The 60,948-nt window shown below is 38.4% G+C and overlaps 2 protein-coding genes across 10 annotated transcripts; both read left to right on the plus strand.

Moving 5' to 3' along the window:
- Window positions 1-36,215: 36,215 nt before the first annotated feature.
- On the plus strand, window positions 36,216-45,441 carry b3galt2 (UDP-Gal:betaGlcNAc beta 1,3-galactosyltransferase, polypeptide 2). 3 transcript variants are annotated; one of them, XM_082139881.1, is made up of 2 exons: window positions 36,216-36,931; window positions 43,213-45,441. In XM_082139881.1, exon 2 carries the CDS (start codon window positions 43,473-43,475, stop codon window positions 44,784-44,786), a length of 1,314 nt encoding a protein of 437 aa, XP_081996007.1. In that variant the 5' UTR covers window positions 36,216-36,931; window positions 43,213-43,472; the 3' UTR covers window positions 44,787-45,441. The 3 variants fall into 3 exon arrangements, with proteins under 3 accessions (XP_081996007.1, XP_081996008.1, XP_081996009.1); XM_082139882.1 differs by having other exon boundaries at window positions 36,216-36,803; XM_082139883.1 differs by lacking the exon at window positions 36,216-36,931 and adding an exon at window positions 40,849-42,396.
- A 6,374-nt stretch (window positions 45,442-51,815) lies between these two features.
- LOC309476732 (uncharacterized protein) lies at window positions 51,816-59,118 on the plus strand. Of its 7 annotated transcripts, none has more exons than XM_082139911.1 (11): window positions 51,816-53,384; window positions 53,663-53,728; window positions 54,025-54,203; window positions 54,457-54,562; window positions 54,831-54,959; window positions 55,044-55,257; window positions 55,479-55,596; window positions 56,762-56,866; window positions 56,949-57,136; window positions 57,226-57,411; window positions 58,280-59,118. In XM_082139911.1, exons 6-10 carry the CDS (start codon window positions 55,141-55,143, stop codon window positions 57,286-57,288), a joined length of 591 nt encoding a protein of 196 aa, XP_081996037.1. In that variant the 5' UTR covers window positions 51,816-53,384; window positions 53,663-53,728; window positions 54,025-54,203; window positions 54,457-54,562; window positions 54,831-54,959; window positions 55,044-55,140; the 3' UTR covers window positions 57,289-57,411; window positions 58,280-59,118. The 7 variants fall into 7 exon arrangements, 5 of the variants coding, with proteins under 5 accessions (XP_081996037.1, XP_081996038.1, XP_081996040.1 ...); XM_082139912.1 differs by having other exon boundaries at window positions 54,838-54,959; XR_014198321.1 differs by adding an exon at window positions 55,685-55,776 and having other exon boundaries at window positions 54,831-54,957; window positions 55,095-55,596; window positions 56,949-57,411.
- The last annotated feature ends 1,830 nt before the right edge of the window (window positions 59,119-60,948 follow it).

Genomic DNA, 60,948 nt, shown 5'->3' on the forward strand with positions numbered 1-60,948 from the left:
TTTCAAAACGCATTCATCCACACTCATCCATAGTTGAGTATACTTTGAAAGCTGTGCGGACACGACCGTGCTCGCGAGATGGAGCGGAACGTGGAAAATGAAGTATACCTGGACCTTTAGTGGTGTTTGCTATGGCAAGCATCACAAATACTCAGGGTTAAGTGTTGCATAAAATGTATTTTCCTTTTATGTCAGTTCTGCATATTATATCACTTCTCTGTGTTAGCATCTGGCTAATTTGGCCAGTTTAGACAAATCAAGCCAATCTCTTGAGAAAACTGTTTCATCAAATTTCATATGAAAAGCATGATGCTCCAGCCCTAAACCTGCGTAAGCAGATCGTAAGAGAAAATTAGTTTATACAAATCCACCACTAATTCGCTAAAACATAAAATAGTTGCGAATTGCCATGACTGTTGGACAGATACAGTTACATCAAATACCAGAGTTCAATTCGACACACCACCTTTGACAGAAACAAAATATATAGTTGATATTTTTTCCTTGTTGCACTCGACCAGATCAAAACAGAGCTGCGACTCACAAATTGAGAACAATCTACTTCAAACAACCCCACCCCGAAAAGCACATAAAAACTGTAGTCGACCACTTTACTTGTCAGTCAGTAGGACTCTTCCTTTCTAAGTGTGTGGTGCTTGATGAGAATAAGCTGAAACAAGCAAGGCTGGCTATGCAAGCTTGTTATTTTGGCCCATAGACAACCACAAAGCAACCATTGAGAATGAGCACTTACATTTTCATCAGCAAATCTAAAAGTCTGGTTATTATTTTTATTTTTATTGAGTACAAACATCTCTCTATGGTGAGGCAGTAAAATGTTCCGACTGCTCCAAAGCTCAGTTTCTCAATCGAACTATGAGATAAATATAAAGGAGTTCATTTCAGTCACTGAAGGCAAGGGTGATGAAATCTTAACGATGAATGGCCGCTTTAACAGAATTATCCAGAGCTGATGTCAGCAATCAACAAAACAGAACCATTACATCACTTTTATGAGTCAGCAGTCACAGAAATCCCTTTCCTAAAGTCAAAGGCTTTGATTAATAAAGCTTTGGCTAAATTTCCTCAGGGAGCAATTGAATGGAAATTGAAGGAAATTTAGAGGAAAATTAACAACACAAGTCCGTTGCACTCCGAAAGATGAGAAGCATTGCACAATTCATTAGAGGAAAAAGTGATACAATTATTTAGGGTTGAAATAACATTATGGCATTTCAATTTGTATGATAATAGTTTCATAATATTAACTAATTCATATCTATATATATTATAAAAGCACCCAAATAAGGAAATACAAAGAAATTACATTGTTGTAGGAGCAGAAAATTACTGAATAAAACGATACATGGAAATTCTGGAACACTTGGTTCTTTATCCGACATTGCATTAACAGCACTGCATGGCTTTAATCATCTTCTTGCTCCATCTGTTAACTCCAGAAATATAATATGAATGTCTGAACCTTTAGAGTTACAGCAGTTAAGGAAGTCTTGTATACCTGAAGAAAGCCATCTGTTAGCTGGCATCAAATACTTGTAAAAACCTAATGTTAGCTTTAACAATGTATATAAGACTCAGAGAAAGCTAACGTTAGCATCAAGGAGGTCTATGGAGAAAGTTATCCGTTATCCGTTATCAAGTTATAGTATTCCTCAAGAAAGCTACAGTTATCATCAAATACTAACAGAGGAAGATAATGTTTGCATCAAGGATGTCTATTCTTGTAGAAAGGTAACATTAGCATCAAGAAGGTCTATAATACCTGAAAAAATCTATCAGTTAGCATCATGGTGGTGTTGAACCTCATGAAAGTTAATTTGTTAAAATAAAATACCAGAGAAAGCTAATGTTAGCAAAAAGTTATCTATTAGTAACAAATGCCTGTAGAAAGACATTGTTAGCATCAAATATGTATATAATACTCTTAGAAAGCTAAAGACAGCATCAAGCGGATCTATAATACCTAGATAAATTTGTCAATTATCATCGGCAAGGACTAAAATATCTATAAGAAGCTAACATTAGCATAAAGGAGGTCTAGGTGCTGTTAACATCAAGAATGTAAATATTATCTGGAGAAAGATATCCGTTAACATCGAGGAGGTCTGCAATGCCTTTAATTAGCATTCCCATTCATCTCATTAGCAGCTGCTCACATATTTGTTTTGTTTTGACCTCTACCAGTAAGGGCTAACTGGACTATGCTAACCAGCCAAACCTTTCTGCTCTTTTAAATCAATTTGAGTAATTTTCCAGTGATTCTAGAATGAATAGGCTATGTTAATGCATACAATTCAAATTCTCAAACTATAACAGCTCCCATGCGACGGGCAGCAGTCTGGCAGTTCATCCCTGTTCAATTATATATTTATTTGATTATGTGCAATGAAGCACATCTGCAGAGGATTACGTGTCGGAAGCCGCTAAATGAAGGGAGATATTTGCCTCTTAAATTACTCTCACGTTATCTGAGGTCTTATTTTCACAATTTAGTGAATCAGAGAACTGAGGATGCATGGCCTTGAGGTTAAGCTTCAGTTTCTTTCTTTCTATCTCTGTCTTTTTTCTTCTTCTTTTTTTACATTGAGGTGGTCTCAGTGGTTGAGGATGCGGGATTGCTGTTTGACTAAAGAAACGTTAACAGCATGATGGTGTAACTGTACATTTCCTGTCTACTAACACACACTGATACTTGCAATAGCAATGACAGAAATATATTGGCACAGTTAAAATAGCAAAATATGTGGGAGAGAATATTGTTTTGCAATAGGTAGCATTTTGATGTTAATACTAGTGCTTTCAGAATTAATTGCAATTAATATATATATATATATATATATATATATATATATATATTTATTATTATAAAATTATTTGTATTTAAAAAAAAAAAAATTTGTTTAACGCGTTCAAAATATTTAACGCAATTAACGAGGCATCTGTTTTTTCCCGTCATCCTTTGGCTAGCGTTACATTATATGATCACTCTCTTATTTATGCAAATGCTTTTAAACCATTCCAGCACGTTAAGAAACAAGAGAACGCAGTGTAGTACTGGAGAGCTTCTGTGAATCTCCTGTCTGTGTTGCTCACACACACACACAAACTCGTGCGCACAGTTGGCTGCTTCAGACAGTGTTCGAACAAACAAAAACACAAAATTACTCCAAAATGCCCGTTTTGTCGAGTATCCTCGCAAGTACAGTCTCAAATTAGTTTAACTAAGTCTTAAATGAACATAAAGAGTTGTGAGAAAAGGTGTATCAGATCCGTGTGATGTGTGTCGGGTCTTAAAGTGACAGCAGCCTAATAAACCTACTGTTGTCGTCGGTCCTTAAAGGTATAGTGGAGGATTTTCTTTTTCCGGGTGGATCATCAAGACTATTGGTCCTCCTAATTGTCAATCATTCTGGTGATATGTTTACGTAAGGCCGTCGTACGTGCTCGTCCCTAGGTAGTTTTCGCTTTCTGCGCATGCGCACTTTCAGGTGTATATGTGTGGTGAGCTACGGTTTCAGCCATTCATTGAAGCTCGCCGTTCTCACCGGGTTTTTTCAAAATGTCTGAGGGTCGCAAGAGAAAAAGTGTCTACGAATTGTATGACAAGAAGAGAAAGGCCTCTGAAGAAAGAAACAAGACCAGAGTGTTTTGGGGAGAATATTTCACACGCTGGCGTGCGCTAAAAGCACAGGTTGGGCTTCCCACTGATGCCTCAGTCACGAAGTTTCTACTCGACAGGTAAAGTTTGGCATGCTATTTGGAGAAATCCATTTAAAATCACTGCTAGTAAAAGTTAATGTAAGCTATGATTAGCGATGCTAGCGTTTAATAGGCGTTCCCTCTCGAGAGCAGGTAGAGTGTTGCGCATGTGCATTTTTTCAAAAGTGGATAGGGCGGTTCTTTTCTAAAATTCTGGAAAATCCTCCACAATACCTTTAAGGATAATCAAAGAAATTAAAGCTTTAGCATAAGTTCTGCTGGGAAGACTCAATTATTACGTCACTTATTGCTTCACTTCTATCCAATCATATTATTATGCTTATTGTATAAAAGCACGGTACTTACACATGTTTGAGTTCGCAGATACTGAAGCGACGATTACCCCCATCCTCCCCACCACCACCAGGATGGTCCCGTCCATACCTCCCAGGAGGGGGGTCGGCTGCGCCCCTGCCTTCATCTTTAGGCAGGAATTGCAGATCCGATACTCTCGGACTATGCACTACGGACGGGGCCTACGCCAAATGACTTTGTAGATTATCAGCTTGCTGAGCTGTCAATAAATGTATGGTTTATTGAAATAACTCTCCCGAGTCTTTCTGGTAGAACTAAAGAAAAAGAGAAAAACACTCACTACTCTTGACTAAATAACTTATGTAGCTTTAATGAGGATTAATCTATATTTAATTTATAATTTATGCAGTGAAGACTGTGAAGTGTTTGGTAACTTTATTCGATTTCTGTATATATCCTGTTAGACCTACCTAAAAATCTTAAAGCACTGTTTAATGTTAAATGGGTCAAAAACAATGAAAACAATAATTTTGATGCATTTTGATACTGTAAAGCTGCTTGATCTTAAGCAAAATCTTCTGCTTTTAACACTGTGAATATAAACACACTTCTGATGCGTCTGGAGCGGTCACTGTCTCACGGCAGTTCGTGATATGTTCACGTAATTTAATCTATTGATTTTTTGACACGGACACGTTTATTTCGATATTTTTGTGATATCAGCACGTTTTTTTTAATGTTATTATTTCTGTCTTATTGCCAGGGAAGCTGGATTGCTTTGCTGTTTATTCATATTTTTAAAATTATATTTTATCAGTAGGAAATCGCGCTGAAGAAGTCTCGTTCCGAACACATCGCGATATTTGGCATCAGTTCACGTGTGCCGGATGTTGGTAAGTAGTCACGCTGTCCTAATAATGTTTGATATAATGTATTTTCTGTTTGTCGATATTAATCAGATTAGCTCACGTTCAGTCACATGTAGAATGGACAACATGTAGAATGCAACAGGATGTTTCTGAATGGTTAGTTGATGAATTTATGTAGCTGATGTGGAGTTAACTATCTTCTAGTCATTGATTAGCATATTCTGTCATGGTAATCTACGTTCCTGGGGGCGGGGTGTATGTCAATTTTGAAGAAGCTTGTAGTCCCTACCAGCCGTGTGTTGTAGTCCTTAAAAGCGATTTCTGTTAAAGAAAATATCTCCCTTTGCCTTGAACTTTGAGCGTCGTAACTTTGCAGATGTTGTTTATACTTAAACAGCAACATTACACACTAACTGAAGTTAAAAAAGTGAAATCATAATCAACCACCCCTTTAAATTGGTGTGTGGTGATTGTTTCTTGTATTGTTTGTTGAGCCTTTGTCTGAAGACAATTTTCTACCCCTGTGGGGATAGACAATAAAGCTTTCTGAAACTTGAATATATTGTATAAAATAACATAATGTGACTGGAGTGCTGAATTGCAGAGCTGGTGGTCTTCAACCACTGTGACAATTAGCGGACCCCTGAGGTACACAAATCTCGGCATACAGGCTTTAATCATTTTCAGCACCTGTGCCTTTAAGGCCGTGACACGCCAAGCCATCGTAAAAGAACCAGCGGCGACGAAAGCTGACTGCGTTATCAGCTGCTCTTGAACACACCAAAAGGACTACAGACTTCTAAAATTAGAACAGCCTTCTGTCTGTGGCATCTTGGCTTCTTTGCTCCCTTTCATCACTTTTCCTTTTATTCTCGTGCACTGCCACGTTTGCTTAGCTGAACAGCCAATCAGAGTGATCTCTCTCACTGACGGACGCCGATTCAATATGCTCAATCGAACGGAATACCCCCAACGGGGTCCAACTAGTGGCGACGTGGAACACGACGCAAAAACTGGGCCGGCCGACACTCAACAACCTTTGGCTTAGTGTGTCAGGGCCTTTAGGAATCACAAATGGCTTTTCTAGTAAGGAAAAGGGAGTTGGAACAGGAAAGCAAAACTCTTTGTTGATGTCAACCGTACACAATGCAAGTGATGTCGCTTGTTATATACAGTAGGCACAAATTTAGAAGTCTACCACTTGTAATTCAATCACTGAGAATTTGAGAAGGATGTAACTATCAGTTGAGTCATGGAGCGCATTCAGGTGACTCAAGTTCAAGTCTGGGTCGTGTTCCTTCCTGATGCTGTTGCCGGCCAAAAATACGATATATTTTTTTCTTTTCCAAGTAAGAGATTGAGAAAGTGAGAAGGAGGATGTTCACACCTCCTGCTGACAGCCTTGTTGTGTGCCAATACTATGAAGGAAGCACACTGAGATCTCTCAGCGGGGACTTCGCACACACTTTCTGTTTGCCTTGTAACTCTGCACATTAGAGAAATAGGCCCATACTTTTACTGAGACAGTATCCAGCTTAAGGTACTTATTACTCAGATGAATCACCGCAAAGAAGACTTTCCAGGAAGCTAATATCTAGTCATTAACATACGTCTGGAAATGAAAAAGATTTTAAAGCCGACTGCAGTGTCTCCATCCTTGACGGTGGATGTGGCTCCATATTGCAGAGGGGCCAGTGAAGCATGAATTAGCTGAAATGAGGGGCCTTGCTAAGGCACATTAGCTACTACCCCATTGCAACGAGGAGCATTTTGTTATCTTTGGTAGGCCCATTTTCCAGCAAGCACTCAAGCAGACACATTTCCTATTTGTTCATGATTACTTGCCAATCCATTCATCAGACTTTTTTCATTGGGGTCATGGTGGCGTTAATGTCACATTCATTGAAATGTTATAAATAATATGTTTTACTTTAGAGATGCACAGTATATTGGTACCATATTGGTTATCTGCTGAGATTGTTTATTTATCAGTATATCAGTTGATATTGAATATTTATTTTTGCATGCACTTTTTCTTGTTTTTACATTTACATAATTACGTTTTTACATATTATATTTTTTCCGTACTGTACATTATAAAGTACGTTTACTTTTAGAATTTAAAACACATTTTTAAATGCTTTTAGTTTTTAGATGTTTTATGTTTCATTTTAGACAAATACTTTAGAAAATATACTATATCATATAATTTTGTTTTATTTTATAGTATATTAATATAGATGATAGATGATAGATAGATAGATAGATAGATAGATAGATAGATAGATAGATAGATAGATAGATAGATAGATAGATAGATAGATAGATAGATAGATAGATAGATAGATACTGTAGATAGATAGATAGATAGATAGATAGATAGATAGATAGATAGATAGATAGATAGATAGATAGATAGATAGATAGATAGATAGATAGATAGATAGATAGATAGATAGATAGATAGATGGATACTGTAGATAGATAGATACTGTAGATAGATAGATGGATACTGTAGATGGATACTGTAGATAGATAGATAGATAGATAGATAGATAGATAGATAGATAGATAGATAGATAGATAGATAGATAGATAGATAGATAGATAGATAGATAGATAGATAGATAGATAGATAGATAGATAGATAGATGGATACTGTAGATGGATACTGTAGATGGATAGATAGATAGATAGATAGATAGATAGATAGATAGATAGATAGATAGATAGATAGATAGATAGATAGATAGATAGATAGATGGATACTGTAGATAGATAGATAGATAGATGGATACTGTAGATAGATAGATAGATAGATGGATACTGTAGATAGATAGATAGATAGATGGATACTGTAGATAGATAGATAGATAGATAGATAGATAGATAGATAGATAGATAGATAGATAGATAGATAGATAGATAGATAGATAGATAGATAGATAGATAGATAGATAGATAGATAGATAGATAGATACTGTAGATAGATAGATGGATGGATGGATGGATGGATGGATGGATGGATAGATGGATGGATACTGTAGATAGATAGATAGATAGATAGATAGATAGATAGATAGATAGATAGATAGATAGATAGATAGATAGATAGATAGATAGATAGATAGATAGATAGATAGATAGATAGATAGATAGATAGATAAATAGATAGATGGATACTGTAGATAGATAGATAGATAGATAGATAGATAGATAGTTAATGAATTTTGCTGTAAAATACTGTAAAAATAACGTTTTTGCAAGTCTGAATTTATTATAATGAACAAAACAATATATGTAAATTCACCGTTAAATATTGTTAAAAGTTGTAAATGATGATTATCAACCAACCGTTGACTGTTTACGACTTCCAGGCGATAAAGCATATTTAGTACATTAATATAGGATTTATATAAGGCAGTCATAGGTGTGCATTTACAATGACTTCAAATGTGACTCAAACAATCTGCTTTTAGACCTGCTATAATATGTTTTATAAACGTTTTTGCGTTGTACAAAATAGTGATTTAAATGGGTTCTTTAAAGCGAATGCTGCCGCATGAGACCAAGTGAGATTATAGTGCAATAAACAAAATGAAGATGGAAAAAAATTCACAACAGACTGCCAGACTCACACTGTGACATGGCAGCAGTCGCCTGCAGCTAAATGGAAGAACTTCATTTGCCCTTAACACTGTGGGGAGGAATTAAGACAGAAAGAAAATCAATCTCGACTCTTGTCCTCTGGTAAGTACCTGAATACTCTTAACTGATATCTTGATTGTGTGACTGAATTGTGCGAGTATTACCAAGGAAGGGCGATGGTTTGTTTCAAAGCAGATTTGATTATGACAGTATGTGGTTCATTAAATCTTAGCAGTGAACACAAGTTTTGAATTTCGCTCATCTGTGGCTCTGTTCCAATACATCTACAGCCTACGTAGGCAGCTGACTTCTAAGAGAGCATCCTAACTGAAATATAACCGCATAAGTGACAGATTTAAGTTAAGTTTACTTAGTCCATTTGATTTGGTACTTCATGAATCATTTTTGTCACATTGATTGAACTGAGTAATAGATTTCAGGAGAGTACATTTTGAAATGAATTGCTGTTTAATGTGATTTTAGTAAAGGAAACTGCAGTGTTTAATATTCAGTTATGTTTGACATTTTAATAGAGGTTCTGTTATTTATTTTTGTGGTTACCATTTTTCTGAAGGGTAGGCTGCATGTTTTTAAGCTAGATGTTCTCAATATCTAGACATCACATATAAAACGGAGGGAAACGCCAACATGTGCATTCATTCTAAAAAATGTGCATAAAAATGTATTAAGATCAATTGAGGCAGATACATTGTTTTATCCAATAAGAAGATAAAGATCCATGTATAAATTATGATGGATACACATTTACCGAATAAATCCTTCATTGTGCAACAAAAAACTCACATGACTTTGCCTCAACAGTGGATAAGATTGGACAATGGTTATTGTTATTGGATTTATATTGTATTTTATTGCATCACTGGTAGATGGAGGATCTTTGGTTTAAGTAGCAAAGCATCATACACTATATGTGTTCTAAAATCGGCTCAAAATATCAAACATGTTTTGATATCCTCCTACTGGATGGAAGTAATGGAAGTATTTGGAAGTGAAAATGGAGTCCATGCCCATCATACACTACACGATTTTCTGTGAAATTTGTCAACTCTGGCTTACCAAATTCTGCAGACTGACTTTCGGCAAATATTGTCGACTGATCTAGACTGCAAATTGGGGGGGAAATCTTCACAAAAGTCAATAAAGTTAGACCAACAAGCTTTTTTTTTTTTATGTAAGTGTCACATGACTTAAGCTACAATTGATTTCAGTACTTTGGAATTAGCATGTTGCTAAGCTAACGCGACACTGCAATACTTGCATACATAAAAATACCAATATTGGGTAAAAAAAAAACATTTAACTGTTATTGTAGATAAGTATTGGTTTTAAATTAATTTTAGACCTTTTACCTGCATTCACCAACGAAGGACACAAGTATGCATCATAAAAGAAGGTAACTTCAAAGGCAGCATAAGTATGCCTACTTTTTGGCACAGACCCCTGTGATACATTGCAATGCTACCCATGTAGGCTCAGAAAATGGGATCAGGAAATATCATGAGCTTGTATCACCCCCAAAAAAGCATCAAGGCTCAGTGTTTCAGAGCATATGTGCTAATTAGACCATGACTCAGTCTAGGACATGATGCTATCTGACTTCCCAAAGCCACATTTCTCTCAAATACTTACATGTAAATAAACCTATGATGGGCTGAATACTTCAGCCATCACCGCACACTCAAGCAATTAGAGTCAAAGTATAACTTTTGATGCTTTAAATATGGATTAAATGCCAGAGTCCTGCACACAAGACAACTTCACAGGAAGCCTTTTAAGATTACAGCCTTTCAGTGATAAGAGAGTCATCACTGGAAAAGGAAAGGAGTTATTCTATCTTTCAAAAGTGAGATTGTGCATGCTGTTATTTAAGTCCCGTTTATGATAAAATATTTCCCCCCATTAATTGAAATGTATGTTTTTACTTCGCTAGCAAAAAAGGAGCTACTGTATGTAATAGGTGATATAGTTCTGCATCCGGATTGTCTTTAGATCCGAATTCTTAAATATCTTTACAGGAAAGTTTTCACTGTTTCTTTGTCCTTTTCTTCCCTTCTTGTTTTCTCAGTCTGACTCAATTTTGTTACAGCTACCATCCTCCTACAAGAAGCTTGTACAGTCTCTCTGAGCTGTGAAACAGAGTAACAGCACAGAGGATTATCAAATTATGTAGAACGTTGCTTCCAGCTAGGACATTTGTCAGCCATCTGCTCTGCTTCTGAGCTGCTGTCTACATTTTACTGTCCATCCAAAAACATACTGTATATCAGTGTGAACATTTGAAATCTTTGTTTTTATTAAAAACATGCCGTACATGCCGTACATGTGCCTGTATTTGCCCAACCTGACGAGTGAGCGTGTATCACCATTTTGTTGCGCTACACTTTTTGTCTTTTTCATTCCATTGCACTACTTTTCCATTGTTTTTCGATGTAAACATGCGCTTGATGGACGTGTTTGACTGTTGAGCTTGTGTCCCCAGCGTTCCGGGGGATAAAATTCGCTTTCCGGGGCGGTGGGTGTCATCCTAAGGTAAAAAAACATGTTCTGGGGGTGGGGCGTTGTAAAGTAAAAATCGTGTTCTGGGGGTTGAGGGTCATCCTAAGGAAAAAAACATGTTCTGGGGGATTGGGGTGTTGTAAGGATAAAATCGTGATCTGGGGGGGTGGGGCGTCTAAAGGTAAAGGTCTTTTTTTTTAAAATTGTCCTAAGATAAAAATTGCGTTCCGGGATGTAAAACTCCCTTCCTGAGTGGTAAAAAAAACGCGTTCTGCTTCCTGGGGGTTAAAAAAAAAAGCGCTCCGGGGTGGTGGGGCGTCCTACGGTAATAAATTGTATTCCGGGGTGGTGTGGCGCCCTAAGGTAAAAATCGCATTTCGGGGTGTAAAAATCGCGTCCTGTGGGGTAAAAATCGCGTTCCGGGGTGTAAAACTTGCTTCCTGTGGGGTAAAAAACGCATTCCAGGGTGGTTGGGTCTGGTACTCCATTTAACCCGTGGACTAAAGAAACAACCAACAGTGTTGCTAGTGTTGTTAGTGCAACAGTGTAAAACTAGTCCAATTCCGAGGGAAAACCATGGACTTGGCAACACTGGCAGTATAATATTTTGAGTGTAGACAGTAATGATAGTGCCACTTCCTTAAAGATTTTGATTTGTCATCTGATTCATTTTATTTTTTTATTTTTTTATCCCTTTAGTGTCGTGCTTACCTTTAAACTTTCTTCACTTGTCACTTCACTTCATGTAATTCTGTTAATTCACAGCATTTCTCATTAGCATATGCATTTTCTCTGTTCTATATTGTAAGGCACCCATTTTGTTACATTTTGTACTGTCATTATTACATCTGTAGCATTTCTTCCGGAAGGTAGTCGTTTTCATCTCGTCTTAATGGATTGGTTACCATGGCACTTATTAGGAAGTGGAATTAAGGTTCCATTAAGGTTAAGGTTGGTGAAACCTTAAGGTTGGTGAAATGGATTAAGGTTGGCGAAATGGAATTAAATCCCTGTTAATGCACATACGAGAACTTAAAGAGCCCCTCTTTGCTCCTTTTCCATGCGTCACATAGTAGAACCCACTCAAAGGCAAAACTGTGTCACGTTTATGATCTGTTCATCTTCAGATCCCCAAGAGGGTCATGTGGTGAACAGCCAGTGCACTTAAACAAATGTGGTTTGTTATTTCACAGCTGTCAGTTAGTATGTAGGGCTCTGGCACGTTTTCTTCATTTCATAATTTCAGAGATTTGCCCAAAGATAAATGAGCATTACATGATGTTCTTTGGCAAGCTTGATGTATAGGGGATTGTAATGGCATGTTACTGTAAGCTTTGCATGACAGCAGTTTTTGACTTTGTGTTTATTTAAAGGGTGTAGGAGGACGTAAAAACCATATGGCCAACACAGACTTTAGAAATTTCTGATCCACCCTGAAAAAATAAACTGTACAGGTAAATGAAATTATGCTCTTTTTTCTGCATCTATTAATTTATACAAAAATAAATGAATAAAAAAACATCAAATGTTTCATGATAAGCATGTTTTTTATTTCTAAAATAAATTCATCTTGATATTTGTGGGAGGCATAATTATAAAAGCAAAATTACATTTTGAAATATATTGATATAAATTTAAAAATAAACACATTTTTCAGGTTTAGTTCAATTAATGAAAATAATGCTTAGTTTTAGTTAAAGATAACAACCCAAGGTCAAGTATCTTAAAATATCAGATTTGATATGAAAATATGTCCTTTTTATGACAAGGTTACTTCAGGTTGTAAAATGGCATGTGGTTTGACTCCTCAAACAATTCATAATATTCGTTATATATTTGAGTCCAGAATAAATGTTGTGATGTTATTTCCATCAAAAGGTGCATCAAGTTTTGGTCAAGATCTTGTATTTTCAATGCACTGTCTGGAAATGAATTGCTCTTATATTTGCACCGGTTGCCATAGTGGCAGGGATGGCATGCTTCTGTTTGAGGAGTCAAATGAGTGACTGTTAGAGGCTGATTAAACAAGCAAACACACCGGTTCATTATCAGGCAGGATGGAAGGGCAGTGGTGCGGGTAAACTGGGTGAAAGGGTGGTGGTACAGGATGGAAGAGTGCTGACTTTTCACCCACGATACACACCAAATAGCATGAATTGGTATTTGCTGGGCTGTGGAAATTCGCCCCAGTGGTTTGTAGTTGTTTGAGATGGCTGCCCCATTTGCGAAATTATGCTTTGCATAATGTCTGGTCTGAGAAGAAAAATGAAAACATTTCCAGAGTTATCCAGCAATTTCATAATCGAGGTTACAGACAATGCGTCATTCTAGGTTTGTAATAATAAACAGCATATATATATGCTAATAAGCAACTACACTGTAAAAAATTATGTGATCAATAAGTTATGACAACAACATATGTTTTTACATTGCTTTAACTCATCAAAATAAGTTAAAGGGGTGGTTTGGAGTAATTTCAACCTAGGGTCCTTTGAACCATGACCTCAAGTCAAACACCCCCCCAGAAGCTTTTTTTCCCTTGGTCGAACGTTATTAAAGTTAAAGCTTATTTAGAGATATCAGCCGAATGGCTTAGTGCAGGCGCTAATGGATTCAAGGCTGTATCTCGTAAATTATCCCACTAATAATGCCCGGAATGGTACCAAACTTCTACAGGAGTACAAATAGGTTCTGTATTCATAAAACGAGGCATTGGACAGTTTGTAAGTACATCTGGAGTTTATTTAAATAACACCTGCCTGATGGCTTATGCTACCACTAACCCGGGGGTCAAGGTCACTTCCGTGATTTGGGAAAAGCCAGTAAAAGTCCCCCACGAGACCGGAGGGAATGCAGTCATTTCCCAGTCGTGGGCCAGCGCGTCCCTGTCTTTGGAAAAGAAGATTGGGCATTGAGAGTTCCCTTCTGAGGCGAGGAGGTTGACCTCTGCCTCACCGAAAAAAAAACTCCAGATCAGCTGAACCGTCAGGGGGTGAAGAGACCATTCCCTCGGGGGAACGTTGTCTCTGGATAGCATATCCGCAACCTGATTCAGAATGCCTGGCACATGCGCCGCTCTCAGCGAGCGCAGGTTGGCGTGTACCTATAAGAGGAGGAGTTTGGCCATGGTGTGCAGGTTGTTCGACCTGAGACCGCCCTGGCGATTTATATAGGATACCACTTGTCAACATCCTGAATGGCCGTCTCATGAGGGCCTTGTTCAGGTGTCTGAGGTCTAGGATGGGCCTGAGGCCGCCATCCTTCTTTGGAACGAAGATGGATCGGGGATGGCTGCCCAGGCCCTCGGCCCGATTGGCTAGGGGTTGAATGAAGTCTGGGGGTGGGCCGCCATGCAAAGGTGACCTGGCCACCCAGATGTTGTGAGTTGGAAAAATGCTCTTTTTGTGCTCCATTTGGGTCACTGATAAAACAACGTTTGTTTGCAGGGGTGCGTGCTTTAGAATGGGCCTATTGACAGCAGTATGAACATCTCCAGTCGCCTGAACTGAAGAGGGGATCGGGAGAAGTGTGCAAGCTCTTTTTGAGGGTGGTCCGGCCGCAGCGGGATTCAAACCCTCCCTTTCCTTCCTTTTGTGCGACTAGGAAGGCTTTCAAGGCTCAGGGTCCAACACAATCTTGGGGAACGAGTAGCGCTTTGTTGGCTGCGGACGCCGGTGAGTTTCAGCCGCTGGCGGGGCTGAGAAACCGGTGGCGCTGGCTTTGCTGGCTGAGAGGGCGGTGCTTTCTTGTGGCGGCCCGAGGCCGAGTGTTTCGGCAAGAAGTGACGCATGGCCTACGACACCTTCTGTGCTTCGGTGAAGCGCTCGGAGAAGCTCTTCACAGCAGGACTGAAGTGGCTAGTGTTAGAGACTGGGGAGTCCAGAAAGGCAGTCTTGTCTGCATCCTTAATCTCCATCAGGTTTAGCCAGAGGTGGCGCTCTAGCACAATCAAACTGGCCATACTCCTTCCAATAGCCTGGGCGTCGGTTTTAGTGGCACGCAGGGCTTGATCAGTGGCGCTGCGCAGGTCCCTAAAAACCTCGGGGTTAGGTCCAGACTCATCCATGGAGCGGAAGAGTTTAGCTTGGAACACCTGGAGGACCGCCATGGTGTGCAGGGCCGATGCAGCTTGGCCAGTGAGAGCTGAAGCCGCAGGTGAACGGCGAATCAGAAGATGCGTCGTTGAGTTCTAACGTGTAGATCGGGAGGCCGCCGTCCGCTGAGCTGCTTGCTGCAGATCGCTCGTTCCGCTGCAGGGGCTCGTCAACGGCCATTCTGGCGGGCTTCGGTGCGCACTAGACGCGAAGCACCATGATTGGTTCGCGCGCGTCAGCCGCTTTGCCATAGGTTCGTGCAGTTCCCGCAGGACAGCCAATGAGCGCGCTAGTCAGCTCTGTGAGTTTTAAAATAAAGGCTTCAATATTCATGAGAAAAGGAGTTTTTCCATAGCGTACAGCTACACAATACGAGAGACCGTTCTCGAAAGGGAACCTATTTGTACTACTGTAGAAGTTTGGTACCATTCCGGGCATTATTAGGGGGGTAATTTACGAGATACAACCTTGGATCCATTAGCGCCTGCACTAAGCCATTCGGCTGATATCTCTAAATAAGCTTTGATAATGTTCGACCAAAGGAAAAAAAAGCTTCTGGGGGGGTGTTTGACTCGAGGTCATGGTTCAAAGGACCCTAGGTTGAAATTACTCCGAACCATCCCTTTAACTTATTTTGATGAGTTAAAGCAATGTAAAAACATATGTTGTCATAACTTATTTATCATATAATTTTTTACAGTGTAGTTGCTTATTAGCATATATACATGCTGTTTATTAGTACTAAACCAAACAACTACCTTACCAATAATAATCAGTAATTAGGAGTTTATTGAGGCAAATGGAATAGTTAATAGTTGGTTAATAGTGAGAATGAGACCTTAATCTAAAGTGTGACCAATTTGGGTATATCTTTAAGTTTAGTTTTCTTAAATATTTATTTTTCTCATTTCCGAAAAAGTTTCTCACAACATCTCCTTTTGTGTTCCACGGAAAAAATTAAGTCATAGGGGTTCGCAACAACATGAGGTTGAACAAATTATGTCAGAATTAAAATTTTGAGTGTACTATCCACAAACTGTAGTTCACGCTTTACCATTGGAACAGAACGTCTGCAGTCCTCACTATAATCGAATCCTTCACACAGGCCGGCTTTAAGCAAACAGAGTGAAAGATGTCTTTCCAGGGAAGGCTAGAATTGCAGTACTGAGTGATACCTTTTAAGCTACTTAATTCTTGATGAAAATCGATGCTCGTTGGTGTCAGAGCGGAAAATGGATGAAAAGTGAAACCACTGAAACAGAAAAGGCAGGGATGCTAAAATGATACAAGTATCCATCTAGTACTATCTTCAGATTAATAGCTTCAGACTGACCAAGAACTTTTGACTTAGGAAATTCTAACCTTTTACGAAATGTTCTGTCTCTTGCCAAAACCATTTCATTTGAATATTGAGCTTTTAGCAGGTAATTCTAGTTTTTCTTGCCATTTGTAACAGCCTTTGCAATTACACAGTAATGAGCGGCTCAAAAAAGGCATCTAATTTCCCTCCATTAAAATTTCTTTCATTGTGCCCTGACACTAACCCTCTTATAAGAGCGATGTTTCGGAAAAGCGTGCCTTGTTAGTTGTCATTTCCACATATAGATCAGGACGGTTATTGAATTCTGTTATATTGCCATCTCCATGGATGTGTAGTAAGAAAAAGTATAGCACTTACTTATTGCAAACCCAACACAATAGATTTAGAGTTTACCATCATTTGCGATGAATTTAAATAGTCAAAGGATGCCACAAAAACTCTATAATCTTTTTTGTGCACACTTTTGTGCATCACGGCCTCATGTGGTTTTAGCTGTTGCAAGTTCACATCCTGTTTTTGTCGATGAACATGTATCTAAAATGAATGCAATATAACTGCTAGGCTACAGCACAACATGATAACAGCATGCAGGTTTTCATTGCTCTCTCATTGTTTATGAATTCCCCTGAGCTTATATTGGATGATATGCAACACATCGTACCATAACCTCACAGGGCCATGTATATAGGGCCATTCTGTGTCAACTCATCCAGTGGTCCCTGGTTCATTTTTATTTTATTTTGTTAAAGATAAATTAGCATTACATGTTGTTATTTGGCAAGCTTGGTGTATAGGGGATTGTAAAGGCATGTTACTGTAAGCTTTGAGTGACAGCAGTTTTGACATTGTGTTTATTTAAAGGGTGTAGGAGGACGTCAAACCATATGGCCAAAATAGACTTTCAGACATTTCAGATCCACCCTGAAAAAATAAACTGTGCAAGTCAATGAAATTATGCTCTTTTTTTCTGCATCTTTTCATTTATAAAAAAAAAATTAAAAAAAAAGACTAAAAATAAAACCAACAAATTACTATATTTAATGCAACTGTTTCGTGATGGGCATGATTTTTATTTCTAAAATAAATGTATATATATTTTGGGGGGGCATAAAGTCAAAATGTAAAAGCAAAATTATATTTTGAAATATATTTATAAAAAATAAAAAATAATACATATTTTGGAATATGTGCTATTTAAAATATTTTATTTAATATTTGTTTCATTTTATTTCAGATTTAGTTCAGTTAATGGAAATAATGTTTAGTTTTAGTTAAAGATAACAACAATGTCAAGTATCTTAAAATATCAGATTTGATATTAAAATGTGTCCTTTCTATGACAAGGTTATATATCTGAGTCCAGAATAAATATTGTGATGTAGAAATGAAAAGCTACACACTCCATCAATTAGGGTTAAAATAACCCAAACATATAACATGCTAGAAACATAATAATCACTGCAATAATGATCCAATCATAGACTATTTTTTTTTTTTTTTTTTTTGTGATCGGGCAGTGTACTGTATCAGATAACTAAGATAGGCCATCAGATAACAGAAGCCAACCATGTTACGTTTGTGACCTAATGAAGAAATGAGAAACATGGCAATAGAAGAAAACAGAAAGCAGAAACAAATGCGAAATACAAACTAAGTCCTTGAAAACAAAACAAAAAACACCACAGATTGTGAGACTGGCACATGTTTTAAACTTCCTTTTTGAAAAATTTTGACTTGATGATGTCATTGACCCATAAGCTCCCCCACAGTCAGTAACGGTGAACTTCCGTTGCACTGTCTGGAAATGAATTTCTCTTATATTTGCACCGGTTGCCATAGTGGCAGGGATGGCATGCTTCTGTTTGAGGAGTCAAATGAGTGACTGTTAGAGGCTGATGAAACAAGCAAACACACCGGTTCATTATCAGGCAGGATTGAAAGACAGTAGTGCGGGTTAAACTGGGTGAAAGGGCGGCGGTACAGGAAGGAAGGAAGGATGCAACACACACACATGCTTCAAACGTTCAGAGTGCTAACTTTCCACCCACGATACACGTCTGCTGCCATGAATTGCCATAATGTGAATTTTTGTCATTCAGTGAATTTTGTTAATATCTTTTCTGAAGAAATGCTATATATATACTATAAGTATGAAAAGCAAAAATTTGAATCCCATTTACTGAGTAATCCACTATTTTGTAAGCAAACTTACAGGGGCGAGAAAATAACTTTAGAAAGATGGAAGCATCATTATTTAATTTTTCAGCATAGATAGGTAGGTCTGTAAGTAAATTATGTTGTCATAAGCAATACTTGTTGCATTATGTGCCAATGGTGACATTTCAAAAATGGGAAAAGCACTTTTCATGTTTTGTCCAAAGTTTGCATGCCTGCAACTCAAGAAGTGTTAAAGATACATACATACATGCATACATGACATTTCATATTTTGGCTTTTATCACTTTTGATGTTTGAAGGGAAGTTTCCAAAATGTGGTTGATTTGACACAGAAGGACCCTTTACTCTTCCTCTCAAAGTGGTTATTTATAAGAAATATAAATGTATTGTATTTCATTTGTATTTAGGCCTATTCGAAATAAAATATATAGATTGTACTGAATGTCACCTTGCTTATTTTGCTCAAGATAAGGATTTAATAAGTCCACATGTCAAACAAGAAACTATGCTTCTAACCACAGGTTTAAAGCTGTCGTTTCCAACCACACAACTTTGAGATGCTGTTTGCAAATTTCCTTTGGAACTATGGTTTTGGTGAACACCGACTTGTTGAACTATGCTGATAGCGACAGAACTTGAGACCATAGTTGGTTTACTATGCTTTTGGGAAACGTACCTCTGAGCCGTGTGAAACATGGTTGGGTGAAATATATTTCGCAACTATTTCAAGTAGGGAAAAAAAGGTTAAGAAAGGGCTGGTCCAACTCTTCATCTCATTTCCAAAGAGTAATTTATTCTTCTTTTGAGAAGTTCTCTAAGGGCATGTGCCTCTATCCTTTGATAGCATTACAGTGATCACAGTGTTACTGTACTTCCCCATGAATGCTTGAATGAGATTGGTCTTCACCGCTGGCGCAGTCAATCCGAACAGACCTCTAATAAAATGAAAGGCGAAGAGAGGAGCCCTTGCTGGCTGTAAAAGGACCAATTAAGAGAATATGCCTTTAGAAAAACGAAAGGGTGAGCGAGCGGGAGAGAGATGGGCTCTTTTTTCATCTTTAATTCATTAATTTGAGGCATGTGGCAGCTTCAGAGCATGTACCCTTTCAAGCTCTCACCAATTATATATCCCTTCACTTTCTGTCTTTCTAGAGGTAAATGTGAGGTGGGAAAGAGGGACTGTTTTTTTCCCTCTTTGACTCTCCTTGCTATGCTAACGTAGTATGCTACAAAAAACATGTCTATAAAGCCACCATTACCCTTTGACATTGTAGTCCATGGTGCATATCACAGGGTCCGCAGAGTGCCTAGTAACATTTGTAGATCTGACATTGACCTTAACTGATGCAAAACAAGGAGCCTTGAGCGTTTCTTAAAGTATTAGCACATCGGAGCTTGAGCAGTGAAGTGGGTGGATAGAGGCATTCAACCAGTCCAACTGTGAAAAAAGAGTGAGCTGAGAGATGCAGCACAAGTCGGCATAACAGATATACTTTAGACTCCAGTGGCTGAAACATGATTGATTTTTGTGTGTAAGTGTTCCATGATCGTTTAGATGCCACATGCTAATGCTACAATGCAGCGATTCACAAATGGGTTCTTGGAAAGTATTCAAGACCAAGGACAATAAATATCTTTCAGTCATGAAACTCTAGAGGGCACAGGCTGATACGTTCTTTACATGCAATCTGCAAGCAATCACATTATTACGGTATGACACAAGCTGATTGGCTTCGGCTGATCCTGCAGCCAATGAGATTGCTTGCTCAACATTTAAATTGTCTGGTTCAGTGTTTGCTGTAATCTAGTCCTGCAGTGCGCTATCCGAGGTCCTCTTAACCCCTCTTAACATGGCTGCCGCCATTCCAGCGACTCGCTCGTATGTATTCTGAATGGCAGATTCTACGCTTACGAGAATACTTGATTAGTTGGTGGAAGTAATTACACATGAATGAGCACATATAATTTTGATAGAACAAATTGTTTTTGCTAAGAATCAACTTAAAAAATTACACCGTGTAGCTTTAATGTTGACATTAATATAGTTACCATTCTTGGTGCGAACAGGCCTTTAGTCAAAATGTAATTTAATTTCACCCTATTTTCTTTATTAATGCAAGTTCCTGGTCTCGTATACGTATACATCGTATACATGGAGTTCATGATGAGGTAGCCAAGGAGACGGAAAGAGTGCCCTCTAGTGGGGATCATTGGCACTTCAGCTGGCGGACATGACAGCTAACAAATATTAATTTATTTAACATCGATATTATAAATAATATTGTAAAGTTGACGTTTAATGATTTACCAGTTAAAAGGAACACATTTATGGGTTGTTATCAATAACTGGATTCTTGAAGCTGTGGAGATAGGCATCAGAGAAAAACGGTCGGGAAACAGACTGATACATATAGTTCACATACATACCATTTAGCCTGGGACTAGGCTTAAGCCGCCTGTGAAACCAGGTAACAGAGTATCATTTATCTTTCTTAGAGACACTGCCGCTGTTGTATCAGGAAACATCTAATAATGTATTCTTAGACATTCCCTGATAACAGAGGTAGTGTCACTAATAGAGAGGTGTTAAATGATGTTTTATTAACAAAGTTAGGGAGGAGCACGTTCAGAAAATTAACCTAATTAACACGGGAGGAGCTCATTCGGTTAACCACCTCATTAGCATCAGGAGGTATTTGTACAGCAGACTTACCTCTGTTCTATGATCGTTTTCCAGCATCCCTCCACCACCACTTCTAACTAAGCTATTCCTATTCCAATGGGATGTGGGGGCGTACTCTGGGTTCAGGCCAAATTCCGAGTTCGGAGTCCTCCACTCGGACAGCAAGCCAAAAACGCATAACCTTTACTCTATTTAATTATATGTAAAGTGTGAACTCGTGAAATGAGCTGTCACTCAAGACAATGTCTCCAACAAAACTTACCACCAAGCAGAGTAGGCCTACGTACGTGCAGTTGCGTGATTTTGCCTAAAGGAAACCTGGATTATCTGTGTCTTCTCTCGCTCCAATATCACGCTTCCGCACTATCACGAACATAACGCATTTTAAAGACAAATAATCAAAAATTCACTGCGTGTTAAACACAGTGTTAATATACTAGTTAACAGTCTGGAAGAAAACAAAAAAACCACGAAGTGTTCTTTTCACACGTAAAATACTAAATTTAGAACAACTGCGTGGAAATATATTAAATGAGACATCAAATATTTATACATAGGCCTAAATGTAAATACAATAAAAAAAAATATAAAAAAATACAAAAACAGACAGATTATGTTTATCATTACTGAATATTCTTCTCAGTTGATTAATTCACCATGTTTATAAAGTGATGATAACGTGATGATGGGAAGTAATGAAGCATGTGAAGCCGTATAGTTTCCCTCTTTTTGTTTTGCTAATCCTTGTGGATTTGAGAAGATGTAAAGAATGTAATTGCAAAATCAATAAACCCAAATTTAGGCCATGGAGTTTTTATTTTATTTTAGCCCATTTAAAATAGCAAGCTAAATTTAATTTACTCTGTTTGCCAGGAAAACACTTAGCGAGATGAAAAAGAGCAGCTAATAGCCGTGTTGCCTGCATGCTTGGTCTCTTATTTCTTTGTAGATTGCACGTGGCAAGGGTGCAGCAGGGGTCAGTGCTGGAAGCAGGTACAACATGCTTTTAACTGGACCTCAGCATGCCCAACAGCTGGGTTTGTAGTGCACCACTGGCCTTAGCAATTTAATAAAGCACCCTTTGACTACCTCAGACTGGAACAGGGCTTAAAGCCAATGTTTATGTGGCATATATGCACAATTTACACAGTAATGACCAAAATGATATGGGCCGGAAAAAAAGAGCATAGGTGTAACCTGAGGACGTGCGTCGGAACGTGTGGAGAGAGAGAGAGAATCCAACCTGCTGTATGCTTCCACCAAAGGCTGAATGTGGCTATTTAAATGTCTTCTGATCGTGCCAAACGGGAATAACTAATTGTATATTTCAAATGCAAAGCAATTCCACTGAGGGAATTCGGAAGAACTGCGTGAAATAGGATTTTGTGTGTCGGTTCCCAGAGGATTCCAATACATCAGCATGCCAAACACTCTTTACTCCGACTCAGATGACACAAAGAAATAAAAACAAAAATGAATCCTAAAATAAATAAATAAAAATGTCTTTGCAGTCATATCTATAGATGGATGGATGGATGGATGGATGGATGGATGGATGGATGGATGGATGGATGGATGGATGGATGGATGGATGGATGGATGGATGGATGGATAGATAGATAGATAGATAGATAGATAGATAGATAGATAGATAGATAGATAGATAGATAGATAGATAGATAGATAGATAGATAGATAGATAGATAGATAGATAGATAGATAGAACACTGCATATTTTGTTTACTGTACACTGTTATCGCAACTTTTTTCCTTTGGCAAATCAACTTACATAATTAATATGGTTCAGATAACATAATATTTTGATTTTCTGTTGATTAAACCAATCTCCTTCTTTGTAGTAACTCAATTTGTTTTATTTCATTGAACTCAAAATTAAGGCAACCAGGTTACTTAATTTTTTAAGTTAAACCAACAATTATTTTTTACATGGTTTGCTTATATTTCAATTACTCAATTCATATTTTTTTTACACAACTATTTACAAATAATGACACAATACAATTTTACATTCTCTAACCATTTTTATTTTACTGTGTAGTTTTCTAAAATAAGTGTGGCCATTCAAACTTGCACACAGTATAAGATCTACACAACATTTCTTTTCCTCTGTCTGAGCCAAGTCACTTATTTCAACTTTGGAAAGCATTAACGAACCTATAAAGAGACTCAAAGCAAAGAACAAGTACAGTATGTACTTCAGGCTAATACTTCTGGATCTGCTTCTAATAGCTCTCGCATTGCTTTGGGTGTTTGTGACTTTCGATGAGCGACTGTGTAGTCCTAATAACATGCAGGCCCCAAATGAACCTGCCTCGTGAGATGCTTTATGAGCTCCTTATACAGCGGCGCTTTGCAATGCTCCATTAGTGCTTAGTATAAACTGTACACACTGTCACACAATACAACAATCCCTGGAAGCTGGTATTCTATGAGGAAGCTCATTAAGATAGAAGATGAAAACCTAATGGAAATAACAGCTAATCTCTCTCATGGATGTGAATGCTTGGTTTGGGGTCCATTCCACAAAATGCAGCTTGCTCCTCTTTCTCACTTTGCTCCCTGACGATATAGCGTATCTATCTTGAGAAATACATGAGAACACGATGTGTAGGAGGTATTTCCCTATTAAGTTATTGAACTGCTCTGGGTTCAGTCAAAATAGGAGTGTGAAAACCCTCCTCCCAGCAAACAGGATGGAAAATCGCATGGATTTTTATTCTTCAGGCTCCTAATTTCAGTTCTACAGAATTCCACAGTGATCCTGAACTTCAAAGCCACTGGAGTTTGACTAATTTTTCACTTTGAGGGCCGCTATATCTGCATCAGGATCTACTTTTAGACTCGAGCTGCAGCAGGCCTGCCAGAATTTTGTGCTTATTGAATAAAATGGTGAGTACAAGTACCCGGTATGTTATCAAACCAAAGGTTGTATTATCAATATTATGCATACTGTACATTGATATATATAACAATAATATTGATAATATTATTATATTATATATTACTTTAATTTTATGGTTTTTGTTTGGCAGCCAGTCATTTGACCATTTTTTTTTTTACGATTTATTTTTTAAATAAAGGTATGATTGTGATAATTCAGGAAATACCTGTAAAATAACAGTGTTGTTCAGTTTGTTTAATTTAATGTTACAGGGTTTTTTGGGGGGCTGCCAGTCATTCAACCGTTTTATCAATTACCTGTTTTGTTGCTGTTTAATTACAGATTATATTTATAATTTTACATTTTTATGTAATTTAAGAAAACAGAAAAAAATACTGTATGAAAAATAAAGTAAATTTCCTGTATAAAAAATGTGAATTACTGCAATTTGTCATTAATGTCACAATACCTAAAATAACAGCTGAATTTTTATTTTACAGATATTATTTGTAATTTTACAGAGTTTTGAGTACAATTTAAAATTAAAGAAAATGAACGTCAAAAAAAATCTGTTATTTTCTGTGAAATTCTGTGAATTTTTTTTTTTGCAGTATATATATAATAGATTTAATGCACAAACCATACATAACTCTATTTTTGCACAAATTTGGTCCAGCCAAATAACATTGTATTGAGGCCTTATATTTGGTTTGCTGTTTACCTTGTATTTGGTTTGGTCTTGCGATATCAGCTCTTTCTTGTGCTTGTTACCACATCAAACCAACGGCTAATGTGATGCGACACTTCCCGTGCTGCCCGTGCTCCAATTTGCATGCTAAAGTCTGCGCGTCTTCTTTAATCTCTGCTCTTGATGTTGAAAGCACAAATGCTGGAAAAGAGTAAACAAAGGACGAGTGAGGTCCGGTCAGTCACAACAGCTCAGTCCGAGTGGAATATGAAATGCTCAACATGTTGGAGGTCTCTGCTGATGACAAGTGTGTGTCAGATGTCATGATATTTTGGGCACTGAAAATGCTCGTGTACACACGTCCGCCCACAAGATGAGTATACAGGCAATGAGTAGATACGCATTTGTAATATGTACTGGAAAAAAGTGTACATTAGCTCAACATTTCCCATGATTATTCTCCAAGGACATTTGTAAAACAGCATCACAATTGTTAATTGCAAGGTTAATTCTCTTCATCTTCATCAGGAAAATAAAACAACTGATGCAGGCAGGAGATCAAAGTCAAATTTTACTTATTTAACAGCAGACAATCAAATAATAAATGAAAGGTAAAATGAATTCATCCATAATCAGGATTAAAAATGAAACATAAAATGAACAGTTAAAATCACTTCTAATATATCTAAGTAAAATATAATTAAGACGAGTATAATATTCTTAGCCTAAAGATAATTAAAGTTGGTTGAGAGATCTCTCTTTGAAAAGACAGGTTGCGAAGGAGCAATGTCTGATTCCAAAGGATAGACTGTCCTACAGAAATTGATCTCTCTATTATACAGTTGCTTTTCGGAACAGAGCTAAGTTCCTCTTTTCATAGTATAGTGCATCGAACCTAAGTCAGTCAGCTACATTTAAGGCATAAAATCGTATAAAAGAAAAAAATTAAACATCCATTTCAAATGATATACATGCAAATGATTAATGATAAAACATAAGCGAATGATAAAAGCAAGAAACATATTTTTTTTTTTTTTTCGATTCATCAACAACAAATATCAACAACTTTTATATCAACATGATGAATAATCAGACCTGACATGGGCAATCAGTGAATTGACCAATCAACCAATAAACCAGTGAAATCCCATAAAATAAAATAAAACGTTCAAACTTCCTGAACAAGCTCAAGGTGTTTCAGTTGCGATGCCTGCGAAAGATACTACGAGTATCACTTTGATCAAATCCGGAATGAAGTAATTTGCCAGTGATGCAAGCTGACAACCGATGATAGAGGAACAGACACAGCAATGGCGGTTGTAATAGTTTGACTACGTCTGCAGAATGACTGATATCAGATTACAATACCGATTCCTCTGGAGAACACAACCTTTCCAATGGAAAGTCCAGCCAGTGGCACCAAAGAAAACATAGGTGAGGCAAGTATAGGATACAAGGAACCACCGTATCGACCTCAATCAAGCAAGGTATATCGGCATGGACCGTAAAGCTTGGAAAAGCATTGTGCAGCAAGTCCGAAATCCTACGGCACCCACAGCACTACTGGTTACGCCGCTAGCTAGCTAGGATCAAGAGAAAGATACCTGCTCAATGCCCGGTACACATTGTAGGATTTTTGGCTGTCTCAGATGAAAGATGACCGATCGTGTCGATTTCTGTGGTCGTGGCTCCTAAACGGTGGTCCTACGTCGTACAATAAGATAGGTTCAAATACCTCAGTGTCACTTTGCATTATCATTTCACAGTGTGTTTGCTGCTACGACCTATACGTCTACTGACTAGCCAATAAAAATGCAGCATGAAATGGCGTATTAATCGACGATACATGCCGCTAAAACTTAAAACTGCTTAGGCTACCTCAAGCTCCATTAGCAAAATTTGCATGCCAAGTTGCTCTCTTTTCCCAAGCCCTAACCGCGTCCATATTCTCCTCTTTCGCTTCCTCCTCTTTTTTTCAGTTCACATTAAAAACCACAATTGCCACAATGTGTTTACAAGTAGCGCATGCTGATGACGTTTTATTCTTCTATATACTAACTTGCGTCGTAGCCTACGATTCAATAGGTGCCATCATCGTAGTCTACATACATGAATATGTGCCGCTGTTACGTTTAACTTTTCCTATGACCCTTAAAAATACACTGATGAGCCAAAACATTATGGCCAGTCACAGGTGAAGTAAATATCATTGATCATCTCCTACCAAGGCCACTTATCAAGGTCTGGGAAGATCATAATCAATGTGTTGGATGCAGGAGAAATGAGCAGGAATAAAGATCTGAGCGACTTTAACAAAGGCCAAATTGACATGGCAAGGCAAGTGGGTCAGAGTATCTCTGAAATGACAAGGCTTGTAGGTTGTTCCGGGTCAAACCACAAACCACCACAGGGTGTTTTTAACTTGAGCGCCTCATTTTCAGAGCGCTATATGCGCAAGACCGCTAAAGGTTACATCTACACTAATCCAGATTCATTCTTTTTGTCTACATTTTGGCTTTCCATCCACACTGAGACAGCGTTTTTAGTCCTGTGAAAACTGAGCTTAATTAAAACTGAGCCATAATTAAGTATGCGGACGACACAACCGTGGTTGATGTGGATGTCGAGACGAGTCGGCCTATCGGGAGGAGGTCCGCGGAATGGTTGAGTGGTGCAAGGACAATAACCTCATCTTGAACACATCCAAGACAAAGGAATTAATCATTGACATACGTAGGAAAAGGGCAGACACGGAACCACTCCACATTAATGGGGAATGTGTGAAAAGGGTTCCTGTCTTCAAGTTCCTAGGTACACACATCACAGAGGACTTCTCTTGGACCACCAATACCCACCACATGGTCAAGAAGGCCCAGCAGTGACTCCACTTCCTAAGAATCCTCAGAAAAAAAAACATCTGGAGGAGAAGCTGCTGGTGTCCTTCTACTGCTTCTCCATTTGAAGCGTACTGGCCAACTGCATATCCACCTGGTATGCCAGCTGCTCCAGAGGGCCCTCCAGAGCAGAGGTGTCAAAAGTATTCACATTCATTACTCTAGTAGAAGTATAGATACTAGGGTTTAAAAAGACTTCTGTAGAAATTGAAGTATCAACTCAAGCTTTTTACTCAAGTAAAAGTGTAAAAGTACTGATTTCAAAACTACTTAAAGTATAAAAGTAAAAGTAATGTAAGTAAAAAAAAATGCCATTAAGGTCAAAATCTTAGGCCGCGCCACAGGGGCCTATAGTGCACTACCCCATCTCCTCAAAAAAACATTTTTCTAAAGGCCATAATGACTATAATGTTATATTAAAATGTTAATGTTGAAAATTTTGGGATGCACTAGGCTACCTATTTCAGCCGCATATATGCCCATTGAAAATTAAAGCATTTTAGTACAATGCAAATGTATTAAAGAACCATATATGTGTACTACTGAGATATGATCAAGATATGATGACTAGTTGCCTGTAAGTGCAACAATGTTGCCAGATTGGGACGTTGATTTCCAGCCCAAAAGCTCACCAAAACCCGTCCCAAAAAAATGTGATATCATTTTATTACCATGTCATTCAAGGTTGATAAGCACCATTTTTATCTCCTTAAAACAGGGCATTAATTAATGAGAATTAGCAAATATGACTAAAATGTCCAGGTGGACACTGTCAAAACGGCAATCAACAAATGAACCGATGACTTTAACCCTCAGAAGTAGGTCACACATTGCAGAACATAACGATGAATAGCAGTCAAAACTGATTCATGGTTGATTCAAACCTTTTTCAGCAGCTGTCAGAGACAAGTAGAGTGCAGTCTGGACGGTGTAAAAGATGCAGATGTCTGGTTAGGCTAGTGTGCACATGACCATGGACAGGAGTCTTCTTATATTCGATTTCAAGTCATTCAACTGTGCTCTCTCCTCTCAGAGTTATATTCACCATCGAGTCATCTCCCACCACATGTGTACGTTTTTTAGAGTTGCTCACTATCTCACTCTTTACTGTAGAAACAACGTACTGTATAGTAGGCCTATGTCACTTTGGCATTAGCGATCATATGATGAATACCAACTTATCGAGCGAAATCGCGTCTGCCTGCTGATCGCTGATTGGCTCAAAGTGCGCGCTCGTCGGTGACGTCAGCACCAACGATGAATCCGGAATGAAAACAAGCCTAAATGGAGTAACGATGCTATGTAAGGAGTAGAAAGTACAGATAATTGCGTGAAAATGTAAGGAGTAGAAGTAAAAAGTCAGCTGAAAAAGAATTACTCCAGTAAAGTATAGATACCCAAAATTTCTTCTTAAGTAGCCTAAGGTAATGAAGTGTTTGTACTTCGTTACTTGACATCTTTGCTCCAGAGGGTCATTAACACCGCCCAAAGGATCATCGGCTGCACTCTGTGCTCCCTGCAGGACATCTTCAGTTCTCGCTGCCTCACCAGATCTGACATCATTCTAAGAGACCCCTCACACCCCGGGGGATGAGAAACACCATATTGATATAACATTCTTGTTTTTAGATTCTATGTATTTGTTTGTTAAAGGGATACTCCACTTTTTTTGGAAATAGGCTCATTTTACAACTCCCCCAGAGTTAAACAGTTGAGTTTTACCGTTTTCGAATCCATTCAGCCGATCACCGGGTCTGGCGGTACCACTTTTAGCATAGCTTAGCATAGATCATTGAATCGGACAAGACCATTAGCATCTCTCTCAAAAAAATGACCAAAGAGTTTCGATATTTTTCCTATTTAAAACTTGACTCTTCTGTAGTTACATCGTGTAGTCTACTAAGACCGACGGAAAATGTAAAGTTGCGATTTTCTAGGCTGATATGGCTAGGAACTATACTCTCATTCCTGTGTAATAATCAAGAAACCTTGCTGCCATACCATGGGTGCAGCAGGCGTAATGATATGACGCAGTGCCTGGAAATAGGTCTAATAGGTTAGACAAACTTAGTCCCGGTCACGTTGGAAGTTACAGAGCTGGGGACTATTTTCAGGCGCTGCGTTATATCATTACGCCTGCTGGACTCATGGTACGGCAGCAAAGTTTCTTGATTATTACGCAGGAATGAGAGTATAGCTCCTAGCCATATCAGCCTAGAAAATTTTCATTTTCTATCGGTCTTAGTACACGATGTAACTACAGAAGAGTCAAGTTTTTAAATAGGAAAAATATCTAGGGCCCTATTTTAACGATCTGAAACGCAAGTGTCAAGCGCAAAGCGCAAGTAACTTTGTGGGCGGGTCTCGGCGCTGTTGCTATTTTCCCGGCGGGATAAATGCCTCTTGCGCCCGGCGCAAATCTAAAAGGGGTTGGTCTGAAGTAGCTTCATTATTCATAGGTGTGGTTTGGGCGTAATGTGAAATAAACCAATCAGAGCGACATCTCACATTCCCTTTAAGAGCAGGCATGCTTGTTCTAAAGCGGATTCCTATTATAACGGCGGATTTGCCAGGCGCGCGCCAGGAGCGGTTCACAGCCGAGGAGACAGACGTTCTCGTCAGGGACATTGGGGATGGAGAAACCCACCCAAATTAACTTCGGTTAAACAGGCGTATGATAATTTGGGTAAATGTGTAAGCTAGATGTATGCTTTTATAATAAATTGTCTATCTATCTATCTATCTATCTATCTATCTATCTATCTAATAATGTATGATTTGCAAAAATGAAAACTGCTGCTTCTGTGTAGATGAGAGAATCAAAGTGCGCGTTGTGCACACGCTACATTGATTATGGCCAAGCATGCGCCCTTAAAATAGCATATGAATAACATGCGCAACGTGCCACTGACTTTAAACATTTTTTTCCTGGTTAGTGGCGCAATTGTTTTCTAAACCTGCAAAATAGCATGAAGGAACGTTTGCGCCGGAACACGCCTCCTCTTTGGGCTGAACCGCCCTGGGGAGCGCAAGTGTATTTCCTAACTTACCGACGTGCGTCTGAGGAGGGAAAAGTCAAAATAGGAATGATACATGCATCGGTGTACAAAGTCAATTGCGCTGGGTGCAAGATAGGGCCCCTAAACTCTTTGGTAATTTTTTTGAGAGAGATGCTAATGGTCTTGTCCGATTCAATGATCTATGCTAAGCTATGCTAAAAGTGGTACCGCCAGACCCGGAGATCAGCTTAATGGATTCGGGAGTTGAAAAATGAGCCTATTTCCAAAAAAAGTGGAGTATCCCTTTAGCATCGGGATAAATGTCGTCTTATTTCGTTGTACCCTGTACAATGATATTAAAGAATTTTATTCTATTCTATTCTATTCTATTCTATTCTCACTAGTGGATACATTTGAAAAAAAGACATGTAATGCTGATTGAGTGCAACCTGTAAGAGGTGACATATTTGCCAATAAAATGATCGTGCCAGAAGAATAGAAATCAGAACTTTAGTCTCTCAGTATCCTCTCAGTGAGCTCAGTGAGCCGTGTGTTTTCTACATGTTTAACCTATTTGGCCGTGACTTTATTAACCACAGACATTTTGTTTCCTGCAAAGGTTAAACATTATCAGAAATATCAGTTCACTGGTACCTACGGAAACATTTTCTGACCTTCAGCAGTCCATTGGGAGTCTGTTATGTGTTTTTAATGGTTCTGTCTCTCAGAAATGTTGATAATCTGATTTATTTGCTCTATTCCAAAACTTAATGGGCTGACAATAAGGAGGAAGTATTTTAAGCTACCACAAGGATGTTTCAAAAGGAATCACATGTATCTGTGATAAAGGCAATCCCAGAATGCATTGCAATCAGGTGAGAGAAATGTCATGCCAATTATAAATAGAATGTCAGTGTTAATTATAAATTTACTTCTATTTTATTCAATGTGGCCCCCGGTAAATCTCAGTACACTGCAACGCCACTGATTTTATTCAATAAAGTTCTGCAGTTATGACTTTTTTTTTAGGCCAACCCGGAATCACCAAGGTTGCTTTGACAAAAACGCAACCGGATTTTCCCACTGCATTACACTGCAATTTGACCAACAAAATGTTATGATTCTTACAACTTTTATGCATTTTGAAGCCTAAATACAATAGCCAGAAGTAAAATGCTAAACGAACTACACCACGGTCGTATGACTTCAACGTCACCAACAATAAGCTTCCAACAACTCTTTCCAACTTTTTTTTATTTTTTATTAATTTTCCCTGAAAGTTAGAGTTATAATAGTTTGCAAGAGCGTGATTATAAGAACAACGAGGCTGTGAAAGCGGACTAATGAGTTTGAATTAACCTGTTCACAATGATGATGTTTAATGTCCCTGACTATTTCTGTAGTTCTATTTAGCTTGTTAGCAACCGCATTTTACAAGACAAGTAAAAGCTTTAGAAAATCATAATGGAGCATTACTTATAATATCTTGTGATATTATTTACAATGAAACTTATGTTCACCACAGACCTTATTTCAGGCATTTAATCAAAAACTCATTCAAAAAACCCATTGGCTTTGGGACGATGGAACCACAAGTGCTAAAATGCTAACTGTTTTTTTTTTTTTTTTTTTTTGGCTTGAGGTTTTGGCCTCCCTGCAGCACTCTATTCTTAAGTAGATAAAAATGTTAACAACATGTTAACCTCAAACTGGAATCAACAGTGGGTTCAGAACTATGCCCTATTCCCACTGAAATCTTTATCTATCACAGTGAGAGCTGTTAAAACTTTTTAGCATGCTTGGGAGTGATGTGTCCATCCGTTGAACCCTATAAAAGCTTTCATTTCTAAAGGTCTTTTTTGAAGTAGGTTTATTTTAGAACAGTAGCTTAACTTAGCATGGCGCCAGCTATGCCAAGGGCATGAGTTCAATTCCAGGGAACACACATGGAAACAGAAATGTACCTTGAATGCCAATTATCTGCCATGGATCAAATAAGATACAATTTAGTGGCAACACACCAGTGGTAGACTTTTAAGCACTTCTGTTTGGAAAGATGCTATATAGCTAACACAATTATTATTCCTTCCAAGTGCCCTGCATAGAAATTGATGCCATTTGAAACTCACAATGTGAGTCGCGTCTCCCATGCAGAGTGCTATTTGTGTGCTGTATCAGAGGAAGAGCAAGTTATTATATTTTGATTACGCATTACAAACGCATGGAACAGTTAATTGTTCACAATAACACCAAGAACACGCGTTAAGAAAGCCAATTTTCATTTCCGTTAGGATGCTGCCTTAAAAAGTAGCCAGGCAGTGAGGCAGCTCATTAGGTTTGGAACAGAGCTGGAGAACACAACCCATGCGAATGGAAAGAAATCCGAACTGGAACAATACACTGTGTGCCAAGGAATGCTGTATTGCTCAAGATAAAAGTTCAATACCTCAGTTTGTGTTTATTGTTTAGAGTGCAGCATTTTAGGTATATAAGCAAACTGACTTTTAGTGATTCAAAGTCAGTTATGCTCTTTTTTTGCCTTTTGGTACTTAATATTAGGAAATCTCACCCTAAATATATCACGTTATTAACACGCAGGGTTCTGATCAATCAGTTTGTGGGAAAATCAATCTGTCCAGAATCACCTCTTTCTGACTAATATGCTCACGCTGGTCAGGTACCTGAGCTAATGGCTCCCAAAGCACTTCTGTCAACGAGAAAGCTTCTATTAATTATTCAGTCTCACTAAGGCTCTGAAACCACAGTGATACCTTGCGTGGTATTCACAACAGTCTGCTGCCAGTGCTGACACAGGGCAAGTCAGCTTTTAGTGTATTTCCCCCTGGATTGGATCATTAGAAAAGGGTGAAATTAGACACCTTAGAAAATGTGAAATGTGTTACAGGCTTATAGACAATGGGATGGGATAGGATTGGGGCTAGTTGTCACACAGAGAAGTTGGCCCACGTTGTTCCAATTTTAAACCATTTGTTAATTATTATTTATTTTAGTCAAAAACTATTTTAGCAACCGCCTTTTTCAAGACACGTAACAGCTTCAAAAATATCAAGAGTGGGGTAATACTGATGTATTTTATGTCGTAGAATAAAATGTGGAAGTGTCTTGTGTTAGGGGTTAACCGTTTAGGACCCAAGGACCAGATGTTTGAAAGAAGACCCGGAGTCAGAATTATACAAAATTAAAGAAAGGTTTTATTGAAGATAGTTTGCAGTTTCATCAGCAGAAGTCAGCTTCAAGACTCACACAGGAGTTCGTAGGCCGCCCCGCTTACAGTTACAAAGATCACAGCAGTTATACCATTTCCAAGGTCTAAGCTACGTCATTGCTTACAGGTTGAATGATTCTCATTGGCTAAGAAATATATAAACATAGTAATTTCCCACACATATACAGATAAACTGAAGCATATCTCCATAGATGATGCAGCTGACACTCGGACCCAGAAGTTAGGCACGTCGTGACCTTCCAGGGTTGCTGGGTGCCAGCGTGTCCCGAACTACCCTGGTAAACCAGAGTTCTCGCGAGAGCACAAGTAGAATTTGCTCAGCGAGTTACTCTGGTGTCGAGTAACAATGCTCATTAAATATGCCCCTCGATCTGAGCTGCACCAATCACATCGGGTTATCTGATATAGGCGGGCTAGAGGCGAGCTAAACAGATGACGACAGCGTGTGACGTCGAAGTCATTAGTAAACATTGCAAGATGCCTATGGATGAATACCAGTTGTTTGAAACGGCTTTGGCCGCTACAATGAACGAGTTAGACTTGGCTTTTTATCTAAAACAGGAACAGAAGACGCCGCTCGAATCCTTCCTTTGCAAGAAGGACGTTTTTGGTGTTTTGCCGACCAGATATGGTAAGTCTAATCTACCAGTTAGCTCCGCTGGTAGCTAAGCGTATGGGGTTTATTGTTATGATTGGTCGTAGTGTTATCCAGTTGCGTGCAGTGAGTTTTTAAAATGCATGCTTGGTGCCGCCCCTCGAGCTGGCCGATTTTCATTAGTCGACGCTAGTCCTGAACAACAATGCCAGTGGTTCCTTAACCTGTAACCAAGAAGACTAACACACACAACGACACAGCTTTTCCAAGGTTGGATTTGGCCAGGCTCTAACTATAAACAGGAGTCTCGTCTCAAAACATCAAGATAACAAGTTATTTTTCTCAAGGATAGGAAACTTTAGTCTAAATGGAAAATATAGGCTTTAACTGAGAAATGGTCCCTTAAACTATAGACTTCAATGACCCCTATATGTTTTAACACGTTGAAGACCTTTCTCAAACACAAAACAAGTCCCTATTTCATTTCTGGAAGCCGGGCTAAATGAGCAAGCACTGTTACTGCATTCAGATATCAAATACTGACATTATAAAGAATACATGAAAATAACATTTCAGTAATCACACTGTTAACTTCTATAACAAAGTAAAATCTCCAGAGAAGTAATTCAACTCATTTGATATTTAGAAGGAAAAATATTGATTAATACCTTGATTATAATCACTCATTAGTACATATACATTGAAGCAGCAGTGGATTCCAATCCACCCCCTTCACTTGACTTTGAGTTCATTTCAGACCTTATTTCGACCATTTAACCACAAGCGGAACCGAAAGTGCTGAAATGCTAACTGCACATACCTGCACCACACTATGAGCCGTACGTGAAATTGGTGCCTGTGCAATGCCTGAAACAAAATGGGAATATAAATCATCATAGTATTGATAAGCTCCAAAATATAGCCTGTTGTTGGTAAGAAATTGCATCAAAACATGTGTTCATGTTGTATTGCAAAACACTTTAGCTGTTTAGGTTAGGGACGGATTTCCTTGTGTGGTTAAGTTTAGTAATAACAAATAAACTACAGCTGTAATTACATGCAGATATTTTTTTATAATATAAGTACAATATATGTAGCTACAGAATAAGCGCATTGTATCAAATTATGAAAATAATACATAATATAGCCTAGTTAAAGACACTTCCTATAAGTATAAAGTGGGACCAAGGATTTTATAGTAATCACGGACGGTTTGAAAAGTAACGTTAATTGTAAACAAAACAAAAATCGTTGGTCAAAATATGTTGGAATCCCGTGAGAGGAATGACAAATGAAAGTCCACATTTTAAAGCCCAAAAAACCCCGTTGTCACTGGTAGACACTTAACGTTACTATAATATTAGAAATTTTATGAATAGCAATATAAAATGATTCCGGCTAGTTTTGAATGGTCGTCAATGGAGACGGATCATTATTGCCCCATGATAGTGTAGTTACGACATCTACCAGCAGGGGCTAACTGTTGAAGCTAACCAGCCAAACCGTGGCCCCTTGGCGAGTTAAATCCATTCTTCCACCGAGGAGGAAGAATGTGTGGGGGAGTGGGAGTGATTCTAAATGGATCACGTGGGATTCTCCTCTAAGTAGGCAGTGACGTCGCAGGGGCTCAGTCAGTCAGTCCTGCTTTCCCTCCCTCTATCCCTTCCCACCCCACACATCATTTGGAGAAGAAGAGGACAGGCTTTGCTGTTTTCTCCTGCACTTCGGGGTCGTGTTCCGTTACACCAGGCACGGGGTCGGAGAGGCCTCTTGCAGCCGTTATTCTGACAGGAAGAACCACCCCGCTCACGTGCATCAGCTGCCTCCCCCGTTACTCCACCACCGGACATACCTCTTCATAATGACTGCAAACGCGCGACGTAGAGTATGACCGTTGAAGTTCTTTTTTTATATAAATTCTCCGTTCCCGCCTCCCGCTGCTGTTTATATTTGTGAAGAAATTCGCATTTAACGGACGAAGAACTAGCGGTCTCAGGGACAGTACCACAGAAATGCATGGGAGATGAAGTCTAATGTGTACAGTGCCAGACAACAATAGCCCCTGACAGATGGAAGGAGGGGTTGTTCTCCACGAATTCAAGATGGAAAACGAAGGAATGAGCTTAAGTTCCTGTGAGTAACAGGGAAGAGGTGGTTTATCGTCGGGGTTTTTTTTGTGTTTTTTTGGCTGAAGGGAATGATGGCGCGTGGTGCGGGTCGACAGACGGCGCGCGCATCTTTCCACTTTGTCACAGAGTGAGGTAGGTCTCCAAATATATAGATATCGCAATATAATGTTGTTTTTTCTAAGTCTAATTACCCTTTAAGAGTAACTATCTTAATTATAAACACCATAATGCATACCGAGGAAGAAAAGGGACCAGTAAATAGTTCACTAAGTTGTGTAAACAGAATGGATGTTATTAAAGGACATTGCAGAAAACTTGATTCAAATGCTTGAGCACTGTCTACAGAAGTCACACACACTAAAATACAAACACACTTGGCTATTAATTTGATCGTAGTTTAACCAATAATATATTAAAAAAATTGCATTCAATGTGACTGCTATGGTACCAGCTGGTAAAGTATGGAAACGCCACAGCTGCTTGGTGAGATGTCATTAAAACCTTGAGAACAAAAAAAAAAACTAAAGTAAGGTCTTTTAATTATATGAATGCATTAAAAAATGTTACAGTTCATTAAAAGCACTGCAACATTGTTCATTGCAGGGACTATGGCAGATTGTGACAGTAATGTGCGTGAATCAACAAACCTATTTGCTCTCATGGGAGATGAGACGTCACATTAGTCATATAAGCCATATGACATAAAAACAATTGAAACAACCTGCTGAAGTATGCAAGGGCCAATATGTATGCTGGCATGCTCCAAGTATCTTGTACAGATTATTCTGCAATAATGTGTGTGTGTGTGTGTTTAATTTGGCCACAGTTCTCTTTTAGCAGAATTTGGGGGGGGATGGTATTCATTCCAGTCCAAGTTAGATGACAGATGCTCTGAGAATAAAATGCTTTCAGCTTCATCCTCACAATGTGCGATTCATTAAATTCACATTTCAAAGGAACATTCGCAAACTTCTGAACGAGGTTTATAAAGACCCTGGCATTTGAGCAATGGATGGAATTATATTTAAAATGACTATGTCCCAGAATAGTTTAAGAAAACATTCAAATGTGGTGTCAGATGTTGTATAAATAAACACAGCCGTTAAAGATATGAACAGTGACCGTGCAAATGCAGAACTCATGATAAGTGTTTTCACATGGGACACTCTCAATGTCAAATTAATATTTTCTCCAGGGAGAATCACTAGTGCATATGGAGATTTATTGAATCTGGTGCGCATTTGTTGTGATTGTACATTGCATTTATTCCCCTCAATTTATTATTTGTTTAATGCCATTCAGAATTTCGGGAGGGTTTTTATCAGTTTTTCCATTAGCTTTGACATAGTAGTTTTACGACAAGGCAATATGTTTGTTTAACAACACTAAACATATTACTGTAGAAAAACATTAATATGCAATGCAAATTATTCACAATATCGGGCTCACAAATGGATGTCATTGCAAATGTGAATCCTATTTAGAAAGGCATGCTATATGCTACCTGTCACTTATCACACTGAAACCAACATTTACATGGATAGCCAATAGAAAAATGTCAACAATGCATTGGTTATGAGAAATGGTTTTGAAAAATCCTAAGCAAAACCCTGTGGGAGCTGAGCGTTAAAAAGCTCCTGCATTTATTATTATAGGGTACACTGATTGCCAAGTTATGCTGATCTCCATCATAATTTCTTTGTTTGCAGGTGTTTCCTATTAGAAGTCTAATAGTCTCATGTTGCTCTTCTAATTGCTGACCGCTGTGGCCACATCATGCTCTTAATTTACGTAACTGTTTGAAATGAAAACTGAAATTAAAGCAGCTGATTTTAAGACTTCATCTCTGTCGTTAGCAAATACACAACTATTTATTTATTCTCTTGTTCCTCAAAACAAGCATCTGTTAGCTTGACAAGAAAAAAAACAAAACACCTAGCACCAAGTGGGTGCAGTACGTAGCGTTCTCTAGTGAGGCTCTCATTACAGGATATCAAATGGATGACAAAAGAAACCTTTGGAGCATTTCATTCGCTCTGTTCTGAAGTGTGTTAACCTTTAAAGTAAAGCCAGGCTTAGCCTCTTTCCATCTAACTGTAATTGCCCACGCTGGGCGAGCACATTTGGTTGAAAAGGTTATCATCCTCTGATCCAGTTGTTGCAACAAAACAGGGAGACAAACATTTAGGTGGTAGGTAGGTAGGTAGGTAGGTGCAATGGTAGCCTATGGAACTCTCCACAAATAGGGTACAAAACGGCCTGGAATTTATTTATATTTTTCAATAATAAATCAGTGAGAAGAGACAATAAAAAAATGTTGGTCGTCAACCTCAGGCCATCTGAGATTTGGTTTATCGTATATGATGTTTGCGCATTTCTACAACCCTGTTACTATGTGTAAACCAGTTCAAAACCCTAATTTGCAAGGTTTTTTATTTTCATTTTTTTTTTTTTTTTACAAATAAACGTTACATAAACACTACTAATTAGGGGTGTAACGGTACACAAACATGATGGTTCGGTACGTATACCTCGGTTTTTACATCACAGTTCAGTACGGGTTCGGTACTGCAGGGGGGAGAAAACGAAACACAATTACTTTTATCTTATTTTTTTTATTAAACTGTTTTTTTTTTAACAAATGCGCCTCTGTGTTTAAATAAATTAAATTATAATTAATTATATAATAAACAATGCAAAAAAAAAAAAAAAAAAGCAAATTGCACATATGGCAGGTTTTGCATTACCTACAAAATCTAATTATAAAGTTAATTTTCCTTCTCCAATTCAATTTTGAAATATAATTAGAGATGCACCGATACTAAATTTCTCAGCTGATACTGATAGTTGATTAATATCGATAATATCGTCCGATAGTGATAATTTGGTTTACTAAAAGGAAAGATTGTTTCATTCCCCTGGTGATACTTCGAGCAAAGTTTCATGTTGTGTCGAGCCTTCTTAGTGTTTTAAAAATAGCGATTTTTGATGCTATCATAGTAGTGCCCCATGCACTCCCATTCAAAAGGCAATTTGACCGAAAACTAAAATACGGTCAAACTTAAAAGTGGCGTTTCCATTCTAATTATGCTTTTAAACAAAAGTTTGCCTCGGGTAGATTAACAAAAAGACCCTAGGTTGCATTTTGGCGAGAGCTACCCTTTAAATTAATCTGAAATTAGCCTTATATATATAATTTATATATATATATATCCTACCCTTTGAAATAATTTTCGTTTTAAAATATTTATTTTTAAACAAAAAATACATTTAATTCAGCAACAGACAAGTAGGCTTGTAACTGTATTTTGTTTAATTTTTATTGTTTCATTCATATTATTTCATTCTTATTTATTGCCTATAAAGGCCTAATAACATGATCAGTAAGTTGTCAGAAAGCTTATAGAGCTGGTAAGTCCCGCCCATCCGTAAAATCCCAAGTGGACCTCTCGGTTGAAAAATCGTCAATGCAAGTGAATGTGAGAAAATAATTATTTTCTGGTCCCGTTTGAATTGTGCCATGAATGTGAACATAAGTTGTCTGTGAATTTTTTATATAATTTTTCATGTTACGAGTTTGACAGTATATTGTATGATTCTTTGGCTAGCAGTTGTGGAAAAGACATAACGAAAGAAAGACTACATGTCGCCTATGTGACGTCACCCCATAACACATTTTCCCTCCACTTGTCAAATCACGGTGCTAATGCTGCAATAATCTATGGAGACAGATCGAGATGTCTGTGTGTTTTGTACCCAAATGTCACCATTCAAACCAAATGGGCTGTTCTTTCTTCAGATTCCCGTCTGATGTAAAAACTAGAGTTGTAGTCCACAAAGTAACCGTATCAAACTTCTACCCGCTAAATTGTAGCATTCTTAACACGAAAAATTATATAAAAAATTCACAGACAACATATGTTCACATTCATGGCAAAATTCAAACGGGACCAGAAAATAATTATTTTCTCACATTCACTTGCATTGATTATTTTTCAACCTAGAGGTCCAGTTGGGTTAGCGGAAGGGGCGGGACTTACCAGCTCTATATTTCATAACTTATCAGTATGAGGTCATGCTGAGGGATTTGAAGTTCCTCTTGTGCTTTCGCCAGATCTCTTCTCTTCAACCAGCTCTGTAAGAATGTACTGACCAATGTGTGACACAGGCCCATTGCTCAGGCTGTGCGGTTCTTGATGCTTGTCATTGCGTTTGTCACTGCCAAATTTAAATTGTGACCAAAGCAGTTCAGCCACGGCCAGTTCAACTTTTTCACTTCTGCCACGATGTTGGCCCCGTTGTCTGTAGTGATACAGGCCAGCTTCTTTTCATCCAGGGACCTCTCTTCAAATGCATGATTCCGAAATATTGTCGGACGTGTGGTTCTCGGGCGCAAACACTGTTTCGAGGCAACGTGAGTCCAGTCCATGCTCAGATAAAGAACCGTTAGACTCATATAAGGAGTCATATTGACACTTGACCACATATCAGTTGTGGCAGAGAAGTAGTCGACATTCATAAGCTCGCTTTTGATCGATGTCTTTACCGTGTTGTACATTTTCGGCACCGCAGTCTCTGAAAAGTAGGTTTCATGCGCTTCGATGGCTGGATGACAGTTAGCGAGATGAGACCTCAAATTCGATGCATTGCCGTGTGTCACAGGGACCTTTTTGCCCCAAATTTTGCATATTGGCTCATCTTAATTTGCTGGCTCGCCCTTTTCATTCGGTTGAAAGCCGAAATTTTCCCAAACTGGCGACGTTACATTAGGTTTTGGGACAAGAGCGCCTGAAAATATCAACAAAACACCGGATACAAACAGTTGGTGGGAAAACGACACTCGTAACACTCTTGTATTCATTATTAATTTATTTAACATTCAATGCACAATTAGAAAAAAAAGTTAACACTGCGGTTTCCGCGGTTGCTTTCCTTCCTCTGCGGTTGGCTTGTCAATAACGCGGTATTACAATATAGCGGTTATCGCGACAACCCTAGAGCTATTTGCGATTATTTGATGAGAGGCGCTACAAATAAGGTTTAGTACAGGGAAAAACCATAACTTAAACTACGGCTGATTCAGAGGGTCAAATAGATCCTGCTTTTATGTATTTGTTTTTAGCTGTTAATGCGTTATTGTCGCATTAACTTGCCCTAAATTCAACACGAGAAATTTTCTTCACACGCAGTGTCAGTTGCAGTCGGACATGTTTTGCAGCACCCTTTTGATTGACAGGATATAATCGCCACTGATCATCGGCTGTTTTTAAACAATCTAATAAAATAATAGTCATGTTGTCATTGGTACGTTGTTTCATTGTGCACAGGTGTCCCTTGTCTTCTCATTAGTCTTGTGTGTATTTAAGCCCTCATGTTTGCCACTTGTCCTTGTCAAGTATTGTTTCACTGTAACCTCTGTTTTGAGTTTCATGCCATGCCTTTGTTTTTTTGTTTGATCATGTTTGGGAAATAAACTGCACTTGGGTTCTACAACTTGCCTCCAGTGGACTAACTGTTATAAGTGCATATACAAAATGCTTCGCTCTAGAGTTAATTTCTCTAGTGAACTAACCGGCTGTCGCCACTAAATGCCTGAGGTAAATGTAATGCTACGTAACTATACATGTAATTATAATATAACTCGAAAATAGAAAGAACATTTAAACATAGCTCTGAAAATGATTCCGAACAAAACATGACTTTCTAAATCACGACCTCTGCTTTGCCTTTGTAATAATTTTCTTCTATTTTTGTTCACCATTACTGGGCAGAGGTTCTAGAATCTAATAACCCCCGGTGTGAGAAAGCAATGGTTAAGAGAGGAAATTGCTAGCAGGGAGGCCTATCCCTCTGGTGCAGTGTTGATAAGTTTAAGGTGGAGGGTGAATAAGGGGTGAGGGCTGTTATCACTCGCAGCTTCTGGCTGCGTCTCCTGCAACATTGCTTGCTGGAGCCTGAAAATTCATTTTGACGGATACTTCCCTCTCTGGCTGTTAGAGTGCAGCTGGGTGGGGTGGTGGCTTCGAGGGCCTCTGAGACAGCAGTGTTCACACTGAATGCCATGTTGTGCAAACCTGCAATTTAAACTCTCATGCAGGGCAGTAAAAGTTAGCTCATGATATGCAGAGACCCCTGTTAGCAATCTCCCCCACAGTGTTGCCATGCACAGCAAATGTAGGAGTCTGAAAAATCATTACGATGCTGCTGTAGAGAGAAGGTTGTGTGCTGTCAAAAACCTTGTTTGTTATGAAAATCACAAATGAATTATGAAATAATGAAATGAATGCCAAAATTACTACTACTGTAGCAGTGTACGGCTCATAAATGTAATTTAAGATCTTCTGCCATCCATTGTACATTATCCATGCGACACCACCCAGTATTATTCATTGTTTTTCTCTTCTCGTTCTTAGATCACAGAGACATCAGTCGGAGGAAGCAGTCGTCCTTCAGAAGGAAACTGCCCCAAAGCATGACCGTCTGCCACTGGAGAGGGTCAGAGAATCGCATCCCTGCAACTCTCATGAACAGTTTGTCATCCCCCTCGTAGGTCCACCTGCGGCCCTGAACACACCCATCTGCCAGCTCAGATAACCCTCAGGCTGTTTGCAACACATGTTTGATGTGATTGGTTGTGACCGCTGCGCTTTGCTAAGCAGCCCCACTCTACATCATGCAGTGGCGTCGGCGACACTGCTGCCCCATCAAGATGACCTGGAATGTCAAGCGGTCACTCTTCCGCACACATGTAGCAGGCCTTCTCTCGCTGGCCTCAATCTTCGCCCTGTTTCTCATCTACTGCCACCAGGATTTGCTGCAGGGCCGGAGTTGGTTGCGAGACAACCCTTTGGTCTACACCATGCGGGGTTTGCGCCCCCACAAGGAGCGTGCGAAGGGAAACCAAAGCTCACTACGTAGCCTCTGGAAGGACAATACTTATGTGCTCCCCAAACCGTCTGTTAACTTCAATTTGAGTTCTCACCAGGCTGAGATTACTGCCCGGGGGATTGTGGGACTGGAGATATCGCCGAGCAGCAACAACTCAAACACCAACAGCAACACCAAGAGCTTGCACAGGGAAATGGGAGTGGGAGGCCGTCTGGCAGCCCAGCCTTATCACTGGCTGCTTAATGAGCCCTACAAGTGCAACGAAAGCAGTCCCTTCCTGGTTTTGCTAATTGCTGCAGAGCCAAGGCAGTTGGAGGCAAGGAACGCCATCAGACAGACCTGGGGCAACGAGAGCGTGGCCATGGGTTACGGGTTCGTGCGGCTCTTTCTGCTGGGAAGGATACCTAAAGCGTATTCTCAGAGCTCCATTGACGAGGAGAGCTTGCAGTACCGTGACATCATCCAGCAGGACTTCTTGGACACCTATTACAACCTTACCATCAAGACGCTGATGGGCATGAGCTGGGTTGCTCGCTATTGCCCGCACGCCCGTTATGTCATGAAGACGGACAGTGACATGTTTGTCAACACAGAATATCTCATCCAAAAGCTGCTAAAGCCAAACACGGCACCTCGACTGAATTACTTCACAGGCTACCTAATGAGAGGCTATGCTCCCAACCGCAACAAGGACAGTAAGTGGTACATGCCACCAGAGCTGTATTCCAGCGAGAGGTACCCTATCTTTTGCTCCGGGACAGGCTATGTATTCTCGGGGGACATGGCTGCGAAAATCTACAATGCCTCATTGAGTATCCGTCGCCTTCATCTCGAGGATGTGTATGTGGGAATCTGCCTGGCCAAACTGCGGATCGACCCAGTGCCACCACCAAACGAGTTTCTCTTCAACCACTGGAGAGTGTCGTACTCCAGCTGCAAATACAGTCACCTGATCACCTCTCACCAGTTCCAGCCCAACGAACTCATGAAATACTGGAATCACTTGCAAAGCAACAAGCACAATCCTTGCCTTAACATGGCGAAGGATAGGAGCGGGCGACCGCGCCATAGGAAGTTGCAGTGGGAAGGTCTTCGGTGATTAGCCAGGGCTCAGGGTTGCAGTAGTGTTACCACAGCATGTGCAAATTTCAGCAGTATATGAGGTAGGGAACAGCACAGTGTTTTTTGGTATTGTCAATTACAACTATTTTTTTAATTTCAGAGAGCTGTTATGTATTGTAAACCTGTCTTTTTAAAGGGAAGCCAGAGACATTGATGTGTGCAGTATCTAGCATGCACTATAAAAAAACAAGACGATGATGGTAATACCATTTTCAGGTGCCAATTAACCAAGACATATTAAGAGGTTTCTCTTCAAGCTAACACCTGACTGATATTACTAAGGGCCAATTTTATTGGGATCCTCACTGTTTCTGTATTCAAAGGAAGAAAAATTGGGAATATCATATGGTGGTGTATCTGTACTGTGACACATTTCTTTGATTCTCAGAGATGTCCATCCTTGACATTATGAGATGATGTTGATTTTTCTATCTACCTAAAACCTGCAAATGGTTTACAGTAACCAAACCAAATTAAAAACGGTATGTATAAAAGATATTATATGAGATTTAATTGCATCATAGTCAGATATGATCAAAGTAATATTTTTCAAAGCTTTTCATTGACTAAATATACAGGTCTGCCCTTGATGAGGGTAAGTTAAAATATTTATTAAATGTATTTCTTAAACATATTGTCTCGGAGGTGTGGTCATTTAAATAATGTGACATTATTCAAATAATGTATTACTCGGCATGAGCTGAAACCCAATTTTACTATGTGATTATTTAGATCAGACACATTTCTCTTAATACAACTAAATTGTCATAAATAATGCACTAGAAGGCAATGCAAAACATGAAGAGTTGAAAACTTCTTTGGTTACTACCTCAGTGACCCCCATGAAATTTCCATCAGTATAGAACTAAAAAGGAAATCTGACATGAGACTTTAAGTCTGATAAAATAAACATTACTGCTAATAATTCACTTCTAATTGACTTTTACAGACAGTTGCACCCTTCATTTGCAAAATTAAAAATGTCTTCGTTGTCAAAATTTGCATAATTCATGCAAATTTCAAAGCATTATGGAGAAATATCAACATTCAAATCACCATTATGTACTCATTAAATTAAAATGAGGCTTGAAAAATCCTAGACTCAGTCCCCAGATGGAACCGAAGACTAATGCGTTAATGATAAAGTGGATAGTGTTGCTCTGGGTCAAAATATATAATTAGTGGGGGGGCTTCACAACACATTAGCAAAGAGTAATCCAATTAAATTGACGCTGGCAACATTTGAAGGGTTTATTTATCATTTTCATTACTCATTTGTCATTCTAATTTTAATTAACCACATATTCGAGTGACTACGGTAAGTGCTAGATGCAGAGTTTGTGCATCAATAACAGGTGACTCGAAAGACATTTCCATATACCCTGTTGTAAAAATAAGTTTCACAATATAACAATGATTGTGGCACAAATGAGTAACTTTCCAGTTCTTCTAGTCTACTTGGGTTCACCTCCAGTAAATACGACTTTGACCGAGAAAACAGTAACTGTTTTGAAGATAAAAGGTGGAACTTTAGAGTAAGAATGGAATAATTTACTTGCATGCTCTTGAGGTTTCATGTCACTTAATCTTAATCTAACAAAAATAAGAAGTGCTAAAGACTAAATATCACTTAAAACATAATTTGTGAAGTCATATGGACTATGCACAAATTTCTACACTCAAATATGACAAGGTAACATTTAAAAAGTGCAAATTGTCCTGAGTATCAGGAGATTTCCAGGACCTCATTGCTTTAGACCCTAAAAACATCTAAGAATTACTTTCTTGCTAGACAGAAGTTAATTTGCACAACAACGTGCAATTCCATTGCAAAGCATCCATTAAATCCTCATCTCTTGTTAAGCATTTATCTCCCTCAATTAATAGGAATCAAAGTCGTGGCCAAGGGCGAGAGAATATAACCAACAGAAGCAGCTTTCATTCCGCCGCGCCCTGTGCAATCACAGAGAAAGATTAGCGCACTTCATCCACAACACTTTGTCCCACTGATTTACCAGAGAGAGAGAGAGAAACCAAGAGAAAGAAAAAAAAATAACTGGGGGCGAGTGATGAATGAACAGCAAAGAGGCTGTGACTGATCAGTATTGAAAACCTGTGCTGCTCTAAACGTGTGAAAAGTGAACCTGGGAAAAGAACTCTGATGTCCACCATGATGGAGTGGCTCGCCAAAAGCCCGGACCCAGAGACGCGTTTCCAGAAATATAGCGAGTACCAGAGTATGATGAATGTCCCAACTTCGCTGAAAGCCAATATCACGGCAGCGAGATTGAAGAAGTGAAACTCTCACTGATTTTGCCTGGTCATTTTTAGACATACAGACAAAGCAAATTCAATTCTTTATTCATGAAAATGTTGACATTGCGAATTATTCAGAAATAACAATCTTGCTCCATTACTAAGTGCAGTCAATATCATAGGGTCTAAAAATATTTTTGGCAGATATTTTGAGGTAAGTTAATACCTTAGGCCACATTATGCCTTGCTGACATCCATGCTTTTGAGGTGTTGGTTCTTTTCATGTGGAAACGTGCGAGGAATTCGTGATCGCTGCTGGGGCATGTACAAAACAGCGCTAAAAACTCTCCTTTGTACTCGCTGAAAAGCAACCACTGTTGAATCACGCAGAGTGGCGTTTCAATAAATAAAGTAACAAGACATGCTGTGTGAGTAAATATACCTTTTTAATGGAAATATCCTCTAGTTCGGATCAGGTAGAGCGCTTTTCTCTCACAAGGATACCTGACCATGCAAGGTATGGACGCCCAAGAACGTCCTGAAGAATTTCAGTCAATCTAGCTAAACCCACGTTCCTCATTAACTCAGTCATTTTCACTCTCACAGCAAATGGGAGCAACATATGAATATAAACCATTGAATACTAAATTGGAGTCAGTGGCTTTCTTTTTCTCTGGATCTAATCATTTATTCAAAAATTCATTCAAATGCAATTGATAGATAGATACATTAATTAAAAAATTTTTGTGGTGGCCCTAAAAGTGAAAAGAGGTGATAATGTGCGACTGTCCTGACATCAAAATGAAGAATAACAGCTTCGTTAAAGGAACAAACTGATTAGGTAGTGGAAGCTTGTTTTCCGCCACAGAATAAAACATTTTAAAAGTTGATTGCGACTTTTTATCTCACAATTGACAGTTTATATCTCGCAATTCTGACTTTATATCTCACAATTCTGACTTTATAACGCGCAATTGCGACTTTATATCTCGCAATTCTGACTTTATATCTCGCAATTCTGACTTTATAACGCGCAATTGCGACTTTATATCTCGCAATTCTGACTTTATATCTCGCAATTCTGACTTTATAACGCGCAATTGCGACTTTATATCTCGCAATTCTGACTTTATATCTCACAATTCTGACTTAATTACAGGAAATTGCGACTTTATATCACGTAAATGACATGTTTTGTAAACTCGCAATTGCGAGAAAAAAGTCACAATTACCTTTTTTATTTTTTATTCTGTGGCGGAAACAAGCTTCCATAAGTTTGGGATAATCTTTTATCATTATTTCTTTAAAGAAATGTACATTTAAAAAAAATACCATTAAAACATCAATCTATCTATTACATTTCAGCTAGATTTCTTTATCATGGACACTTGACACTTGAATTTGCTATTGACCTTAGAAGATGGAGTCATTAGGAGGTGAATAACCTGCAGTAGAACCGAGCAATGCAGGATTACTTTTCTGCTCAACAAATCCAATTCTATTTCATTCTGGAGCCGATATTCTTGTGGATGTTTGCCAAAGTATAACTGTAGTGAGGGAAGATACTCCAAGCCCAGCACTTAAGACCATCTCCTTTAAGGAGCAACACTGCACAATTTCTCTGACCAGTAATGGCTATGATTTCCAGGAGATGTCCGAATGGAAAAATCAATGTGTTGATCTGTTTTGACGTGTAGAAGCTGAGAAGGACTTGCTTTCATGATAGGAACACTGCTATAAATGGCTCTTGAAAAAGCTGACAAGGACCGGACCCCAATGCTATTTTTGACCACAGCAACAACTGCATACCCCTCGTACCCCTGTATCTGTTCAAACACACAGTAAACAAGCTTTAGATCCAACATAATGGCCTCATGTGGCCATTTGTTACGTCTGGCTAAATGACTTGCTGCCTCAGAGGATCATTCACACAATATGAACCCTTTGTAACCCAATGACAAGCTCACATTGATTACATTTTTTCATCAAATGTCAGCGACGACTGATGGTCTGGCATTTGTTGTAAATATTCCAAACAATGGCCTCCTTCCACAATGTCCTTCCAGATTCCAGGGAGATGAAACACAACTGATTATCATGGACCATGTGTACGGCGTTATCAAAACCAAACGCGCGAGAGATCTTCATCAACAGAAAATGATTTGCAATTAGCCCAATTAATGGGTGCATATGTTTGTGTAATTTCTCATATCCACCTACTCAGGAGCAATTTTACACAAGATATTAGATGGTAAATAGCTATAAGAGGAGATTTTACATATTTGGTTCCTGATAATTCAGCATGTTTTAATTGAAAATCTCTTCAAAAATGGACATTTACCTTTTATACATTTTTGTGTGCATAAAAAAAAAACCCGTCCATACTGCAACATGAAAAGGCATGCAAGTATATTTCCCAAACGGTTGTTAATTATTCATAAATACTGAGTATTCATAAATATTGAATAAACATTCATTTGAATCTGACTCGAACCTTGTATTTGACATGCGTTTTCATTGAAGACATCTTGAAACTGAATCTTGGTTATTTTTTTATCATGGTTTAATTCAAACCTGACAGATATCCTCACATTTATGACATTAAAATCACATCTTGACAAGAAACAAGCTATAAAATGGTTGATATTCCAAAGATTTTGTGGGCACAGTGGCTCAAACACTTCAAGTTCTCATTAATTTTTTATAGTGCTTTCGATTGATTTAGTGGTCCATGGAGTCTGTGCCAAAGCGACAAACCCTGACCATTTCTGTTTACAGAGAATTCATAATTTATGTCGCTTAGTATTAATGTGAACTTGAGATCATCATAATAGCTCAAACTCTTTGAGAACACCCAGCACAATCACATGAATGAAAAATCCTCACAATATGTTCATATTTTCCTGACGACACATGTTCTGATACACTCGACTGCTCTGCTTTGAAAACTCCCAAAAGGAAGAACCCCTGCTATTCTCAGCTGTCATTTATCTAATTGGAAAGCATATTAATAAAAAAAAATAAAAAAAAGCGTGCCAATTGATTGCTGGAGGATTGGAAAGCCTTACATCTCACTTCCCATGACACACTGTTCATAAGAGTGCACATGGTAACACAGACCCCTCAACAAATTCAAGCTGGCAACTCAAGCAAGACTGCAGGGTTGACTGGTTCGCTAGCATGTGTAATATAACCAGATAGACAGCCAGGATGTCAATCCAGCGTCATGCAGAACTTGAGGAATGCATCAGGGGTTCCCTTGAGGTCTGTAAAAGGTCCACAGCTTTCATTATGCGGTCTAGAAGGGGTTCACTTAAGCTTGTTGAGTAGTGAGACGCAGGAACCGTATCAAGAACAGTTCAAACAAGTTCAATCATGCGCTAAATGCCATACTAAATTAATGATTTTTCTAAAGAAGGAAGTGAACTGAACAGTGCTGTTTGCAGTTTCGGTCATGTGGACTTTGTTAAAACACACCGTTCATTCAAGCGTGCTCTTAGTATACTTCTCTTAAACTAAAAATAAGAAAGTGTACTTTCAGTTCTACTTGTTATGTACTTCTCAGAAATATACTTAACCCTTGTGAGACAATTTTGTCTTTTTCAGTTTTGTTTTTTGATCATTTTGCCTTTGTTAATGCCAGCTGCATAAATGTAGGCACAGGTGTACGTGTATTTCTGGAATGTTACCATTTCACCCCCATTTCCTTTAATGAATCTATTTTACTCTAGGTACACAAAATAGTTCCACTCAGGACCTTAAGGACAAAAATGTCTCCATTGAAATCCATTAAAATTGCACTTTTTAATACCAGGGCCACTCAACTATAAAAGGATGTCTTTGTTAATAGGCTTTCATTCTGTAAGGCTTCAACATTTACATTTTTACTATTTTTTACCAGATGGTGCCGTTTTCTCAGGTTTGGCCTATAAAGCAAATACTCGCTTTATTCCTGTTTTCTGTGTTTTTTGCTTCTGCATATTATAAAGCCAATTGGATAAATGATGTAGCTATAATTGTGTAGGTGTGTTGGTATGGATGTCAGAGTGTGGTTTGTGTGTAATAAAAACAATGTGTGTGTGTGTTTGTGTGCTTTTAAAATTTGAGAGAGAAAAACTGTATGTACTGCAAATCACAAATCCAACCACTGTGTGCACCAGAGGATCTTTGCTGGCATCTACTGCTAATTTTACTGAAAGCTCCTTTTTTTAGACAACGCGATCATCAACTATTAAACAGCATATAAATCAAAACTGCCTCCCGTTACCCAATGAAGTATTGAACCCATGAAAAGGAAACGACTGTGAAGCTTTGGGGGTGTTAATGGACTCAATCTACTTCTGAATCCAATCCGGACATGGTCTTCGACAAAAATGCGATTTTCTAAATTTTTTGTTTAAAATGTTGCTTTTTTTTACTGAAACTTATAAAAAAATATGATAAAAAAGGATGCATGAAGCTAGAGAAAAAGAAAAAAAAAAAAAAAAAAAAAATTGGAAGGAGTTAAAGTTAAAGTACAGTTAAAAGTATATTTGTCGTATAAAAAATTAATACCTAAATTGGAACATAGTAGCCTAGTATACTTAAAGTGCAAAAATAATATAAACAATAAGTATGTTGTTATGTTCACTTAAAGAAAACTTACAAGTATACTTAATACTAAACTAGTAGTTTACTGAGAGTATACTTCAAAGTGTACTTTCATAAACTAAAAAAATATATATACATGTATTAAAATATGTAATTGAATACTGTTACTCTTACAATACACTTATAGTATACTAAAATTGGGCCAATTTAGTCCCAAGCAGTATTGAAATAGTACACTTACAAGTTTACTACTGGTGCATTGATATTAGTATACTTGCAAAAATGCCAACTGGTTCTCATTAATCTGCGTATAAATAACACGACTTTACACTTTCAAACGCCAAAGTCAAATTTTGCGTGCAAGTGATACGCCAATCCTTCCCATTAACTTTGGTGGAGAGCAGATGCGTCCAAATACCACGCATCACCTTCAACGTCACCAGCGAGGCTCAGTTCGCCCAGTTCACCTGATGCGCGTACATCCTCAAACAGGTAAGGAAGGGCAACAGTCCTTTTTTGTAATAAGATCACGGTGTTTACCGTATTATTTGTTATTAAATGTTGTCTTTTGTTGGACAAGAGGTTCATAAATAATTATAAGTGATAAAAAAAAAAGATAAAAAAAAGTTTTTAATCATGTTGTGATGGGTCTTCAGCTTTTAGCCATGGCTGATGACAGCACTACAAATCACCAGACTAAATTAGTGTTAGCTAACGTTTTTAGCTAAAGTGGTAACGTTAGCCTACGGGACCCCCAGGGGTCAATAATGTGGCAAAATCAGTGCGAATGGAATATATCAGGCACACGCAGGCATTACTAGTTGCTTGCAGATGCGTGATACTGTAGGGTTGGATTAGACTCCTATCCCCAAGATATTTTATTTCTAATGTCATTGTGCATTTTACCTAAAGTGCACATTGTTGGATTGACTGCTTTTATTGCTCTCCTCATTTGTAAGTGGCATTGGATAAAAGCATCTGCTAAATGATTAAATGTAAAGGAAAATTAAGCAAGATTTAGACTAGACTCGTTGTCTCGTTGAACAGTAGTTGATCATAATAGCTAATATGTTAGGTGAGATAAATGTTAACCTTTATTTAACCATACTGTAGCGTCTGGACCAATCAGACACACACAAAGTATTCATTTATTTAATGAATAATCCAACAAACTCACTCTCCCAACAAAGGCCTGTGAAACTTCCCCCAAAAACTAACATCCCAAATGAAGCTAACACACTGGCAGAACCCGGTTTCTTGTTACAGGACACGCTGAGACTGATAAGAGTGTAAAATATTTAACCTTAACCCTCATATCTCTGATGTGGTCCAAACTTTCCAATCGATTATAATAGTCAGCATGTTTGAGTTGCAGGCAAGATCTCGGACCTAACTGACACCTTTATTTTTTTATTTAAGAATAATGTCAAGAGGAAATAAGAACAAACTAAAAGCTGTTCTTCAGCTCGGGCGGGCATGCATTTGTTGAAGAGATACAGGCAAGTTTAATTCGTGTTATACACACAAGTGTAATTGATTAACTCCAGTTAGTTAATGCCTATGTTTCACCCATCTACTTTTCATTACATGTGCATAAAGAAACATAACACAGAGTTACAAACTCAGAAGGCTGAAGTCACAGGACGATCTAAAGTGACCTGGTGGAAGAGGGACCGCGATGGGCAGCGTGTGATCACCAGCAAACGGAGGAAAAAAGGTTCATCTGCTGGTTAGTGTTCATCTTATACAATTTATGTCAAGTACTTTCAATGGAGAGTGATGATGTGTGATTTAGAGAAGGTGCTGGTTTGATAATGCTGTTGTTACTCAATATTCTGTATGCTTGCACATTCATAATGTAAATTGCATTATAACGCCAAATACATTTAGGTTTGATAGTTTCCATGTTGCAAGTTTGCCAAAGGTTTCAGTCTTGGCAAAGAGTTTGAAAGAATTGTATTCTAATAAGAATTTTAATGTGGTTTGTTATTTTTTACTTCAAAACAGTTGGTACTTCTCCATGTGCTAGTTTCTCCATCACAACTTCACCATGTACTAGCTACCAAGATCCTGGTAAGTATAAAAACTCTACTTTAAAAACACTTTTCATAATGCTTCAAATGAAAACAGGCTGTACAGTATTGCAAAAAAATGGTGGTTGAGTCTAGCAGGGTGTATATTAAAATATACCCACATAAGTAGTTCAAGGTCCACAAGTGGCTGTAATATTTCAGGTTACTGAAGACCATACTAGACAGCATTGTCAATTGCATCCTTGTTGGATTTGAAATGGGTGCATTGACAATACATGATCAAGTAGTGATCTAGTAGTTTATTGTCAATGAAAGCTGTACTATAATTTATTTCAGGCTGGCAAAGTGAATGCAGATGCTTTTCAGAGGAGCTTTCTGCAATACGTATACTGCAACTCTGAAGTGGACCAACTTCTGGGAAAGGAGCCATTTGTTTGTCCAGCCTGTAGCCCTGAAATGCTGGCTGTTTCAGTGGATGGCAACAGAAAACTCTACAGGTTCCAGAAAACAAACCAGTGAGTTTTGCGTGCACATTAAAAACAGCCAATTTAGTTAATGAATTTACTTGCTATTAACATTATCATAAGAATATAGTTCTCATTTTGTTACTTATAATGTAAGCTGTTGATGCTGTAGCTGTTGAATGTAATATCTATGTTAGAATGTAATATCTATGTTAGACTTTGTAGCCTTTAAAAAAAAGTGCCATATAAATACTATTATTATTGTTGTTATTACAGTTGTTATCTAAAATACATTTTATTGTAGGAGTCAAGAGCCAGGGTTCTTTGATGGAGTGTTTTTAGCCCAAGACTCTGAGGTGTCCAATTTTGTTGAGGAAGTCCGGGGGGCTGTCAATCAGGCTGAGAAACAGGTATCTCAGGCTTATTTTATAACTAATTATGTGTTGAGATGGCAATGGCAGGGTGCTGAGCTTAGCGATGCTATCGAAATTTCACAAAGAGTGAAGTTGGATGAAAAAAATGCAGCTAGATTCTAATCCAGGTAGTTACAGATTAAAGATGGGTAAGGCATTCAAAGACAAAATCTTGACTGTAATTGTTGGTGTGTTTGAGCGTACAGCCCTGCTATTAATGTCCTTGAATGAACTACTGACATGTTGAAACAATTTACTTTGGTAGACGGCAGGAAAAGCGATGTGTGGGGAATCCCACTGGACAGCAGCAAGAGAGACATCGAAGCAGGCCAACAAGTTGGATGAGGAAGGCGTAGAAATTGCTATGTGCAGGCATGGATTCCTCCTCAAAGGTTGGTATTGGTCTTGATAAATTGCAATTAAAAATATTTGTAGATGATTATGATGATCTGAAGCCTATTCTTCATTGTGAAATGGGCTGAATATGTATAGAGGAGAAATCTTTGCATATCCAATGTTTCTCCAAAAGGAGTTCCAGAGTGCAAAATTTTTGGCCATGGATGTAATCTGCCGTCATGTGCCATACCTGGAGAAGGTGTCAGAAACTCGAAAAGATTCATCTTCAACCTCTTCAGAAAATTAGACATTGTTTGTCCGTGATGCATGCCAAAGCCCACGATACAAAATGCGAGGTGACTTGACTTTTACATTTCAGAGTATGATGTAGCCAACAATTAACGTAAAGTGCCACAATGAATGACATTGTGACCCAAACAACAGCAACCCAGGAGTGTGTTTTGAGTTGTACATGAGCCCCTGTGTGCTGTCCTCTAAAGCTGGTGACCTCTGAATATGCATCAATCTTGATCACCCTGCTGTCTATACTGTTTAACAAGTCCACTGCTTCCTGTAGATTCTGTGGAATGCAAGGAACCAGGAAGGTGCTGGAACCACTCTTGGTGAAGAAGTGGAGCAAGTCAACAGTTTTCTCTCCAGATGTGCCCTGACCACAAAGTATATGGCCAAGTCAGGTTTGTACGGTTCTTTGCCCCCTGCTAGCCTGCAAATGTACACATTAACATTTTACAATTTATTGTGTTTTTCTATTGTTCTTTACAGTAAGAACTGATATGCTTACTGTCCATGCTATTGGGTGGAATCAGCGTAAAGAGAATGGCCTCCACATTGCCTTGTCTTCCAGATTCAAAAAGGTATGTTAATGTATTGAAAAATGATTAACTATTTTAAACAGTCAAATTTGAGCCTAAAAGTCCACCCAAAAGGCATCACAATGTTACCCCCATGTAGACATTGTAGGAGTGCAGGACCTCAGCTATATATATGTAGTTTGTTAGAGAATTTACAGTTAAAGACCCAAGGACCAGATATGATTAATTAAGACCCAGAGTCAGAAGTGCAGTCAATCTAAGACAAGAGTCAGAATTATAATTAATTGAAGAGAATTTTTACTCAAGATAGTTTGCAGTTTCATCAGCAGAAGTCAACTTCAAGACTCAATAGGTGTGTTCGTAGGCCGCCCCCCGTAGAGACAGTTTTACATCACAATTATAGTCTTTACGAAGGTCTAAACTACTTCATTACTTCCGGTTGAATGATTCTGATTGACTAAGAAATAGATAGTACATCTCCACACATGGACTGATAGGCAGAGCATCTCTTCATCAATGTCACCCAGACCCTGAATTAGGTACGGGTTGATCCCCTGTTTTGCAGACAGTAGAAAAGACCTCAGATGTGACAGAAAGCCTGAAGACAATGCAGGACCAGTTGCATTGCAGTGATGACATGCTAAAACAGTGGGTTGTTGATGTCAAGCAGTGGGCAAGTAGAATAAAGCTCATGGGGTCACCAAATTTGATGTGTGGATATAGGGGACATAATTCCCCATAAATTACTTTCATAAGGAAAGACAGTGGACAATGGACTGCCATAAACTCAGACTACAGAAAAATGATGATAAAGATATCACACAGAGTAGATGCCTATGCTTTTTTGCTTGGTCCCTAATTGTTGCAGTCAGTGGAGGTCCATTACGTTTAGAGAAAACATACAAGATACAAGATAGATAGCTGTCCAAATTAAATATTGTCCTAAAGTCTGTCTGTAGCTGCTTTATTATGTGCAAGTAACATAACGTAAGTGTGTTTGAAACATATTTGTTTCTTCTTCATTTAGGAAATGCACCAGCCAGTCCTGTTGATGCTCGTGGTTTACAGATCTCCATCGAAGCACTCTTTGTGAGCATTTGTCAGAAGAAGCACTACCTTTATAGACAGAATGGTATGTATTAGTAAATGTAAGTAATGCAGATGTAAGTTAAGGCAGCTCTTTTGTAATACCTTTGTTTTTGCTCTTATTACAGATCGCAACAAAAGGCGTTTGAGGATTAGTCAGAAGATTGCCCAAGAAAAGAAACGCTTGCTAGAAGAGATCCAGAGATCCAACCAAGAAGCTGATGGTGACCCTGTGGACACAAACTCAGTTGTGCAGAAACTCTCCAACAAAGCCACAGAGAGCATGATCTGGCCTTGGCAGGAACAGAACAAAGGTGTTGTATAAAGACTTAACTTTTAGTATTTATTAAAAAATTTATCATCATCAAATTTGTTTATTAATGTATAACGTTTTCATTCCTTTAGACTGCGTCGACATTATCACCAAGAAGAGGCTCTTTGACCATCAAATGCTTGTCTCAAGACTGACAGAAGAAAAGTAGATCCTTGTGAAGGAGATGATGCAGCACTGTCAGTACCTTAAGGACTCAGTAGCAAAGGTCCAGTCACTGATGGCCACCGTTTCAGTGTGCACACAAACAGGAAGTAATGGTAAATCAAACTATTATGCACTTTAAAATTAATAGGTCAAACTATTTTCAATTAAAAGCAATCATGCTAGTATTGGCTCACGAACTAAGGATAAATTCCCTTCAAAGATTATTTTATCCAATTATGTTTATTTTTTCCAATTTGAGAATTGTCATAATATTTATAAGCTCTCTCTGATTAAAGGTGGCGTAAGTGTTATTTCAAAAACGCTGTTGTACATTGAAATCAACCCAAACAAACACACCCCTCTCTTCAATGCTCCGCCTCCAAAACTCAGGCTCCAATCCTAACAGCCCTGCTCAGAGTCAGTCTCGAACCCCGATCCCCCTGCAAGCGAGTGCACTAACAATGACGCTAAACACCGCGTTCACTAGCAGTCGTCAGCGCGACTCACTATGTCCTCCGTTACACACATACAATCCAAGAGTGGATGTCATAGCAGAAGCTTCATTTTCCAGTGATTTCCTCTGAGCTTTTCTCTTTTGTATTGATTCATCTCTAAATCTCCCTCTTGCTTGTTCTCTCCTCCGCCCCCTAATGCTGATTGGCTACACACTTTGATGATTTTTGTTCCTGTGTCGGACCGACGAACTTCCAAACGGTGTTCCAAGAAGTGAACACCAAGAACGGAACACCAAGAACGGTGTTCCAAGAAGAACACTTCCAAACGGTGTTCCAAGAAGTTTGTCCCTTCTGACATTATTGGACAAACTGATTAATCCAGGTGTGCCTGACCACCTGGATTAATCAGTTTGTCCAATAATGTCAGACAGGAAACAGAGGACCTGCCTGAAGTTCAGGAAGTAGTGCAGCTGTGCATAAAGCCCATTCCATTACTCTTCATTACTCTTCATGTGTGAACTTATAGGCTATCCGAATGGATTCATAGAGGAGGGTTCCAAGGGCCTCATCAGTCTACTTAAGAGAAGACTGCAAGACCTCCGACTCAAACAGCAGACTGTAGCATGCACGTACAGAGGCATTCTCGAACCAACTCCTAGGCTGGTGGAAGAGGAGGAAGGGGAAATGGATGAAGAAATGGACTGGCAACGTGACATCAGCTCTGAGGATGAGGATGAGGATGATAATGATGCAGAGGTGGGGACTCAAGTCATTTGACTTGGGACTCAAGTCACAGTTGTAGCCTAATCGCTTTTGCTTTGACTTGTACTTAGATGGAGGTTTCTGAATTCTTGACCAAAGATCCTGGGTTTACAAAAAAAAGTTAGATTGAAAGTGATGAGATTTGTTCCAGCAGACAAATGAATTTAAATGGAAAGATTGAATTGATTGAAGTTGAAACTGACTATAGAAATATGCACGCACTTACTTGGTTTGTCATAAATGCTGTTTTACACTGCTGTAATTATCAGTAGCCATAGCCATATTTTAGTATTGTTTCTGTTGTGCAAAAACCTTCTATCTTCAATTTTGGTATTGATAGTTTGCACAGTTCTCCATGTTGTACGCTTTCTCTCAAACGTGGGCCCATTTTTGTTTATTCACATCAATAAATAATAAGGATCTGCTCTGTCAAATGAATAGCATCTATTGTTATCCATTTTCTACTCTCTTTTATGTACTGAAATTGTAATATTCATAATACTCATTGTAACATTGTATGCAACTGATAATGTCTGTAAATACTTGCTGATACCTGTATATATGTGTATGCAAACAGATATATAAATTTGATACGTCATCAGACTATTGAGTTGACTTTGGCTCATCACACGTCAAACCTTAGGAGAAGAAAGAACTGAGAGAGAACCTAAAGTACTTTTGGAACATTAGAGGTCACAGTCACACCAGGTTTCATATTAAGATAGATGTACATACAGTACATACTGATTAACTTACTGTACACAGATAGATACTGGCAGTGTAACATGCTTCAATACTGACTGTAGAACCATTATAGAGGCTTGTCTAAATCTATAAATCATATAGTTAACCACATGTTATACTGAGGATCGGTTAGCAGGGTTGGGTCAGATTACTTTGAAATGCACTAAATACAATATTAGTAATCATTTACGTAATATATCTTTCAGCAACAACCCAAGATGGTGTATTATTTTGAGAAGCTCAGTGATCTGAAGCCATGCAAAGTGTAAGACCATCTGATTATCATTTTATCCCATGGTAGGAATAAGCCACAAATCAGATGTGGAGACTTGTCACCTACAAGTTCATAATGGTGTCATCTTAAGAAATACATGTAGGAAACTTTATAAACAGAGGGATATTAAGGCTACAGCATAATATAATCCTGGCTATATATGACCATTCAGGTGGTTTGGAGGGGCTAAATCACTTCAAAAACAACCACTTTGAATGTTGTCGCTCGACTGAATGGGCTTTATCAGTGGTTGTATCTCAACATCTAATTGCAAGAAAAACACTAATGTTTCAAAAACTACAATTCCCTATAGCCACGCCATGTAGCTTCATACAAATCAGCACTACAGTTTGTAGTTCTTCTGGTTTTCAAAGTAGGGTTGTAAAATAGGGTTGTCAAAAGATATTTCTACTGAATATATCAAATATCTAGTACAGCCAAACTAGTAAATACACTGCATCTAGATGATCTATGTTAACAAAAAGTAAACATGTTTGTTTATATCAGATATTTGAGCCAAAACAGGAGTGGAACGCGCAAACTCCGCCCACAATACAATGCACTTCCGTACCTTTATGCTATCAAATAAATATATATTAAAAGTGATAGCCTTAACATGAACATATCGGGTTTTTTTATTATTTTATTTTTTTTACAAAAACATAGCTTACAGATATAATAATACGTGTTATTGTTAACAGTAAGGTTCTTCTTAACACCAAAGCTGGCTATACCTGGAGCACTGCAAGGCTTTTAGAGGATACTTAGACAGTAGCTTCTATGAAAAGTGTTTATTGTCCAAAACAGAAAGTCTATGAGGGTGAGAAAAAACAGCAATGTTAAACCAGGTTTTTTTTTTTTTTTTTTTTTTTTTTTTTACATTGGCAGGACAGTTCACATTTCATGAAAACCCAACCAAACATGGACTTTGTTGATGTAAGACTAATCGACTGATCAGCTGTGTATGCATCCTTCACCTTCATCACAGCCTCAACACATCAGATAAACATAATTCCAAAACTAATCTTTCCTGTTTCTTTTCCATTACTAAATTTATGAACATCAAATCATACTCTGATCCACTGTATTGTATAGTATGAGGTCCTTGCCAACATCCAGCCCCACTGGATAAATAATGAAACACAGAATTATAAACAAATACTTTTTATTCATGTTCACTCAATTCAGTGCAAAATAACTTTGTCGTTTAATGGGCACACATTTTTTTTTGGTCCTTCGCAGACCTTTATCACACATTCATTTGTATGTTCTCCTGTGGTTCCCAAGATGGGGGACAGTCCTTTTGGCTGAAAGAAATGGCAAAAAAAACAAAAAACATACAGAATTATGTATTTAATTTCTAAAATATGTTAAAAATAAGGATAGCCTTTGACATAACTGTAACTCTGTAACTC

The sequence above is a fragment of the Leuciscus leuciscus genome, assembly GCF_965113295.1.
Source record: "Leuciscus leuciscus genome assembly, chromosome: 15".
Taxonomy (NCBI): Eukaryota; Metazoa; Chordata; class Actinopteri; order Cypriniformes; family Leuciscidae; genus Leuciscus; species Leuciscus leuciscus.

What these genes read in the sequence shown, in the direction of transcription:
- b3galt2 (XM_082139881.1), top strand. Translation starts at nt 43,473, where the DNA reads ATGCAGTGGCGTCGGCGACACTGCTGCCCCATCAAGATGACCTGGAAT.
- LOC309476732 (XM_082139911.1), top strand. Translation starts at nt 55,141, where the DNA reads ATGTGCCATACCTGGAGAAGGTGTCAGAAACTCGAAAAGATTCATCTT. An exon ending in AAAGTATATGGCCAAGTCAG is followed by an intron (nt 55,597 to 56,761) that starts GTTTGTACGGTT and finishes TTCTTCATTTAG; the next exon opens with GAAATGCACCAGCCAGTCCT. An exon ending in GGCAGGAACAGAACAAAGGT is followed by an intron (nt 57,137 to 57,225) that starts GTTGTATAAAGA and finishes TCATTCCTTTAG; the next exon opens with ACTGCGTCGACATTATCACC.